Raw genomic sequence first — 71,859 nt, 5'->3', positions numbered from 1 at the left:
TATCGCATTATCTCCCGACCTGACCTCTGTGCAAAGTTGCAAGAGTTTTTTTATGCATGTTAACCCCCTCAAAAATGATATTAATAATAATGTGAAGGATGACAATAGGTTCCTCGCAAGACTTTGTGCCTGGAACCGTTTCCGTTTCGGCCCCTGCCATTCGTGCACGGACCCCAATTACATCAGCGATGGTGAGTGTATGCAACTAACTTTACAGCTGTAAAGAAGAGCTGATCTTACCACTGGATAATGAGATGGTTAAATTGAGTCATATTTCTCCTCAGTAAAAGAGCGTTTTAAACTGGAATTTGTAACTGCAAAGTAAACAAAGCATGTCTAATTGTCCTCCCTTAGACTTGTTGTTACTGAGAAAGGAATTACATAACTGTTACATACTGCCCATCACTGTATTACCACAGGCATATACTGTATCTCTGAAAACAGTGTAGGTGTATGATGACTCTGTCCTTATTACCTGTCTTCCGTTTGAACTTTAAAAGCATGTAGAGAGAGAGAGAGTGTCCTCACCCACCAACATCATGGTTCCACTATAGAGGAAATAACTGATGCAAGAGACCATCATAATTTACAAAATCTAGAGGAACAAGTATTACACAGAGCCTCCAACACATTTGCAACGAGCAGCCTGGAAGATTTTTAGCCTGTCTCAGTTGAACAGAGAGAGAACCAGAGTCCAAACGGCAACGTTTTCCCATGAATCCATAATGACTTAGGAGTCTCTATATAGCCCTGTTTCCACCAGGCGCTGTAGTTCAACTTGTCCCGGTGCAGGTTGGAATGGTACAACTTGATCTGGCTTGTGTTTCCAAGCTGGATGGTTATAGCTGCTTCACCTAAACAGCATAACACCAGCATGACATAGTGTAGCTTGTTAACAAATTCCACAAAGAAGTAGAACACGACACAGTAACTAAAGGGCAACAATGGACCACACTCACTCAGCATTCCATGGTCTTTCGTCTTGTCCTGTGGTTGTTTATCTCAAGAGGAGGACATGCTTTGTTTGAGAGAAGGCTACATGGAAAAACAGAGCTGTATTTCCCCACCAATAGATGATTCTCTTGTCAACCAGTTAACAGACTGCATTGTGTTTAGCTCCACCCTCTAGGAGCCAAACCACTGTGCTTGGTAGCCCCAATGGAAGGGGTGCCAAAAACTGGGAGGGAAAGTACACTTATTCACTTATTTTGGATTGTGGATCTCAGGTGTTTTGTTGTTGTCTAATCCCTGTTTCTATTTGGCTCTTTCAGCTTGATACAGTGCAGCTCTGCTAATATGGAGGCTAAGTCATTAATCCTGAAGTGTTGGCCGAGAGGGAAGTTTTATCTTGTTAAACATCAGACAAATAAAATAGTTTATCAGGCACAGTGGTAACCTCTAAGGAGAAATAAAGCTATTGTCTTGCTCTGAGTAGAGGATTAACAACAAATTAGGGTTTGTCACAGCCCCCAAGAGTCTCTAAACAACAGACTACATTCCTCTCACAAGCCATACACAACAGCGACGGTGTACACCATCCACTCAGTCTTGGCCCGACACATGATTTCACACTGACATAAACGCAATCTCCAACTGGCTGCTGATTACCGAGAAATCCATAGAAAAGATTCCACTTTGCAACTCATTAGAAAGTATTGCCTCATCAGCTCCTTCTCTCCCACTTCTCATCTTTCAGCGTTGGCGTGGACAGTGACAGTGTGCTGGCCGGGCTCCCGGGGCTCAGAGAAGTGACATCAGAGTGTGTCGGAGTTAGGATGCTCACAGGGGGTTGAAACAACAAGTCTTCTTGATTTGAATTTCCTGTTTACTGCGGCAGATGCCGCACAGTCTGCTGTGTTGGAGTCCTGTTAGACAAAACAGACATCCCTACCCAAAACCAGATTTTGCATTTTGGGATTCGCCACAAGAATCTGTTCACTTCTGAATTCTCTTTCACTCGCTGTTATTTCCCTTCTTCTTCCTGGTAGAACTCTCTGAAGCCGGCCGTCTGACTTATTATAGATGCAGTGATCTCTGAAGTTAAAGTGCACAGCCCTTCAACAAAGGGAATACTTATCCTTTGAAATGGAAAGGTAGAGCAGTGTGGTGCAAACGGCACTGTCTGAAAAAAGAGAATATTTTTATACATTTCAGATCAAACCTATGAATTGTAGCTGTGGTGATTATCAGTGGACAGAGGGAGAGTTAAGTTTGCCATGTTCAAAATTCTCACAGTTATGGCATCCAGTACAAAAAAAGAGGAAGGGTTCAATGATGCCCCTTTGAGTATGAAGTGATTTTTGTGTCCACATTTGAAAGTGTCACCCACGAGAACTGCTTCTTATTAAAACAAAACATGCACCAATCAATATAAGATAATGAGTCATTTAAATCAGAGGAGAAAAACCTCAGGTTTTCTGACAGTGTTCCTTTATTGTTTCAAGGTGCGTCGCCCTATTGACAACGTCAGCCTTTAGCAAGAGACACCGTGTCAGAGGACACTTGCCACAAACTTCCTCTGCACGGTCGTCGATCTTCCCTTCACCCGTGTATCTTATTTGCTGACACATAGCTGCCATACATTTGCATGAAAGAACACCTTGCAGATTTATTTTGAATGGCCAGCAATACATTAACATCTAATTTCCCCGACGCGTGAGTTATCTCTGTTACAGTCGGAATGTATCCCTGTAAAATACAGAGCTGCGCCGAGGGTCGTGGGATATTTTAATATTTCAGCAGCTAGTAAGAGTGTCACACTTGAAGATAAACTTTGCGTGCAGCTAATGCATACTGTATGTAGTGATGAAATGTGGCTAAAGGGAAGAGAACTGAGGCTTGATTATTAAGCCCATAAAGGCAGTGCAGCACAGGCAGTCGAGCTGTCTTTACACACTCACAGGTTCATACCGGTTCAGCCTGCTGTTTCTTATTACCAGTGTTTTTGGTAGTGGATCTAAGACGTATTGCACTATTGTCAGAGATGATCTGGCCCTAGTGTGTTATGAATCGAATTGGGGGATTTACATGCACCGCTGCTGCACTTTATTCAGGTTCAAAAAGTTATGATTCGCAGACCCACGGTGATATTTTGTGTTTTTATTAGGAAAAAAAGGAAGAAAAAGAAAATGAAAATGGCTGGGTTTGTTTGGCTGACCGCAAAATTTCTTTCCTGTTTACACATAGAAAGACACATAGATCATGTTAGAGTGCACTGTAGTGAATTTTGCAAAAAAAAAACAAATAAAACATCAACACAGATTTTTCAGTTACAGCAGATTATTTTTGTGGCTTTAATAAGATGATTCCTATACACATCTTTACAGATGTTAACCTGATTATGACATTCCTCTGGAAGTCTGTTTACAGCAAATCATGCAAGTGCTTTAACCAAAGTATTACAGTAATCCTATTATTCCCAGTGTCTTTTCTCATGCATGCCTGTACAAATATAATGAATTCCCTAACCTGTGTGTGCATGGTTTTAAATATGTACAAGTAGCAATGCCATCAAAGAAATTGCAGCTTGCACATGTGCCATCCAACCCACACTATTTGCGAGGCTGCATAGCTTAAGGAATCACATGCTTGCACATAAATGAAATGGAGAATAGAGCACGGTCTCACCACACATTGTCCAGGCCATCAGCAAAAGACACGCACTCAGGAGAGAGGCGGTGAAGAGGAGACCCTGTTCACCGCTTTTCCATTTCCATCATTAAAACCTGAGGCCTAATCCTGCAGTTACTTTAATCTCCTATAATTCTGGACCCTGTTCTCTATGCACACCATCCTCTGTCTCCCTCGCTCACTAAAAATCATGCGTTTTCACTGAGTCAGTGCAGAAAGCTTTCAGAGCCTCACCACCACAACTTTGAACTAGCTCGCTGAATGGCTGGCCATGGACTTAAATCCTTTACATGAATGTGCCTGCATGTCATAACTGTGTGTGCAGGGGATTCAATGCTCACATGCAGCTGTCTCCACGATCTCTGTCAGCCCCTGAACATGACTAATGATATGTAAGAGGATATACAGCAGCAGGGTGGGCAGAGCTGAATAATGGGAGGGGAGCAGGCGTGCGGAGATGAGCAGTTGCATGAAGACGGGAAACATTAGATGACTTGATTACCATGCATCACTTTAAAGAGAGACTTTGTGGGATTGTGCGGCAGATGGCCTGACAGTCTGATCTGGGAGCCAAGTGTCTGGTCTGCTACTGTTATCTGTGAAAAATATGACATGGTCGGTCTGAATGCAAGGCACATTGCCTGGTGGCAGTTCTACAGAGACGAACGCTTGATTGGAACAGCCTCATTTGCTCTGTGTGCGAATTATAATGAACCGTCATGTAGAAGAACATTTCAAACAGGCGAAGCCAAAAATAAATATGAACTTCTAATGAAGGTATGGCCACGTAGTAGATCTGCTTCATCATTTAAAGTTGCTCTGTTGCCCAATTAATGCTTGTCTTGCTGCAAATAATTAAATATTGTTGCCCCTGGAGGACACATGTGGAGAGAATAGCAGAGAATAGCAAGGCAGAGAGTACGGTCACTCATTCATTCTTCGCCTACCAACCACAGCTTAATCTGTGCATGTTTTTGTACATGTGGGAGGAAAGCGGAGAAACATACAAACTCCACACAGAAAAGCCCGGAACCGGGACGTGAAGCTTCTTGCTGTTTGTTGTCTGAGTTGTCTGGTATATGGTTGCCGTTTTGCTCTTACTGGTCCAGTAACTGTTATGATAATAATTGAGTGGGATCATGATGGACAATAAAACCTGAAGACACTGCTGCACTGGTGGTGTAAATAAGACCGGGCATCCTGTTGATGAGGCTCGTTTTGAAGTGTATAAGCAGCATTAAACCTCCTGCGCTGATGTTGCACAAAGCAGACTTCCTCCTGAATGATCTTGACTCCTGATTTTGCAGAATAATGTAAAGCGGCAACTGCAGAAAAATGTGTTCAAAATATTAGTCACTTTTTCCCCACACTTGGGCTAAGAACACTGCTATAGCAGCATTGCTAAAGTAGTGGAAATGCAAATGGAAATGAAAAAAGTTGCCATTTAAACACAAAGCTCTTAATCCTGTTTGATATGACTTCAACTTGAATGAGACTGTTAACCCTGACCTGCAAGTCCTATGTGTTAGCTGCAGTCTAATCTGCCGATCAGGACGACTACAAACAATCTGACTTCCTGACCGCATTTTTCTTCAAGTAATGTCACTTGCACGTTTTGTTTGAAGTAAATGCTAAAAACAACACATTTCCATTCATTTATTGATTATCTATACAGTTTATCCTTTATGGGTTGCGGGGTGAGGTGGAGCCAATTCCAACTGACACTGGGGGAGCCGCGATCTCAGTTGATCAATTTAGAGCCACCAATTAATGTTAAGCCATTCTGAATATGTTTGAACTGAAGGACGTGTTATTACCAGGCCTCGGGGAAAAGCTGATCGCTCCCTCCCTCTTTTTCAACTCCCATAAAAAAAAAAAAAGACCAGCTTCACATTAAACAAACCATTTTAAAGGTTTATTAAAAGCAATCACGGGATGTCTGCTGGCAGTCCACTGCAGCTGGGATGATCAGGCCTCCTACACTGGAACCTCCTGTGCAGAACCAATCACAGCTCCTAGGGTTCACCCAGACACTCACACGCGTGGCATTCATCACACACACACATACATATACACACACACACACACACACACAAAGTTAGGGAAAGCACGAACCTGGGTGTCCAGACACACGAGGAGAACATGCAGTAAACAGAGGTTGGGAGACATTACTCTTGGAAATGTGATGTCAGGTGCTTGTTTCCTATACCTGCATGTGCACTACTCCTCTCCCCATGCTGTGAAGTGATTGATAAAATAAATACACAGGTAATGTTGAAAAGTTGCACTGTTCTGTTAAAATGAAGCATTAATTCTAGCCAGAGGAAGAAAGCATGTATTTTTGATGTGGTCTTGGAGAATTCAGCACATATATTTCAGACACAAACAACCGAAAAATGGAAAGATAGGAACATGACCTCCAGCTGCTGTGTTAGTGGAGGGTCATCCTCTTACATAAAGAATTTTCCCCAGTGTGCAACACTGACTTAATCAAATCTGTAATAAAAGAATAGCCATTAAACATTCACTATGTTGAATCTCTTGTCAGTTTTCATGCTTGTATTTTTATTTTCCCTTCCCCGTGCCTTGAGGCAAAAATGTCTTGTTATTGAGCCTCTTGTTGGATCGTCATAAATGAATTACTATTTCAAAAGGAGAGTGTACATGTGACTTTGACTTGGCACACTGTGAGTGGAGTTTATGAGGCCCTTTGGGGAACAATGAGGGGAAGGAAGGCGCAGCAGTGGAACTTTCAGTGGCGCAAGCAGCACACAGACCAAATTAAACAACATCGCCATTATCAACCACTGAGCCGCGGAAACGGAGAAGTCTGCAAAGCAGCACCGTTTCTGACAGAGGAGGAGTTGTGGTGCACTGGGAGCAGATAGTGCTTTCCTTTGCTCTCTGCACTCCCGCTGTGTCAGCCTGAGTCACTGCACTCGTGTACTGCTGAAGAGAGTCCTCAACACTGCGAGGTTGTACATCATCATCAGTCCTTATGTGCTGTGTGTGTGTGTGTGTGTGTGTGTGTGTGCGCGTTGCTGCAACCAAGCACTGCAGCAGCAGCAGAGACACCCCCCCCGCCCCGAATTGCTTCCAAGTGAATTAGAAACATTGTCGACTTCCTTTCTCTACACAAAAAAAGGTGATAAATGATAGTTTTGCATGAACACATTCTATGTGAAATGGCTGCTTAGAGACAAAGCTTCACTCAATGATCAGCTTTGAATGAATCTGTAGAATAATATCTTCTGCACAAATGGAGCGCATGCTCACACAATAGGACAATTTGATGGGAATCATTTGACGAGCTACTTTACAACAACTGAACCCACATTAGGTCCTGGAGAAATGATGGTACATTGTGTTGCTATAACAGCTACAGAGACACATGTTCCCTTCCAGAGCTGGTGGAGAACAATGACAAAGTTTACAACAAACAGACATGGTTATAAATGAATTCTACTGTGTTGTCTTAAATGTGTGAATATGAATATAATGCAAGTTGCAGTTAATCGTCCTTAAACAGAGACCTGCTGACACCTCTCTAATCTCATCCCCCACATGCTGGAAATTTGATCATGGAAAACATTTATTAAACATTTATTCTATTAAACAAATAGTGGCCGAAACCCGAACAAGAATATCACGTTTCGTCACAGAAAAGAAGATGACAACATCAGAGAACTAAGCTTGTTCCCTGTGTCACGTCGCGAGCTCACAGTTAGTATGTTTCCTTGTCCCTGTGTACAAACACCAGTGGAGAATTGATTTATGAAACGTCTACAATATGTCACAGAGTAGTCGGTGGCCTGTCAGTGTAAGTGTTTGGCATTTTCTGGTTGACCTATTACATCACAGACCAAAGCACTTCAGCTGGTGGGCAGTTGGTAGCACTCTGTCTTCTCCGTCATCCATTAACTTCAAAACATGTTCATTCTTTAAGATGACGGAGCATAAATCCAGTGTCTTTGTCAGTGAAACAACAATGTTTCCTCTTCTGTGTACTGGCTTCTCCTATTATTATTATTTTTAGATCAAAGCCCAGGGGCGGGTACTGTGAAGCGTGCACACAACTCTTGGGCCAGTTGAAAGAATACACAGTGCGGGTGGCTAGGTGCAACTTTGAGAAATTAGATGTCATGTTCACAGACTGTGATCAGGATGTTTTTCTGTGTGTGTGTGTGTGTGTGGTTGTGGGCGTGTCTGATAGCTCCCCTCCCTCTCTGGTCCTTGATGATTGGATGATTACAACACACCTGCAGCTCTCGGTCTGCGCCAGTCTGTCGCTGCATCTGGATCCAATTCTGTGCAATCACAAGATTAGATTTAGTGCAATTTCTGTGCAACATATTTACATGTATATTAACATTTTTTATTTAATACGTTTTTTTTGTAAACGCACAGAGTGAATGCAAAGACTCGGGATTCTCTGACTCTTAAAGCTGTATCAAGAGGATTTGGTGTTTATTTAAAAAAAGTTATACTTTGTCGTCACTATATTTCTTTCTCTGCCCCAAAATGGGCGTCGTAAAGTTAGTTAGGTAATGCTATTTTAAACACAAACTTTGATTAATATTTCACGGGGTATGTGTGAAATAGAGATGTTCCGATACCATTTTTTCCTTCCCGATACCGATTCCGATACTCATGCTGTTGGTATCGGCCGATACCGAGTACAGATACCGATACCAGTGTGTTAAAAAAAAAATTCACACTATGCCTGCGTGTGATACTGTGATATGATTATCATTGTGGTAAGGCCTTGCTCAGGTTAAACCCTTTGTAAAACATGAATGAATACAGCAAATGGAAGCCATTTATTTTTTTATTTATTTTTAAATAGAACAGTATAAAAAACAGTAGTACAACAGCAACAAATACATATAGGAATAATTATAAAAAACAAATTAAAGTGCAGCCATTATGTACTAAAATAAAAAGGCATTTAAATCTTTAAATAGTGTAGTATTGTGGTATCGGATCGGTGCCTGGACTCCAGTACTCGCCGATACCGATACCAGCATTTTCGGCAGTATCGGAGGCTTTTCCGATACTGGTATCGGAATCGGAACAACTCTAGTGTGAAACACTCCTTGACCAGATGAATTATTTTAGTCTGACATGTTTGTCAACTCTCAACGCATTTACTCAAAATGGAAACGTAAGGCTGCCACCGTTGCAGAACATGCAGGACTCATTTGCTTGTGAATGCGTTTTCTAATTCCAGCAGTAGCAGCCGTCTCTCAAAGGTGGTCTGGCATCTTATTAAGGTGCCTAAGGAATAATTACTTCTAAATTAATTGGGAGGGAAGAATAATGCACTTCAGCGTAGACCGTTCTTGTGTCATCCATTATGTATAGGCCCGTTGACTGCTTTGAAGTGATCGTCCCACTGCTGTATTCTTCTCCCAGAGTCTTGTGAAGTCTCTATTGTGGCCTTTGGCTGTGTCTCTGTCTTCAACACATCAAGGTGAACAAAGAGAGAGTGCTCTCCCCCGTCGCCATGGTTATTACAGCGGACAGACGGAATTCAATTAAAAAAACATCGGGAGCAGAGCATGTTTGAGTTACTGAGATTTAATCAGAGACTGCCGCACTGAAAACACTCAAGCTGAATGGCAGCAATTAAAGGACGACTGAATTAATGGATTATTAAAGGACTTAAAAAGCAAAATGCTAATTCCTGATTGTTACCCACCACTAATCTCAGAAGTGGTCCAAGCTCGCGTATTGCTGTAAACCTCTAAATGCATTTGAGCTTTCAAGATTTTTTTTTCCCAGCATGCTTTTTAACTGCACACCTCACAAACCTTGACTTTAGTTGGATAATGAAAATAAGAGCAATGTAGAGTTGAGGTTTCCAGATTACGGTCACTGGCAAATTACATGGTCATTTTATATAATGCATACAATAATGCATTTTATTGTATATGAGAGTAATATAAAGTGTGTGTGCGCACATGTCTGTCTGTGTGTTTGTGTGTGTTGAGGATACCTGACTAGTTATTGGCCCTGGGGTACAATCTCTTGTCAATATTGGAATATTGAATATTTTATGATTTTATTGTACTTTAATCATTGTTTTTTCCTTACTGTAGCAAACTATTACGCCACAATACTACTGATGACAGAATTATATTCATTTTTGGTCACATGATTAGGCACAGAGGACACCGATTACAGTAGCAGAAGTGACATCCGGTATTGTATGGTCCATCTGTTTCAAGAGTCGAGAGGTGTATATTTTCAATTTTTTGGACCATTCTCTGTAAACACAAGAGACGGTGTGTGTAAATATCTCAGTAAATCATTCATTCATTCATCTTCTTCTTTTATCCTCCACATGAGGGGCGTTGGTGCCATAGGGTGAAAGGCGGGGGTACACCCTGGGCAGGTCGCCAGTCCATCACAGGGCCACAACCGAGACAAACAACCATTCACTCTCACACCTACGGTCAATTCAGAGTGTCCAATTTGCCTAATCCCCAAATCTGCATGTTACCATGCCATGCTCGAAATTATTTGAATCACCCTTTTCCCCCATCGGTTTGAACTTCACCAGGTTGTTTTGACCATGTCTAAATGCATTTAGTTGCTGCCATGTGATTGGCTGATTAGATATTTGCGTTAAGTAGCAGTTTACCGAATAAAGTGGGTGGTGAGAATACATTGATTTGCTGTCTGAAGCGTCACATCTCTGTCTGCCATTACTTTACCTGCCAAATTTAACATCTTCAGCTTTGAAGAACGGAGTTTTATGTTTGTGAGAAAACGGTGTTATCAAAAACTCTCACTACAAGAGCAAGAGATACTGAATGTTGTCCTTCCAGTGTCGACATAGGCTGTAAAATCAAAAATCAAAGATTGCTTGCATACAACAACAGGGAAGTAGCACAGAAAGTCTGGTCTAAGTGCCTCCGCAGTGAGTCACAGCATGTTTCAGGCTTTTCACACAACATAATTCCCCCCCCCCGATGAAATCTTCAATCCACAAAGGACACAGCGTTCAAGCCTCTCTGCACCTTGTGTTATCTCAGCAAATGTGACCTTGATCTGTTGATTCTTATCTTGAGTTGTTCGAGATTTCAAAGCGCCCATTGAATCATGTCAGTCATTTTAATGTCGCGATTGTCCTCTGTGGATTTTGTTTCGTTTTAGGGCAAGCTCAGATAATTAAATTTCCCAACCTCACACTGTCAGCTCTACCAGGGAGGTTTAAGGAAATTAGAATCTTCCCTGTGCAGTGAATCAATATAAAAACAATCCTTCTCTTAAAATGTGCTCGACATGCACAGAAACACAATTAACCTACTGCAAAAAATTGATTTGGTCCACTTCAGCTTATCTCCTTTGGCATGGCCAGGCTTTTACATGCCCACTGGGAAGATCAAAAGTTTTTTTTCTTGCTTTAAAACCTGACAACATCCCAGGATTAGCACAGATTTTTATCTTCACCAAGCAATTACCTGCTATGGTAATCAATGTCGAGCTGCTGTCTTTAATAGTCAGTGGTATTGCTTCCTCTGCAGGCTGCACAAATTACAGTGATTTATCACAGCACCACACTGCACTGCCAGCAATGCTGACTCCATTCACACACACACATGCATTCATGCTGATGCTAATGTGGTAGCTGCTAACTAGCTGTCTGTATCCTGGTGGGGACTTGTTGGAAAGATTAAATCAAGAGGATCACATTTATTAAACTAACAAGAGCAGCGGAGTATTGACAGGTTCTCTAGTTTATACCGGCAGATGCACAGACTCACAAGCAGCCAACAATGATTATATTATAATTAGGTGTGTTGACTTTTTTGTCACCCAAGTGGCAACAGGTCGTGACGTCACCCATAAGAATCTTAACTCCCATTTTGAAGCCTCAACATTTGAGTCATTTTTGCATCACCTGCAACCAGGCTCCCATTGGACAATAACAACTGTCAATCACACTGGTGTCCACTCACATGTGTCCTTTCACTCTACATAAGTTACAAAATTGACAACATGTTGTACTGAAGAAAACCTGAAACTGGCTGAGACCATTTTCATTTTATTTTATTTTTTTTGCAACCACCAGAGTCAACCCTTGACAGGTGATCGTGTGTTGGCTTCAAGAAGGAAACCGAAAGACTATGTCCATTTTTTTTAGTATGTAGGTTCTTATCTTATATGCAATAAATCTAAATCTATGCATGAACCCTCGTTGAAATCATGAGATGAAGTGGGCGAGCGAGAGAATGGCTGGACAGGGTTGGAGGTCAAAGCAAAAGCCCCTGAGAAACTAATGAAGTCTGGGACCAAAGCGTCTTCTCAAGTGATGTTCATTGAACACATCTGTGCTCTCGCTCTCTCACTCTCTCTCTCTCTTCCCACTCTCCCCTTGAATCTTTTATGGACGTGCAGCAGCTCCAGGAGAAAATCAATAGCAATAGCAGTTGCACCTGTTTCTGTCTCTAGGCAACACCTAACAATTCTTGCACATAGACCTCACATATGACATTGTTATGACCAATGAGTGTTTTAACCCAGAATCTGAACTCCGACTCAGGTGATGACGGCTGCGTGTGGAGTTGAGCAGCTGATGGCAGCTGATGGCAGCTGATGGCGGGTGATGGCAGCTGAGGGCGGGTGATGGCAGGTGAGGGTGGGTGATGGCAGGTGATGCAATGCTGGGTGATGATGAGCAGCAGCCAGGTTGACGGGATGAGGATTGATCCCGGAGCGCAGAAGCAAATCATGGCGAAGCCATAAACACACTGACGTCTTAGTATGTGTACCACACTGTTGGACTGCATCATCGGGGATTAGAAACTGAATGCAGATGAAAATTAAGCTCAGTCAGGCAGGCGCGCTGCTCTGTTGCACCTATAGCTGTCATTCCTCAGCTGTTCATCAGCCTCAATGACGCTGCAACGACCCCCTCCTCATTACCCAATCGTCTTCTTGCTGTCTTTTTTTAAATCCATTGTCTCTATCTGCCTTAGATCTCTCGCCCCGCTGTCAGGCGCGCCCTCCACTTCCCCATCACCACCAAGTGTTTGCCGTCTCTTCTGATCAATCATTCCTCATCCTTCATCAGTCTCATCAGGTCACCGGCCACCATTACCACCCGTATAATTATTACAGCTGCAAAAATAGCTCTCTTTTTTTGTTTTGTTTTTTTCGGATTCAGCCTGGACGTTAAATCCACTGTGAGAGGTGTCGCTTTTTTATGTAATATTGCTGGTGCAGTGTCAGCATCGAGATCAACAGATCTTTTCGCCGTCTATTTTTGCTGATAACCACGCCTGAAAAAAAGATGAGACGCCAAAAGTCAAAACTAGACACGCCTCAGGCGTGCAGTGTGAAATCTCTTATCTGAAATAGAGACATGCCACACCCGTGTGAAACTAGCGTCAGAAGCAGATGTCCTCAGCTCAGCTATCCCCAAACTTGTGTCCAAGCACCAAAGACTTTTTAACACATTATTTAATCTGTAATAAATTCATTTCTATTCACTAGTCACTGCTAATGTGCAAATGAGCAGAGCTCAAACCTCACCAGCCCAACACCAAAATACACAGCAGTTACTTGACTGATGAAGTACCTTTTGTTAACATTTGAATTGACAACTCACCCACTTTTGCAGCTACAAATTAAACCCTCGGCATATCCAATTTGTTCGGTGCGACAAAATCTCACACATGACTGTCTCATTGAATGATGATGAAATTCAGAAAATTTGGCTGTAAGCTGATGGCATGGAGCCTCACTGGAGCTCAACCGTCCCTCCTTGAACAATCATAGAATTTAATGGTTTGTCAAAATGATCAGCCTCGTTCTCTGGAGGCCCCTCTCCAGAGAAATGGCCCTGCAGGTGAGCTGATGCAGTCGGGTGGTGGAGTAGAGAGGAGCAGGTGAGCGCCACACAACCAACCACAGACACTCAGGGACAAAAAGAGACACAAATACTGGAAACACATCATTTTAACCAGAGACACGTCATCACAAGAGCCCAGACAGGAAAAGTCACAACAGGAAATAATATAAATCATTCCTTTTGTGACGGGCTGAACGCACACTGTGGAAAATAAGAGAGTGGTGCAGACAGAGTCGTCTTTGGGAAACAGAGCAGATGGGACATTTATGAACTGTTGTTCATAAAGCCATGGCAGCAATAAACTGTAAATCACTGATAAGTTAGAGGTTTAAAAGTATTCATATTATAACAGATGTGTGCATTGCTTTTTGTTGTCGGACAATTATATGAACCATGTTTTAATTTTATGATATTCTGAATACAGTAGAGGCTAAATACATTGCAGCTCCTTATGTAACAACATGTAAATAACAGCTAACCCACCATAAACCCAGTCATTAAACAGTCGTGTCTATATCTGACACTAATTACAACTCCACATATTGTCAAGAAGATTGGTACATTACAATGCATAGTGCTTATCTATTTTCTGTTCTCTCTCAGAGTGAAACTGTTATTCTATTTCTTTTAGAGCCAACGGACAACTTTCATATCCCTAGTGATTCCTGTTTGGTCACTGACATGAAGACGCAGGTAAGGATGCAGGTATGGTACTTTTCCTCAGAGCTGGCATTGTGTTATGTCATAAAAAAAAAATGGATGGACACTTCTCAGGACAAATCTCTTGTTATTGATGTGGAGCAACACAAGTGCTTTATGTGATAAATCAAGAAAACTGCATTCCAGAAGCCAAGAGAGTAATACAGTAAGAGCAAGACTTAGTCTGGACTATACAGAGTGTGTCCATACTTTATTTTATCTTAAAGACATTTTGATCTTATCTCAGAGATTTGACATAAATAATTAAAACATGTTTGTATTCCGTGTTGAATTAATAATAAAAAAGTAATCTTGCGTTAAAGTGGTAGTTTTAGTATCAGCTACTTCCTTGGTGCAAAACTAACATATAAACGAACTAAACTGAACATAAAAGTAAACAAATCATATTTGATATAGTATTTCTAACTACATTTGATGCCAACAAAGAAAAAAGAAATTGGTTTCAACCTCATATCATTTCTTCCTTTTCACATTTGTTGAATTGCAAGCCCTCTGGCAGCGTTGTCTCCATGACGTCTTCTTGATGTGTTTACAGTGTGTGGGTGAATTACATCAGGTGTCCTGTTCTGTATGGTGAGCATGAGCTGGGAATACAAGCAGATTCATGAGCTCTTTTCCCCACAACAGAGGGAGACAATGAAGCACATGTGTCCGCACTATTCAGAAATCCAAATATATCAGTGGATGAAGACGACCCAGACCAAATCCACGGCTCACGACTGCGACACCGTCTGTGGTTGAAGTCTCAAGGGGCGAGGGATCAGCTGTGTGTGTGTGTGTGTGTGTTTGTGTGTGTCAGCAGCCAAATTCATTTCTTACAGCTTGTAATTCTCATGTTCTAGACACAGAGAATAAACAGAGAGCCTACTTTGCGAGTCTCATGATAGAATGAAAATGAGAGTTGCTGATTAAGTGCACGCACATGAACAGAATGTGCCTTCACTTCCAGGAAAAAAAAAAAAAGAAGAGATTTCTGATTAAATTAATCAGATTGATGTCGCTGCACAGACGAATGCAGTAACGAAAGTCGAAGACAGCGACTACTGTTGTTCATAAGCTTGTCTCTGTCACAGTGAAATGTTGTCAAGTTGATCTTGTTTAGCTGGAGTGCTGTCTGTTTTCTTCACTTTTTTTCAACACCGAATTTTGTTCACATAATGTGTGATGGTCCCAGCCCTTGTTGTTGAAGCCACCACTGCTAAAACATGAATCACAGCTATAAAACATATCGTATAAGAGTAGGAGTCACAGAGTACACAGTCAAGTTTTGTCACAGTCAGCTTGGCCATTGTCATTTTAGGTGTTCTGACACCAGACGGTGGAGCTTGGGAGAAAGTGAAAGTAGCTACTGAAAATACCCTCTTTGGTAAAATGTTTACATCATAAACTGTACATTTATATCATGTATAAAAAGTGGTCTAGTTTGCTGAAAGTAATACAACCTGGAAGTAGCAACCAGGGTCTCTGCTGGTTGCAAAAACATAACTCCATTTGAATGGAAGTGTAATGGAAAATGACTCTACTTCTCACTTGATTTAGAACGTTAGTAAACATTTTCCTTAAGAAGTTCATGGTGTCAATCAATCACTAGTTTCACTAGTTTCACTAGTGGTGATTTACCCGTGTGACTGTTGGTTCCAAACCTAAACGTGTCACCAGCTGTCCCACATCACAAGGTTTTTGTGATTCTTGTGGGTGACATCACAACTGGGTACCACTTGACTCACACACAAACACACCATCCATGAGAATACAAGTTTCAGGCACGTCTGCAGTGACTGAGTAAATATATGATGTTTTACTTACAGGATGGAAGAGTTTACACCGTCTGTCAACATGGATTCAAACAGAGCGGAAACAAGCTCCTACGTCTAAGCAGAGGGTGAGTCGCCTATCCACTGTTTACAGAGACGAGAGAGGGACCTTTTCACAGTTTAACTGTGGATCTCCTCATGGGAACTCCGCTCCGTACGAACGTGCATTCCAGCCCAAGTTTCTGCAATGTTAACATTTACTTAGCTGCAGGTGGGGTGTTAGGAAAACACTGTGAGATGGGAACAACTTCCCAATATGCTCCCCCATCCTCACCCACAGGTTCTTCTTTTTGCAGCTTTGCCTTGAGTGGAGGAACTCTCGCTGCTTCTCCTCCAGAGAAGATGCGAGTTAATGGGACAATTTGCAGTCACATCACAACACGACAGGTGGCTTTGTGGGATTTTTTTTTCTTTCTTTCAAGCACTCACATGCTCACGAACAAGCAGCTTGGGGGGCTTTTGCGCACCAGTAGCGATGTGTTGAGTGCTCAGATAGGAACTGAGAAATATGTGAGATCCTCCACTGGATCAAAGCAGCCATCACTCTCACTCTGTCAGGAAAGACAAAATGCAGACTCTTACATCTGGCCCGCTGGCTGCTGCTGTAGAACCTCAAACCTGCTCTGACATCTTTGTTATCTCTGTAGTCACATTAGTTCTTTCATCCTCTCTTTTTTTTTTTTTCTTACATTATAACAATATAATATACTATCAAATGAGAGCTCGGAGAGTATCGGGGCTTGCAAGAGCCACAGGAAGAGTGAAGGTGATTTCAAAACAGGATGTCAGAGCCTCATCTTTGTGAGAGTGTACATATTCAGGGTTGTGGATATATACTGAAAATGCCTTTTCTTTGCCAAACAAAATAAAGCCTGGGGATGCTGAGAATACTGTATAGAAAACAGTCTGACAGTGTTAAAGCCTTTATATGTAGGCACATGTGATCTGTATATTGAATTAAAAGAAGACAGGGACCTGGTAGTGCTGCGTGTGTGTGTGTGTACCTGGTACTCCTTATGTTGTGGGGACCTAAATCTGCTTACACTCACATTTATGGGGACTTGTCTTCCTTATTGGGACACAAATCAAGTCCCCTTAACATAAATGACTGCATTTTAAGGTGAAGACATGTTTTTAAGTTAGGCTGAGTTTAGGGTCAGGGTTATGATTAGACCAGGTTACGGTTAGAGTAAGTCTAAAATTAATGGAAGTCAATGCAATGTCCTCTGAAGTCATGGAAACCAGTGTATGTGTGTGTGTGCAGTTAGTAACGCGTCATACTAATGGGATCTGATCGCCTCTGGTGTCACTGAGGTAGCAGAATTGTCCCTTCATGCCAATGCATGTTTCTTTATTCAGAGTATGAACAGCTGACAATGGCCCCTCCCATTTCCTCTTGAAGTCAAAGAGTGAAGCTTTTCAAGAAGCATGCAAGAGCACTTTGGCAGGAACAAATGGAATACGGCTCCATTTTTTATGCTTTTGCATGAAATGTTCATAATATAATGTACCAAAGACAAAAACATAAATGAGAATACCTACCCCCCAAAAAAAGTATTTGCATTAATGTTGGATAATAGGTAGGTGATTCCTGGACTAACTGCATCTGTCTCCTGTCTGGTTGGAGAATAATATGTGTACACAAGTGATTAAAAATACATTAGTGAGAGCAGCCATCTTCTGACTTAATACTCTGTCGCTCCCGTGGGATCTGACGGCTAATGCATGAAATAAACCAGTATTTGTTTTTTGTTTTTTTTCTTTGCAGGTAGCTTCAGTCCCCATGAGAGGTTTGCTGTTAATGACTTAGCAGAGAGCGAGTGTGGGTGGGTGTAGTGGGTGGGTTGGGAATAAAAGAGAAGGGAATAAAAGCAAAAACAGGAGCTAATCACCAAAGGCTAATTAGTCTTTCAAATTTATGCAATAAGGTTTCTGGTCTGCAGAGATTCCATGCAATTTCAGTGTATCTCAGCCAGTGACAGTGTTGTTTATTACTGTCAAGTTATCGGTGTGTTAGATTTTATATGCAGGAGTGAAACTGTCGTTAAGAAAAGGATTCTTTCTTCTTTTTCCGCGCACACACAATTAGATGAGAAAGATCCACACCACTCTCAAAACACGTTTCCCATTTGTTTAGCAAAAAATGTCTTATTTGTCTGCTCTTTTTTTTGCATTCATCTTCCGGCCGTTTGTATGAATGTGTGCAGCAATCCTTACATTTTAAAATGTGAGACGAGCCACGTGGGTGGTGGAGTAGTTAGCACTACAACACGAGGACCTGGTTTTGCAACCTGGTGGTAGAAGATCATTTCATCAGTCGGATCATCTAAACAATCAATTTATAGAAAGACTGAAGTAAAAAATTTTCTCCCATTATCAGTGAGGGCTACTGAGGTGTAGTTTTTTCTTTCTCCCGCTCAATTTTCATCGTTTCATCCATGACGTCACAATTCATGCTCGGTTGAAGCAGGGGGAAAAACCTCCACTGCATATAGGAATGGTGTGAAATTGGCTTTGCTGAACATTAGAGGCGCTGTCTTCGCATCAAGACTGGGTGTGGCCAGCATGATTAAACTTAGCCGTTTCCAGTCATAACTATTTTAAGCTCAGCTTAGCAAGACTATATCCCTATCCTAAAAAAGCTAAAGTGAATTCCCTCCCAAAAAGTATTTTAATATCCCGTTACGTATCAATGTTCCTCTTGTGCCGCGTATCGATGCGTTTGCAACATGAAACCTGCTCTGAGCCATGTTTCCAGGACCTGCTGTCTGTGACTTAACAGTTGATATTGAAGACCCAGGCCCTGTGTTACTCCTGGAGTCCATCTATGTTAGACTTCAGCCCTTAAACACAGCCACTTTCCTTCAGACTGAATTTGTTCCCCACTGGTCATCTTTGCCCCGCAGCCATTCATACCACACGCGATCCTCAGCAGGTTTTTTCTGTGTGCAGAGCTGGGATGGAGTGCGGTTGTTAGACAGTCCAGTGGGATCGCAGCATCCACCCAGCTCCCGGCTTTATTACCTCCATCTGTTTCCTGTGAGCAAACCCCAGCTGTGGCAAAATTACAGCAGAGCAATTGGGAAAAGTATCAGCCTGATTTAGGAGTCACAGCGCCTTCCCTCCCTCCCTCCCTCTCTCTCTCTCTCTCTCTCTCTCTCTCTCTCTCTCTCTCTCTCTCACTCTCTCACCACTTGCTGTTGTGTGTGTTGAGAGACGTTTGTGCTGCATTTGCACGCACACACATTCCTAAACGTTTGGACAAATCTCACTCTTTTTTTCTTTACTTCTGCCTATGACACCCGTGTCTTCCTCTGACCTCACCCGCCACACTCCTGTTGCTCCAGCTCCATCCCTCTGTTTCCCATCACCTTCAGCGACAATTGCTCCAAAATACATGTTATTTAGGAAGCTTCTGTCCTTGCCCTGCCCCTGGGGTCAGTCTCATCTAACGCTCACTTTATAGATCGCTCGACTCCCTGTGAGCTGGTTTGTTTGTGCACAAGCCAGCCCACACACAAATATGCACATGCAATGGAGAAATCCTGATACGGCCCCCAGTTTTCTCCTCTCAGTCTTATCAATAATTCAGACTTCACTGATGGCAGCCAGGCAGGATGGGGTGGTGCAGGCAGCTCTGGGCTTTGAGTAGAAGGTCAGGCCTCACCAGGGTCTCTAGGATGGCATTAATTAGATGCCTCCTGGTGCCCCCAAAACAAACACCTCGACACTGAACCTGCGCTCATTACCCTTCTTCTCACAGCAGGTCCTGAAGATGCTGACATATCTACACAATAACTTAACTGCTCGCTTGGGAGGGGTCCCCCCCCCCCCGTGTTGAACACACAGATGCACATTCATAACCTGACCTCGATCCGTTACCAAGCCCCCAGTAGCTGCTATTTCTGTCTCCTCCTAATACCATGGTGTTTATGTTCTTCACTGTCCCGTTCACAGCTCTGTGTTGTGACCTCCAGGCTGACCTTCGATGGGCTGATCCCTCCTTCTCCTCTCCCCTCCGCACGCCCACTCACCCTACTTTCTGTCCTGAATCCTCATTACAAGAGTGATGGCTCACTCACACGCCACATTAGACTGTCCGAGGCAGCCGCCTCCATCCTGATCTAAGGCTATCCATCTCTCTGGTGGACGGGAGAACAGGGAAGATAGGAGAGTGGGAAAAAAAGTGGGTGTAAAGGACGTTGAAGGAGAGCCAAAGTACTTCTTTTCAAACTAGACCAAAGTCTTGTTGACGGAGGGCGGACGGATTTTCTTTCTTTACGCTTCTGTCACAAACTATTCATGTGTCGCTCCCTAGTAGCAACCGGTTGTGACACCACCCATAACCCTAACCCTAACTGAAACTCAACATGGCACAAGTCATGTGCAACCTGGCTTCTATTGGACAATACCAGCTGTCAATCACACTGGCGTCCACTCATATGTACTTTATAGCGTATTTTCTTCTAAATAGAAACAATTATCATGTTCTGATTGGCTGATTTACCCATAGATTCCCATTCAAACTGACTTCTTTTTGCGGCCCCTGGTGGCTATTACATATATATTTTTCTTCCTGGTTGTTCCTAGTAAGCAAAGTACAAGACTATGTCTGCTTTTATAAAGGATGATGGTTGTTGCCTGTGACATTTGGTTCCTTGTGTGTGAGGGCCAGTAATAGTTATTATGTTATTATTATCATTATTATTATTATGGTTATTATTATTAGCAGTAGTAGTAAAAGGACAACACAGATAGCTACACAAATAATACAGTGAAAAAGGAAGAAAATTGCCCTCCAAAGCTGAATCTGATTGTGATTATTCATTCTTCATTTCACTCAGTATCAGTGGTAATCAGCAAACAGACACTATCGTGCCTACATTAAAAGAAATTGAACTAAGTAAGCAAGTGAAGTTACAAATGAAGTGATACCTGACAGACAATCCCCGAGGTCAAACACTCAAGTGCAACGGCCACCCTGTCTCACCATCCTTCACCCACCAACCAGTGTGTCTCACTATAGTGGGCAAATGTAGTGTCGGACTCATAACTCCGCCGCAGGCTACAGAGACACAGTTTATCGCTGAGGCAGCCAGGCGGCAGAGTGCAGAGCACACATTTTGCCTAGAGGCATTTCTTGGGCTCATCTTCCCTGCAAAATAAAGGATGGAGGTGTTGTCTTCTCTGCATAGTAAGTTAGATTTAAAGGTGAAGTGGAGAAGAGCCAAGACTCCGCTCCCTCCCCTGCATCTCCTGCTATTGATTGAAGACTATGAGCAGGATTCAATCAGCTGGCTCTCCACAGTGTGTCATCAAGAACCAGATGGGAAGCTTAAGATTGGAATCTTCTATGTCTCCAAATACCTGAGGCCTCCAGCATACTAAAGACCTCTCACGTCCTAATACAAACCTCTGAGGGTATTATCTGGAAGCCTTTTATCCTGTTTCTAGTCAGTGTTGTTCTGCTGAGACCTGAGCTCACTCTAGCGCTTTACCCCTGACCTCAAACAGACAATGTCACCATGGTAAATATCGCTCGGTGTGAGTCAATTCTCCCCAGAGTTCCTCACTTCTTTTTAAATCCCCGGGAGAAAACAAAAGCCGGTGGAATTGGATATTAATTGTGTTCCATCAGCGTTGATTACTCGAGATGTGTGCGTTTTGCTTGTGTGTTTCGGCACTGTGTGTGTGAGCATGTGGCGGTGCATGTGTGGCCACCGCGTGGGCTGGTGGATCGCGAATCTATTTTGGATGCAATGCTGAGCATATAATTACAGTCATCTCTGTCGGTGACAGGAAGTCTGATGGAGAACCGATGGGCCCCGCAGGTTGATTGAAAGACACTTATTTACACATTTAAACAGGTCTGCAGCTGTACATTCATGCACAAAGCACACAACGCGAAGACCCATTTCAAATGTGTGTGTTTCTAGGGAGCCTGGTGGGATAGCTGAGGTGTAAATGAAACAAAATGTACAGCTTTTCCCTTTAAGAATATGTCTCCCCGTCATCACACTATTTTTAAAGTTATGCTTCAATGCTCTAGGTGTATGTTATAATTGGATCAAAGATACCTGGCCTCATGTTGCTCTGTGGTGAAAAGATTATAATCAATAAAAATCTATGTCAAAGAAAACAGGCTTTTTTTTTTCTTTCTTTTTTAATGAAGGTTTGCTCACCTTTTATAGATTATTCACCCAAATATTCACCCTTGAAGCGATACAGTATATCCAGCTCCAGGTGTTATATAATACATAATGTATGGTTTCAGCTCTCAGTGTGACTGAAATAAATGCTTAGCCTCTGCACAGGACATAGCAGAGAACTGGAGACATTTGTCTTTTTTTTACATTTTATTTTAAGCCACATGACAAAAACTCTAACTGTAACCAGCCTGTGTAGCTTCATTACATCACAGTTGTCATCACCAAGAAAGCTGGTGGTGTTTAGTCATTAGTAGTCGTTGTGTTGTTTTGTGGTTCCTGTTTTATTTTGAAAGTTCTCTGTTTTCCTGCCAGTCTGATTGTCTGCCCCGCCCTGATTGTTTCCACCTGTTCCTCATTACCATGTGTATATATGGTCTGCGCCTCCATTTGTTGGTTGCCAGTTTTGCCTTTGTCTTGTCAGGAATGATCAGTATTTGCTCCATGCCACTGTCTTGTCAGGTGTTTGTTTGCTATGTTGTCAAGCCCTTGTCTTTTGCTAGTAGTTTTTCCCTCAAAAGTGTGATTTTGTGTGTTAGCGTTGGCCGTTTTTTTGTTAGTTTTTCCCTCTTAGGAGTGTTTATTTTTTTTTGTTACACTTTGAAAATAAAAGTTTGTTTATTTTTCACTTCCTGTCCCGAGTCATGCAACTTGTCCTTGTGCCAGGTGTGACAATGGTGACTATAGCGTTCCTTAGTGCACGAAGAGGGGTACGCGCACAGGCGGGAGGGGGTCACAGATGGCACTTTGATTGATGCATCATGATCTAATTCATTTGTTCGGATGGTGTTTTTACAGGTCTGTCCCTTCTATTTTCATTTTTGTGACAATGCATTAATTCATTGGTTACAATAGGGTTGTGAAGAGGATTTTAAGCAATACAGTAAAAAAAAAATTATCCAGGAAATGATCTCCCACTCTACCTTTAAATCTTAGTCTGATTCTCACAATCAATTCAAGTCGGGTATCACGTCTCACTGGAATACAGGTCGTCTAGGATGTCAGGCTCTGTGGCTCACTGATTAAATTGCAACCTATGACAAATTAGCTGATAAAAATACAGATGAAAACAAGAACTTTGATGAAATGCATTACATTTCTTGTCAATAAATAAAAACTAAACTTAATAAAAACATGGACCTGAGGTCAAAGGCTGTCATTTATTAGCAATGATTGGCACACATGTTGTTGTTTTTAACACGTCCCCCTTTAGTGATTGTGATTGATGCTCCTGGATGAGAGAGAGCAGTTCTGACAAAACAGACAAAAAAAAGAGTTTGGAAGGGCTAAGTGGATTTACTGAGGGGAGTCTGTTCTACAGTGGACCACACAGACACTTGTAACCATGGTAACTCTACACAAAGAGGCTGTCCTAAAGCTGCAAAAGATAAAATGTCGATATAAAAAAAAACAAAAAAACATCTTATGTTGACTGAAAAGAAAAACCAAATGACTAAAACTTCCACCGCCGTTACATAACCTTGCATCATATCACTCCACTTAAAGTAGTTATGTAGTTCCATGCTTGTAAAATAACAAACAGAATACAAGGCTTACCAAAGATACATTTGAATATCCTTTCATGTATATGTCTTCAGAAGATTACTGTTTGCAGAGACTGACATGGCAACATCTGGCCTCGCTGAGGACTCTCAAGAAATCTGGATCCAAACATATATTGATAACAGCTTTGTAAAGGTCACCATGCCGTAGAAGGCCATGAACAGAAACCTGAATAAATGAATTTACTGATCCTCTCTTTTTTCTTTTTTTTAAAAAAACCTTCTAACTCAGAAGGCATTGGCGATTCTCACTGGATATTTTATTCAGTACAGATCTTGTTTGTTTACCAATGTGCTTTGTGCCAAGTAGACAGAGTTGTCTCCTCTCTTCAGCTGTGAAATTAGAACTGCGGTGCGTGTGTTGTAGAGACACGGGGGGGGGGGGGGGGGGGGGGATAGATGAATGTGTGGTTGACCTTATGTGTGCACCGTACATCAGAGTGCAGTGATACGTGCTGATACAACAGTACAAAGGGTTAATATACAATATATTTTATTTTGAGATTACAGTGTCCAGTGAGCATTGCACTGTTTATTTTCATTGTCTGAACTCTAACTCGCACTAACCTGCCTCTTCTTTATCTTCTTTAGGTATAATGTGTACCTAATAAAGTGCCCATGAGGTCACTGACGGTCTTTTGCAGACCTTGGTTCTAGCAAATTATTAATAAATTAATCATTTGCGTCACCGTTGCCGATCTACCATTACAATCCAGTTTGAGCATTCTACTCTGACCAGTCGATCAGCACTTTCTGAAATACTCAGACCAGCCCATCTTGCACTAACAGCCTTGTCACATTCAAAGTCATTTCATACTGGAACTACCAAAGTGGTCCCAAATATTGTTTTCAAAATGACTTCATTTCCTGTAGCGTAGCAAATTTTCATAAACGCAGCATTTTGGCCATTTGGGGCAGTGCAGGGTTTTGTACATTTCTATGAAAATCACATGGCTGGTTCTTTAGTAATTGTGTTCTAGGGTCGAGAAAGAGTGTTTGATATTCACAAGAATTGCAGTGTCATGCCCTGATGTGTATTATTACCTATGCCAACATGACCCAACTATTTTTGTTTATTTATTTACAATGGACAGTGTACATTGATCAACATTTCAATTTAACCCTAAAATGTCAACTGTAGTCCCTTAGGCAGGTCAACACATCAACATACAATACAATACAATACAATACAATACAATACAATACAATACAATACAATACAATACAATACAATACAATACAATACAATACAATACAATACAATACAATACAATACAATACAATACAATACAATACAATACGGGTGTTACAATTCTTACAATTTTTAGTACTATCATGATTAGGTTTCACCAAGAAGCAGCACAGAAATATGGTAGTTTGGTTATTTATGGTTGCAAGTTTGGTTCATTGTAATCCATCTTTTAGGTTTAGTTTTAAGTGAATAATTTGTACTATTACAGTACTTTGAGGTGCTTACTAAGAAGACTGTTTATTTAGTACATCCGAATTGTACAACAATCTCCTCTGTTTGTCTTTCTTCTTTACAAACTCCCTCAGTGGAGGAGGTGCAAGCCCATATCTTTTTAGAAAAAAGAGCAGCTTGTAAAACAGTATGATATTTGAGCAAAGGTCACAGCATGCATAAAGAGGTTCGCGGCCTCTGTTGTTAAATATGGTCTTATGTGTTTAAAATTAGACAGATTTATTTTTTTAACCCGTTTGTAAAAGGTCAAATTGGAATCCCGAGATATTTAAAATCAGATCCATGCCGTGATCACTTCTCCTTCGATAAAAACGTCAGGTTTTTAGAATAATTTATGGATAATGTATGGACGGTCAAAGGCTGTTCAAGAAGTCTGGTAGTTTGAGTGTTAAATCGCGTTTCTTCCTCAATCTGATGCTCAGTTCCAACTTCAGAAACCACTATGTGGCTGAATGCACCGAGTTGCTGCCGAGCCACTGTGTTAACAAGCAGTAACACAGGTGTACTTAATAAAATGGCTGAGTACATATGTTCGCGGTTGGCTGAGTGACTTTAGTGTACTGTGTGTGTTGATAGTCGTCTTGACCTTCAACGTGGGGACATGCAGGGAAGGCAAGTGGAGGTCAATCACACTCTGCTGCATGGTGATAGTAGTGGTTTGAAAGAGGCAGACTTTATAAGCAATTACCACAGAGCCCCAGGGGGGCGAGCTAGCCTCAATTACTGCACACAGCTTGTTTCCCAAACCATTGAGGGACTCAGATACCACATCTGGAGGAGATGCATCCAGGTGCCTGACACAAACCTGAATAAATGATTGATGCAGAGGCACTGCGTGGTTCCGCTGAGCAATTAAAAGCTACCGCTCATCACACCGTGCGAGAGTTCATTGTTGAGGAATAAATGGCCGTAGCTTTTTAGTCACAAAGATGTCCGGCTGGTGGAACTTTGATTAAACTGATATCTGCATTTAGACGCGCGGGGGAAAGATGTCCTTGAATAGAGTCAGAAAATGAAAATGAGCGTGACTCTCGTGCGATATGTAAGGAGGAAAAAAAAAAGGAGAGGCGTTCTCCTCGGCCGACTGAGAATGTCAATGGTGACCCTGATTGGACTGTGTCAGCAATAACAGTCCGTCGGCAATTACACTGAGCGGGCTGTTATAGTAGGAGCTCATTAAAGACCAATGCACATACAGTGTGTTCAGTTCAGTGATGCAAAAACCGTTAGCGGTGATCTTCAGCGATGTGGGACAAGGTGAGATAGTCAGATGTCACCCTTCACCAGTGAGGTGCATGTGAGGTAAACAGGCCTGAATGCTCGGCTCCTACACTCATGGACTGGCCCTGTGCTGGCACACGGTTTGGGCCCATTGCCTTTTATAGAGAAGGGAATCTTGTGTGTGGGGGGGGGGGATTATTCACACTTTATTATTCCAATTGTACAACTCCACTCTTGGAGGGGGGGAGGACAGTGGTGTAGAAAATTAACAGTGCACAAAAACATTATGACATCACAATGGTTTTATTACACAGGCCACACGGTAGGTGTAGTAGTCGCTGTCGACAACCCGCTCAGAACAAGGGAGTTTGCATGTTCTCCCCATGTGTTGGTGGGTTTTCTTAAACGCTGGACATTCTAATATCAACATGCAAAGTGTCAACTCTCTCCTCTCCACGCCGAGTGTCTAAGTGTAAGGTTCCGGAGCCTATAAATGGCTAATTTCCTGTTCCCATGGTTACGGAACAAGCTGTCACTCTCTGTGTGTCAGGTGTTTTTCAAGCAAACTGTCTATTAGAGCACTCAAACACGCGCTGCATTCATGTGCGCGAATGTCAACACAGTAGAATGCAGGAATGCAATCAGCCGGTTCTGTGCACTATAGCAGCCAGCTGCATCCTGTGATGTTTCCTCCCTGTTGACATTCTTGAGTACGTTTGTATTTTAGCAAATTATGTGGGGTTTTTTATGTGTTCATGTAAATAAATACTAGGGAAAAAAGACCCACATACAATTTCTCAAAATCACAAACTAATCACAGACTAAAGTAGCAATAATTGTGCAGTAGTCACAAATTGGCGACAGAAAAAAAGTGAAATTTGAACTGTGACGTCTTTCCCAAATCTCCCAAATTCAATCCGATTTTAATCATTTTTGAGTACTTTTTGCTCAGGTGTGTTTATGTAGTTGGTGAAAATGGAAGAAAAAGAAATCATCAGACTGGAAAAAAAAGACACTTTATATTGCCCATTCTGATACCCTCGGTATATACGTGTTTAAACATAGTAATGGAACAAAAACAGCCGAAATACTCTGTGTTCTAAGGGTTGACATCATCCGAACGTCTCAAAATAAATCACGGTTCCGACAAGGAGGATGAAAAATATCCGGCCACTGTTTGGATCTCTGTGTTTCCAGGCATGAAATCAAGACAGTGGTAAATGTAAAAATATATCTGTGGATCCATTGGAGACTGAAACAAAGCGACAAGAACAGAGGGAGACTGAATAAAGGAGGGAGAAGCAGAGACAGAAAAGATTTCCTTTCTTACTTTGAGAGAAGCAGGTAACCCTGGGGGGGGGAGAGTGTTTTTTTCTTTTATCTGAGTTAGTTCTCACTGGCTACTTAAATGTAGTGCATACAGACACTCGATATGCTGCAACACAAAGAGACCAACATCAGATTAGGGGACAGTTTTAGTTGAATGAGCAGATCATTCTTCATTTTGTCTTTTTGTAGAAACGTGGTTTACACACGAGCCAAAGAACAACAGTCTCTGTACCACTGACATGAAGAAGGCGTGCCGAGTGTGACCACTCTGTAATCCATAAACATCTAAGACACACACACACACACATGCACATAAAGAGCCCAATCCCCTTTTCCTCTCATTGGACTAACGACAATTGGATTAACACTGCGAGTGTAAAGGCGCTTTCCTTTCGAGCCTGCGGGACCTGAAAGTGCTGTGACAGTGCCGTCCCTTTTCTGACAACGAGACCATGACAAAAGAGATGGAACCAATGAGAGAGAGAAATGTGCATTTCAAAGAGCAGAGATCTGTGGGGAAAAGAGATTGCCTCTGACCACAGGAAGAAAAGAAGAAGAAAAAAAAGTCCAGATAAGAAGAAAATAGCCTGTTCCACCTGGTTACGACACACAATCTACACCGGTGTAAGCCGAACGGTAAAAATCTGCCTCAAGAAGGCAAGGCGAGCGAGATCAAAGCAGGCAACGCAGCGCGGGAAAGCAATAACTGAGCCGGTACATCGTGTACTGTCTCAACAATCACAGAGGCCTCAGTCCCACAAACACCACTTCTCTGTCCATCACTGGCTCCACAGAGGACGAGCTAGTGTCTGATTGCTCCGTCCTTCCCTCAGGTTGCACACACACTTGGCTGATGTTTGGATGTTTGCAGATGAATTCACTGTTGGCAGTTTTTTGTTTTGTCTTTTTTTGAGGGTCAGGTCGTTCTAAATTACTGGGAGATCTTTTACTCGCTGCCTGAATTGACACATTTTTTTAAAGGCTCTGCTCTGTTGCTGACAGGTCAAGGGGATAGCTGACACTTTTGGACAAAGTGAGGGGGGAAGGGGAGTAGAAATGCGGCTTGTTTAGGTTTAATAGTGTTTTTGGTTTCCCGCTGTCTTGTCACTTTGGAGTTATGACAGCACAGACAAGACACAAAAACCAACGATGTAGCTGGTAATAGGTTCTCTGGTACGGCTCTCTGTGTGTGTGGTCTGTCATATGGTCTTCATCTAATATTAACGAAGAGCTGCAGAGCTCAAACTTAGCTCATCGATCGCTTTCACTTACATCTAACCACAGCATGTCCCACAAAGAGCTTTCCCCTTTCCCCCCCCCCCCCCCCCTCCCCCCCTCCTCTTTTCTCACCTCACCTCATCACTCCAGCCCTGCCGTGGTGTGAGCACACTGCAGAAAAAGGTATCAAGACTTGCCACCTGGCCTCTTTCCACCACAGTCATACAGACATTAGTGAACGACAGGCGTCAACAACAGAACACGAGACATCTTACCAGTCTGATTTCATCCTGCCTTTGTTTTCTTAGACACATCCAGGAGAGAGGGGGTGTGAGCAGGGCACACGAGGACTTTATGCTCCAGTGCTGTTACCTCAGTGATTCACAGCCTCATCGCTGTAAACCAGCATAATTAATACTTAAGTAGACCTGGGTGCCTGTTCTTTTCTTCCCTCTGTTCTGCTGCTCTGTTTGCTTTTCGCTTCGCAATCTCATTACAGTTCAGCGCCTACAGGTCTCCATCTGGCCTGGTTCCACTCCCTCCCAAGAGATGAGTCGAATATTGACATAAACATTGAAATAATTAGTTTATTTCCAAAACAAAAAAAGTTGAGGAAATAGGCAATATTTGCTGTCTTTTTTTAGATTTAGACAAAAATGACTATACTTCGGGTCTGTGCCTGAAGCAACTGCCGGCAGCTTATGAGCATAAAAAGCCTAGTTTCTCATTTATATTAAATTATATTGCACATAGTTATAGTTAGATACCTACTTATATTTATATCTTTATAACAATCCCACCTAAACATGAATGTATATTAATTTGTTTTATTTTATAATCAAATTTTTTAATTTACAGGTCTCCAAAAAATATGTGTAACTTTTCTTTTTTAAGTTATGTGACCTACATCCACTTTAGTGGATACCAGTGAATAACTGTCTGGGTGTGTCTTTCCCGTTTCCTCTCCCTTTTCTATTGTTTTAACTTTAGTTCTTTTATTTATGGACTCCACGTGATCATTGACCCAAGGATTTGTGTTGTTATTTTTTTCCAACAATCTATCGTATATATGTCGTGTGTGCTTCATTTTGTCGTATTCTTCCCTTTCTATTGTTTGAGGGCCTATTATTTGCAAGGCATTGTCTTGGCCTGACCTGTATAGGAGAAAGCAGGGTTGCCAGTTTTCAAGAGGGAAACAAGCAACCAGATTTACAGAAAGAAGCCCAGATGAAGCAACATTACTTCTCATAAATAAGCAGGATCAAAAACCACAACTACCAATATTTGTTGGTGGCTTTAAAAGAGCCCAAAGTTGTGTTGTGTGTAAGTTATTCTAGACTTGACGTGCAAGTGAGTCAAAGGGATGTGAAGAATGACTCCAAAATATAACATGCCAGTTGATGAGCCTTGGATGTGCATGCCAAACTAAAGGTTTCAGTTTCACGCTAAGCTAACTTGATGCCTGCTAGTCAATTACAATTAACACAAACACAAAGGTTATCTACGTATTTTCACTCTGCAAACACAACCAACCACTGAGCTCATGCAAATATAGGAGCTTTTCTGCAATCAATCTTTTCCTCTCATGCTGCACACTCCTTTCATTTTACATTTGATACAACTTGACTGAATTCCCCTCTGCTCCATCATTAGCCTATTTATGCCCCCCCACTCTTCCAATCTCATTTTCTCTCCTCTCCTTCTGCTGGAACAGTTTCATCTGAACGCAGAACTGCAGCCTTCTCAGTGTGCCGACGGCTGCAGGTCGTCTATTGGATCAAGGCTCTTTCGCCGTTTCATCTTTAGACAAGGAGAACTGGGGAAGAAGCTCCCCGGTTCCTTGACTGAATAGTGCCGAGAGCTGATCGGCCTTTACACAGCACATCATTAAATGAACGATGAGAGGGAGGGGGGAAAAAAGAACCGTGAAGATTGAAGGAGCGATAAACAGAGCTGAGATCAAGGTCCCGACGGAGGCCAGTACTCCCACTCACGCCACGGTGATGACTCACAGAAAGAATATCTGCTGGTGGACTTTTCCTCGCCTGCACATTTCCATCCAAAAGGCAGAGATGGAAGGCCAAGATTCCACCTCCTGCTGCGTTAAAACACAAAGTTCATTGTGTGACTACTCAACATGAAAAACATCGGCACTCACATCATCAACTTGATGTGCAAGGTCTCCGTCACAAACAGATAGACGCCAACACCATGAGCTGAGTGTTCTTTGATTTTTTCATCCTGGGTGATGTGGTTAAAAAACATGATCAGCGTTTAGAAGGCCACTTCCCACAATGCACTAGGGCAGCAGATTTTATGTATGTATTATAATATACAAGAATTGTTTTTTATTTTACAGAATAAAACAGAGCAAGATCAATATAAAAACAACAGAACACTAAAGGCTGAATATGTAGTTTTCCTGCAATTGATGATGCTGTTTTTCCTTGTGTAACTTTCTTTCTTTTGGAAATATTTCTGCAGATTTTAATGGTCGATTGAGCAGCAGGATTTAGGGTGACCTATGACAAAAATGTAAAATGTACTGGAACCATGTGCCAATTTTAAGCCATTAAAACAGAAAACGTCTCATGGAGGAGCGATAGAGATGCAAACTACAGTTTTTACACGAGTGATTTATGGATATTGCCAGTTACGATCCTTTTGCTGCCCACTTCACCTAAATGTGGATCTCCCTAACCAGGCCAAGTGTCATTAATCGGCCTGAATTAGTTAAGCATATCACAGACAGCAACATGCTCTCATCCTGTCTCATCTTATTTAACCATCAAACTGCTCAGGCCTGCCTCTCAGCCTGTGCTATTCAGAGCTCACTGAAACAGCAACTCACCACACCATCATCACAGCCATTGACAAAAGGCTTATGAAGCTATAAACATACATTCACAAAAGTCTGTTTGTTAAAACATTTAGAGACAGACGTCAGAGTAGATGAGCTATAAATGTTGTTGCAGAAATGTTGCAATAAGCCTTTGGTGGAGTTCAACACATCAGTCATTTGTCACACCCACCACCCATAAAGGTCAGGGGAATTTTTCAAAGCAGCATGCAGGTTGTTGTTTTTCTTTCTTTGAGCCCATGCAATTGATTAAAGTTGTGAGTGTCTGATAAATTGAATGATGACCCTTAAATCTGGCCCATTAATTCTGAATGCACAGAAAGGAAAAAGCGCACACACAAGCTTTGCAGAGCGGCACTTCATCTGCATAGCACAGAGCAAAGCTGGAGAGCTGTGTCCATCTAGTGTTCGAGTGCGGGAACTGAATGAATGACTGAAAATTGACTAAGCATGTTATAGTATGGTACGGTTTGCAGAAGCGAAAATAAAAAGGGCTGTGTATTCGTCACTCCGCTCTCGCTCACGCACACACAGGTTCAGTCTGGTTTCCATGACCTCAGAGGACATAACATTCACACTCACCTCAGTTTAACTCCATTGTTACACTGCTGCGCAACAATGTGTCGATTATGTTCAACACTGCAACTCTTGTGTCACAAAACAGTAGAGAAAAATGGTTTTAACCAACATTTTATTTGGCATAATTTAAAATCATCTCACTGTTAGTTCATTTATACAAATATGCTTTTGTTATATATAAAACAATTACAAACAGATCTCTACAAATCAAGTTCCCAGTGTAAAAGCGCAGTACCACGCACACGGTATCATACAGCTATGGGACACCCACATACCGAGCCCACAGGTGTATGTTCCACTTCAACAGCATTATCTGAGTGAAATCAGGACGTGGCAAAAAAAAAAAAAAAAACAAGTTTGCCACAGTTGACAGTTTGACAAATTGTGCACTTACATAAAACCCTCCACACACTGATCTGCAAAAATGTTCACACATCTTTAAGCAAATCTCAATCCGATCACTGCTGATACACAAAACCACCCACTCGTGTTGCGCTTTAGTTATTCTAGACTATACACAGGCCACAAAATAGGTTCTTATTTAACACCCCGCTTGTGTGAGTAAATGAATATAACTTTTTATGAGGGGTGCTTTTATTACTGGCAGCTGAAAGCACAAACAAACAGCCAATCATTACTAAAATATTATTTTATAAAAAGTATAAAAATCACACAAGGCACTTTTCACTGACGCAGCTCCTGCTTAACAAGTTTGCAAGCTGTGCTTGCGCTTTGCTCTCATTGCACTATGCAATGCAGGGATGCAAACCACAATCTGTTAAGGGCTGTGGGCCGCGAGCGCTCCATTTCAAAAAATGCAAAAACACTTGCCGAGCAACATGTCAGTTTAGCACCTGTGTCTAACAAAGAGTGACGCAATTAGGAACTAAGGCAGAAGGTTTCTGTTTTTTGTTGGAGAGATGGTTTGACCTTCATCTAAAAAGGTCTTGTGGCACTTATAGCAGTGATGTGACCAACTTTGGGCTTGACAAAGGGGATCTAGGATGGTCCCTGGTTTAAGGCATCTGACCAAATAAAACGCTCTTTCCACATTGTAGATAAACTGCTGTTGCATGGTTAACCAGGCAGCTGAGATGCTGCTTCTTCCGAGATGAAATGATATTCATCTAACCAAGACACTATAGGGAAAGAAGTATATAGCCTAGTATAAGCCAGTTAAAAGGTATTCTGGTATTATATGCTATACTAAATCAATTATGCAGTGGTAATAGTTTGCTAACCTTAAATGTAAGGCAAAAACATAATTGAAAATGTTGATGTTTATCAAATCTGAGTAGTAATAAAACATAGGCTATTACAAAAAATATATTCAACTTTGGCCATTATCACACTTGTAGGTTAAAAACATTTGAGGAAAATAAAACATTTACAGAGTAAATTTAACATAATTAGACAAAATAAAGTCTCTCTGACAGCACCCTGTCAAAGAGCGATTCTTAGGCATGTTTTTCATGGCACTCATGTGAGCATCAAGAGTTAAGACGAAGACAGAGGAGAGCTGAACTACAACCTGACTTCCCGACTGTTAGCCCAATAAGATCCAGCACCCTTGTGGGTTAATTTGGCAGAGGCCTTCATACACCTGCTTCTCTGTGACTGAAAAGCAAAAATGGTCGGCTGCTTCTACTGGTGCAGTTTATCATCAAAGGCTTACAGGCTCTTACGTGTGGCAATGAGGCAGCAGTGCGAGAGGCCGGAGCAGCAGCCGGACAGACAGCTCTGACATACCAGACCGAGCACAAAGGGAACTGCAACTCTAATGTGTGCATATTGTGGGGTACTGGCATTTATCCAGGAGCCATACACCTCATCTAAACTCGAACTGCTTGGAATTAAAACTTGCTCACCCTATAGTTTGTTTATTACATTTAAATCAGCGAGTTAAAGCATTTTGATGGTGATGTTGCTTGAGACCCATGAGATGCAACTTAAGTGTGACTATGAGGTAGTCATTATTCCTCCACCTGAACATAGTTCAATCTCTTCTCTCCAGTCAAACAGGCCAGCTTGATTGGTTTGTTTGGATGTTATTATGGCTTGTGACAACCATGATCAGCATTTTATAAAGCAAAGCAGAGAAGCTATAAATCTAGAACAGATGTAAAATTGGAAAAAGTGTAAATATAAAAAGTTTAATGTAAGAAAAATAGAGGAGATTCAGTGAGTTGCCGCATTTTGGCATAGTCACTTTGGTGATGATGGCAACAGAGAGAAATCCTCCAAGAGATGAATAAGGAAGAGAGCAGTAACAGAGGCGCTGAACACAAAGTCTGCACTGCTGGTCATGGCATGCAGGCAGCCAGATGACAACCACCATTCCTCAGCTTTCCTTTGCATCTGTGAATCTCCATCATCTCTCTTAACAGTCCAAAAGTGGGAACTATTTCTTACAAGAGCACACACTTCTTGGGGTTCTTTTTCGTGACTGGATACAACACTGCCCTCACAGCATCAGCAAACACCTCCCTGACGCCATCCTGCTGCAGAGCAGAACACTCCATGTATTTAACAGCCCCAATCTGCTTAGCCAGCGAGTTGCCTTGCTGGTGAGTGGTTGTGGCGAGGCCCTGCTCCTTCAGCTTCTTCACCGTTTCTGCATCACCCCTCAGGTCCTTCTTGGTGCCTACAAGAAGGATGGGTACGTTGGGGCAATGATGAGACACCTCCGGGTGCCATTTGTGCCTAACATTGGCATAGGAAGAGGGACTGCCAATAGAAAAGCAGATAATGAAGACATTGGTCTGGGGATAGGAGAGAGTGCGCAGGCGATCATACTCCTCTTGGCCTGCCGTGTCCCACAAGTTGAGGCTGACAGTGCGGCCATCCACGCTCATTTGGGCACTGTAGTTGTCAAACACTGTGGGAATATACTCTTCAGGGAAGGCATTGGTGGTATAAGAGATGAGTAGACAAGTTTTACCCACTGCCCCGTCACCCACCACCACACACTTTATGGTCTGCATCCTGCCTACGACCACTGGGGCTGCAGCACCTGACAACAGAAGAAAGGGTCACCTGAGTAACGTCCATTTACAATACTCAAGGTGCAAGTCTGAACTTTTCGTCAGCAGCAAACATATGGAGCGTGGACAGTAAAGAAATTAAACGAACCCTACTAATGACAGCAGTTTGAACATCGATCCATGTTTTCACCCAGTTAGCAGTCACGCTAACCGCCACCGACGCTAGCTCATCGTCGTAAATAACGGTACAGAGTTAGAAGTTAGCGACAGTTTCGGTCGTTCACTTACAGTAAGTGTGTATAAAGTTTATAGATAAACACAACCCTGACAAAACACAGCGAGTGAGGCGACCGGGAGACTCCCAATTTCCTGGCATGTATTATTTAGCACAGTTCACCTATGATACTAGGCGTTCCCCTACTAACTAGCATCAAGCTAAGGAACTAGCGCATTCGGTGGCTAACAACCTAGCTAGTTAGCAAACAAGTTGAAAGTTTTCTCTTCGAGCCGCTGCCCAAAAAGGGCCGTGTCCAACCAGATAACACTGCTAGGTTATTTTAAAAATTGTACTTTCTTCCCATGTATGTCTCAACCCCGGTATTTTGCTGAAAATATTACATTTGAAGGATTATGTGACTTACCGCCACTTGGCTTTCGATCTCTTTTTGCCTGGTATAGTCAATCACAGCCGCATCCGGGGAGCTGTCCGATACGTAAAAAGAGGCGTACGGGAAACAATGCAAACTGGTTGTTGTAGTTTCATTTTGTGACTGTTCTCTTTCCTACACTGGGTGGCGCTGTTATGCTGTACTTGTGTTTATGGATGTATGTAGCCTGTATGGTACCCTGTCCGGAAAACCGCACTATAATTTAAAGTTGAAGGGTTGCTGCAAGACTCTAAGCTTTCGTACTTTGCGTATGGTGAACAACGTAGTGTTTAAGTGAAAGAACAGTAAACAGTTCAGTTTTCTCTTTTGAGTGTTTCATTTGATTTGTATTGTTTATTTTATTCATATTTTATTTTAATAATGCATGGGACAATATGTTAAACGTCCTGAGAAGATTTTCCATGCTTTGTTTGTAGGTTGCAAGCCATCAGCAGATGACAGGGATCACTCCCAAATATAAACACCTACCAGTAGTTGTTAGGGGACAAACCAAAATACTAGGCCTGTTTATTTATATTTGACTAAAGATTAAAATATAAGTCTTGGTTTGTTTGTTTTTTTAGTAGTTTTTTGTGCAATCATTCATTCATGTATCTTTTAATATTAAAGTTTGTCATTTACTTATTGATGATTAATCTATTGCTCATTTGGTTACATATTTTAATAATGAAAAGAAAATCTATCATCTACATTTCAGGGCACATTGTCAGTGGTGCACACCAGGATCCTCGGATAGTTCATCCATCTTTACGAATTGGCCTCACCTGAAGAAGGCTACACCAGGTATGTCATTTTAGATTTACTAATGTATTTTAATGTGTTGTATCTGTTGAACCGGTATGTTTCGTGTAAAATCAATCTGCAAATCTACATTAGTAACAGAGATAATAGACCTGACATTGAAGTGAACGCCCAGGTATTAGTATTAAGTACTAGAAAATAACAGGCTAAAACTGTATTTGAGTGCACAAATCCTCAGACACCCACAATTATGTGCCTATAACCAATATAATATTAAGCTGTCAGACTTGTGAGTGGAGCGTGGTATGACATTTTCCCCTGCATTTGACAGGATTCATTTCCCTCAGTGATGCAAAGATGAAGTCAGACTTTTCCATCCCTTGACTGCATTAATTACCAACTAAAAATACATTCAATACAAAATATAATACATTGTGTGACACATATTGAAAACCAAGTAACTGCCTTTCTAACACATGAACACTTTAAATCCAGTCTGTAGATGGTTGCAAAAGGGCTCATCTTGATTTTCTTTTCCTGCCAACTCTCTAAGAGTTGTCTGAATGCATGGGCACCCTATAGACTTTCTACTTTGGTCTCATCCTTTCTCTTGAACTTGCCACAGTGTGTCACTAGGTATGCATTAGTACCACAAATACAAACAGATTATAAAGAATCCTGTCTCCGGTCTTTTGGACCTCGTCCCCTCTATGGTAAAAACTGGTCTTAAAGCCCATATATCACTTATTGACCTTCAGACGTGACAGTATTCTCACAGCCAGTGCTTTCAGATCAATGCAGAACACATAAGGCAGCTAAGAAGGGATCACTTAAGATTACTCAAACTTGCACCCCTGGAGACCCGTTGATGATGTCACCTCTATATACTGAGCCAGGTTAAGAGGCCAGCACTGTCCGACAACCGGACACTCAAGAACACAAAGAGGCACCAGTTTATTGCCTTTCCAAGAGGCTCTGGCGTCACCGGAGCCTATAAAGAGAGAATTCCCACTGGGACCCTACACCCTCAGTCACCCTACACCCCAACCCTTGCACCTCACTATTCTGCCAGGAGATTCCCTGGGACGTCTGTAGCATTTCCATGGCAACAGCCACTGACAGGATTGAGGATGACTGTGTCAAGAGATGCAGCAAGCGGGAGTAAAGATGGAGACAGAATAATTAGGGTGACAAGATGACCGAGGACAGCAAGATACAAGTAACAACAACAACAGACTTTGTATTCCCTGAACACAAAACAGGTTAGAGGATGTTAGTAACACTAGTACTTTTTCATTCAACTGATGGATGCATTTTTAATTCACGGTCAACACATTTTCTCACATTACCATCTTTATACACCTTCTTTTATTTACAAAGCCACATAATGCCGTGAATAACAACCAATGCTATTCAATAAAGTTATAGAATATTTTGATATAAAACACAAATTACACATCATCTCCTCAAAGCCTCTTCTTCAGTTTGTAAAGTGCATCTGACTGATGAGGCCTCCCAACAATAGGGCGAGCAATTCAATAGTGTGCTGAATTAAGTTCAGATTGGGAGATTGTGAAGTGTGAGAATGCAGTGATCACTCCTAAAATGCCAGAGTGGTTGAAACACTCCAACCACACTCTGTTTACTTGGTTGAATCTCTTTTACTAACATGAAATACACTGCATGTTAGACTGTTCTAAATATGTTTGTAGTGTCCTACTGCCTGCAAAGGACACAAGAACATGTAAAAGGAGGTAGGATTTAAATGATCTGTTCAGCATATCGAGTAGTGGCTATAACAAACGAGATCAACTATCCCAGTTGCACCCCGTGCAGCTCTGTTTCACTTAGAACCTAAGTACCTGGAAATACATGTATACATGATAAATGTTGAATTTAAATTAACTAACGGTGGGCGAGAACTGATATCAGCTATTTTCTGACACACCGTTCATTATTATCAACACTGCATATATTTTGCTGAAGTACATAAAAGGAAACTGCACAGTACAGTCATTCATTTACTTCTATCACCTCCACAGTGGCTGAGCTGCAGTAGCACGAGGCATTTTGAGGCCAGGTAGCCGAGAGGGTGAAGGTATTTTAGAGCTAGCAGGAGAGGAGCTTGTGCTTATGGCCTTGGCAGTTTTATTTCGGGCTGCAGATATGACAGCAGTGCGTATTGTCTTGGCTGTGGCAGAGGATGGGCTGTGAGCAGTGTGAGGCTGGGACAAAACCTGAGTCTCAGAGTTTGGGGCGAGTCTTTTCGACACACGGAAAGGACTCGCTCTGACAAAAGCTGGCGGCGTGCTACCTGTCACTTTCTCTGATACGGATCTGTCCGAGGACCTGCGGGTCAGAGTGGACTTTCCTGAAGTCTGTGATTCAGTTACAGTCCGCTCCTGTGTGCTATTACTTCGTTTCACCTCTGCCTGAATGGTGGCAGGCCGGCTGATGGGAGATGAGCGTATTGATATGCTACCAGTTGTGGACAGTCGGTTAGGACTGGGAGGGTTTGTAGTGGCTGGACCAGCATTTGAAGCCTCCGTTTTGGAGCGGACCCTGGGAATGCCTGTGTTGCTGGAAGGTCCTGCTCGTGACACGAGTCCTCTTTTGGATCCGATTCCACTACGCACGGGGATCTTTATGGTTTGACTGTCTTTTGATGTAGGAGAGCCTGTAGTTGTCCCCTCTTGAAGGTCAACCTTCCTCTCTTTCCTCCATTTGGAGCAGAGAGTTGGTGCAGGTCGTGGGAGTGGAGAGGTTGGGGGTGACAAGGCGTCATAGGATCGGAGGCCTTTCACTAATGTGTGGCACTCCAGTGTTTCACCAACACGGGAGTATGACTTTGAAATCTCGCTCTCAGGACTTGGCAGGTCAGCATACTCCTCTGGCTGTGACTGGCTGAACTCTGGGAGACTGGATGGAATCCAGTTCTTGTCCACAGATGTAGGTACTCCCTCTGTAATTGTCTGACCTGTTAGTCCATTGTCAGGCAAAGGCATCGTGGCACTTGTCACAGTGCTTATCTGTGATTGTGACTGGGTTTTATCTGGAGATACGTGCGATTGGCTCTCAGATCTCTGGTACCTTGACAGTGTACAGTTAGTGTCACTATGAAAGGGTATTCTACTTGTACGAGCAGACTCCGCTACAGACTCACTGACAGAAGAGTTATTTGATTTACCCAGAAGAGAGCGATTATTGTCTGACACTGGTGGGCCAAACCTTTGTCTATGCATAGAGGCCTGTGTTTTAACACATAGTGCAGTTGTGTCTGTATGTATAGCAGCAGATTGTGCACAGGAGCTGGGAGAAGATTCAGTGTTTATCAAAGCTATATGTTGTTTTGCAAGTCTACTTTCCCTCGATTGGCCTTGTAACACAAAGGGAACGCTCTCTTTGACTGTGTAATGTGGAAATAAAGCAACATGTGAATCCTGAGCTGCTTCTGTTTGGCTGGGCTTGACCAAGTTCCCTCCTCTCAGAAAACGCTCATGGTCAGTGGGGGAACATGTGCCATCAGTGTCCGGAGAGCTACAAACCATGCTGTTGTCGTGGTCAGAGGAACTGTTTAAGTGATAACTGTTCAATGTAGGGCTGCTGCCCAACTCAGGGAAGTTCTTTTGCACAGATGTAACATGGAGGTGGTGTGAGTGTCTGCGGGGCTCAGAGTTTCTCAGGCTACGACGGCTCCAAGTGTAGCTTAGGTTCTTCTCTAAAAGTTTCTCCAGCTCATCCTCCTGACAGTGAGAGTCTCTGCCAAGACTCAGGCCAAGGTCCAGCCCCGTACAAACAGCCAGAGAGCGACGCTTCTCCCCCATCTCGCGCTGACGCTCCAAACGTTTCTGTTCCTTCAGTTCCCGGTCTGCATTCTCCTGTAGAACAAGTTAAAATTAGTTCATTCTTTGAGTCTAGCTTGTCTATTATTTCCTTCCCATCTGAGACTTTTCCAACAACTTCTGGATCTAACCTGGACAGCTTTCTGGAAGCGGAGACAAAACAAATGGAAGACCCGGCAAGCCTCCTCAAGTTTAAAAGTGCTGTCATCCTCACAGAAGAACTCCACCAGAGCCTGACTCGACATCCTCATACCTTCTACCTCATCCTCTGCCTCCTTCAGACGCTCTTCTGCTACCTGCACGTGGACGGAGATACATTATTCATCTTATTACCCTCTATTAAATGTGCAAAACCTTAAATAGGACATTTGCTGGTATGTAAAAATCTTAGTCATATGATATTGTATACCTCCAAGAAAGGTTGTGTGTGCTGTAGAATCTCTGCTTCAGTCTGGATGTTGGCCTTGAGGGAAACAACTCTGCTTTTTAACTTAGCTAAATCCTCCAGCACGGACTCCTCACACAACCTGCAGGAAATGAGAACGCAGGATAATAAGCAATTATGTGCAACACGACATCTTAAAAACATAGCCAACATTTTGAAATTGAATCCAAAGTGTGCAGGAACTACGTTTTTTCACCCGACTTGGACTCGAGTTTTGTTAAATGCTGCAGCAGAGCTCAAATATTGGCTTGGAGAACCAAGGTTGTCATGACCCACTTTTAACCAGGCAGAAAGCCGATGCTAAAAGCTGGCTGCCTTACAATGATACAAGAGTGAAAATACATGTGCGCTGTGTCTGTTTAAGTAGGAGTTTGCGTTTGATGTTATTTGGCTTCTGTAAGACAAGTAGTATATTCCCTCATACTGAATGTGATGGCAATTTGGGTAGAGACCAACCTGAAGGCGGAGCCAACATGACCCAGTTGGCTGGGAAATGACAATAAACTCGGGTCCTTTTTTACAGCTTCCTGTGGAGACAAACACAAATAATTATCTTGCTATTGTTTCTAAATAAGCAGCACGTCATTTGTGAATGTAGACTGAATCATGTGTGTTATGAAGCAGTCTGGCAGGAGGGCTAATGTTCTTTGGACACTGTGTGTCATTTATTTCTTTTAAATCAAGTATGCTTAACTTAACTTAACTAATGCCTTCGTATACAAGGCAGTTTGTCTTCATTGACCATGGTAGTATTCAGATTCTAAAAAAGTATCCAGCATGTCATTTTCTTTACACTCCACATTAATTTACTATTCTTGCTAAAATGCATCCAACTGTTTTGTATAAAATATTTACACTGTGGTATCTAAATTGCAGTTCTTACCATGGCTACAAAATGCAGCAGATTCATGCCAGGCTTGTTGGCTTTGGTGTCAGCCAGTGTGAGCAGCGATGCAATACGGAAACCAGCAGCATTCCCTGCATATCCACCCTGAGAAGCCACATACAAGGTCAGAAAAACAAATGCACTCGAAACATGTGACATTTTTTTAACAATACAAAACCCAGGTGCGCAGTCACAGTGACACCCCTTCAACACACCACACCCCGAGGGATCGGTGTATTGTACACAGATAAAAAGAGGGACTGGCTCTGCTTTGTCAGGTTAAAGAAAAGAGGTAAAAACGAATAAAAATAAAGAGGCACTCACTGCATTCATGTAGTTCCCAGCTTTCAGCACCAGACGAAGGATGGAGTGTAATTCAGGACAGCTCAGTAGTTCTAAGAGGGTATAGGAGAGAGAGATTCAATATTGTGTCTCAAGTAAATAGTATGAATGTGTATGCAACTGCTATCAAGGTAATATAATCATTCAATAACTTTATTTTGAACAAAAATATTAAACCAAATGCAGGTGAAAATCAGCCATTTATTCTGAACCCGAGCAATGATATAGCCTATGTGTGAAGAATTCAATTGTCATCACAGTAAACAGGAGCATTTAAAAGGGCAAAACAGACCTAGCTAGACCTTTATAGCGGTGGAGTACACAACTCCCTGTTGTTATTTTACCTCTGGCCGCCTCCCTCAGACATCTGGCCGCCACACACAGAGAGGTCACAGCAGGGTCAAACTCCTGTTGCAGGATCATGGCATCGAGGCGAAGCCGAAAACTAATGGAAGAGAGAAAGAGAAGAATGACTGGATGAATGGACTGCGGTGATGACAGAGACAGACAGGCACTCCTGATCAATCATCAGTTCAACAAGCACATGTCATCACAGTGTGAAGCCTGCGAGTTGGACACGCATCCCATTAAAACAAACAGATAAAAGAGGAATTCTTTAAAGCTCAGGAATAAAATTCCGTTGGAAAACAGTTCTGAGGAATCTAAGGTGAGGTGTACCTGGGGACTTCCACCAGCAGCAGCATGAAAAGATCAGGCTCTTCAAGACAGCCCCGCTCGCCACTGAACCTCCTCAGGCGGGACTCCTGAGAGAGAACAGATGCTGAGTTAAATCTGGAAAACCGCTTTAATTAAAACAAATGGAAATACTGAAACCAAAATGCTGCTAACAGTCAATTCCACCATCTGTCAGCTTATTGCTCTTTTGCTAGAAACAAAACACATCATTTGACATGGTGTAATAGCAAACTTTTGATCACCTAACCAAAGCCAGATGACGAGTAAGAGAAGAGGGAGGGGTTGGGAAGGGGGTTGTTGTCACTCTTGTATTAGTACACCAAAAAGGCATTTTACCTCCTCACTGTCGGGGAGCAATTTGCAGAGCTCTGTGAGCTTTTCCGCTGCATAACGGCCCCCAACACCCTGTCTGATGTCCTCAACTATCTCTTTAGCAGGCCTGTGGAAAAACAGCAACAAAAACATTTTTAGCATGACATCACTGTTACCATGCAATGGACAGTTCACCCTGAGAAAAGGCAGGACACCCTTTTTAAGAAAACTTGTGTTATTAGCAGTATCAACCCTTTTTTTCCCCTCACAATACTGAGGTTTACCCTGTTATTATCAATCAGAGCTTCAGGAAGGAAGGGTTGGTTGATGCCACGCTGGTGAAAATACGAGACAGACATGCAGAACAACAGATCTGGGTGTCAAGGTGAAAGACCAGAATCTGACTGACCGACTGACCTGTGACACATCGGTCCTCCGCCCCAGTCTATAGCCCATCACGCATACTCATATGTGCATGATTCTGCCATGTGCAGCTTCTATTCTCAAACAAAATCTCCTCATTCATATGCACATCAAACTCTTTGACGACATCCGATCCAAAGTACACCGGGTATGAATTGTGTCCTTTAACAGCCTATAAATAGAGCTGCCACATAATCAAAACATCATGAAAGAGCTAACCAGACACTGATGTCAATGCAATATCACGTTTTGTTTAAACTACGCCCACATTTGAACAACTCACTTCAGGACAAAGGGCCAGTAACCTCCCAATAAGACTAATGTCTGTGTACAGAAGAGGCTCTTTTTACATAATGGCTTCCCTTACAAGTTCTGACAAATCTGGTTTACAAAAGAAGTGATCTTCACTTGGGTGTACATGTGTAAGCATGGCAATATCCCAAAAACAGTGCTTTATTTCCCTTAATCTCTTTTGCCAGTCAGCAACATTTCAGGTCCCATACTGTATGAATGTTCTTTAGAGATGGTTAAAGTGCTCTCTTCATTAGCTGTGCTTTGTTTCGGGAGTGTAAATGCCCTTCAATGGCTTTAGGGGAAGAATAAATATGACAGGCCACCAGTGGGGTCCCTCTTACCGGGAGGGGGCAGTCAAGCAGGTGTCAGACTATACCGGGAGACCCCCCTCTCTGCCCAGCTGCTCAGGGTGCATCCTCCCCTGCACCAACTGCACGCAGACCTCACACTTCTGACACACGCCGCACTCGCACACCCATCCAAGTTTGATATATGATCCACACACTTTAATTCAGTCTTAAGTGAAGTCCTGTTCCCCTGGGCACAGTTGAACACACTTCAGTGAGCTGCACCTTAAGCTCTGACTGATAGTGACCTCCAGCAAATTCAGAGGAAAGGGCTAACTAATCAATCAGCTCATTAACTGTTGCATCAAAGATAGCTGCCAAATAATCTTATCTGGTAGGAATCAAGGAGACTTACATCTTAAACTGACGGAGAAATATTCCAATGTTCATACTGCGTTTGGAGTCCAGTAGGGAGATCTGTGAAAAGGCAAATGACACTAATAAGAGGAAGAAAAGTACAAGGAATCACATCATCTTCAAAAAAGACTAAAAGCGATCACTGCCCCTCCCATGATCTGACCTCTTCTGAGCTGTCCTGTGGGGATCTGCAGTGCAGCAGAACAGAGCGGCGCCTCAGGGTGCCGGTCCTGTCCAGAGGCTTATTGTCCTTCTGACCAAACAGCTCATCCAGAGAATGGAGGTCAATGGGGAACTCATCCTCACCCGGGGCCGCCCCACTCCACACACTATTCCTCCCCTCCACCTTTTCTTTGGGGATTCGCTCCCAGTTAAGCTTCCTCAGTCGGCTCCGACGAGCACTGTCAGCTCGACTTAAAGAAGAAGAAGAGGGTGTGGGTAGAGGTGGTGGAGGAGGCGGCGGTGGAGGAGGTGGTGGTGGAGGTGCTAGGGAAGGTGGTGGAGGAGTGACCAGCGCTGGACGTGAATCCATGGCCGTCACTTCCACAGCTTCTGGGGCAGCAGCGGGGTGGGCAGACCGTGTTCCATGAAAGGCACAAGTTTCCTTGATGGCCACTGTCAAGTTGATGAGCATAGAGTTGACGTGGGTGCTGGCGGGCGACGTGGTGGTGAGGGAAACTGCTCTCCTCACTCAGTCAGTCAATATTAATGTGTATTCCTCTCTCCCGTCACCTCTAGATCAAAGGTCAATGAGTAATTCCGGTCTAGGAAAAAAGAAACAACAAAAAATGTGTTATCTCAGACAATGTTGCGTGCAAGAGGAGAAACACAATCACTGTTGTCACTGCTGGGGGTTGTGTCATACTCATTAACTCAGGCAGTTTGAACAGAGGCCCATGACCTCACATGAGCCGACACCTGGACTGACTTCTCCTTTCATTAGCGTGATTCCAGTGCACGCACTGATCTAACAAGTGGCTTAACCTAAACATGTAACCTCAACTTCAACTCATCAACTTTCCGTGGAAGTTCAAGGGGTTTTCTAAAAGAAAGTACCAGACACACCACCTCCTCCACCTCCTCCTCCTCCCTCTGCAGGCAGTTTGAACAGCTTGTCCCATCCTGTTTAGTTTCACTTCACAGCATGCACACACACCTCCACCATGCGTCCTCTCCCCTCTAATTAAAATACATGGGGACTACATAGATGCTCACTTAACCACAACAACCTCAACACCGTAAAGAGGTTGAGCTTCAGAAATCACAACTTTATCATATTGTTTCCACGTTATGGGGAGATTAATATCTGAAAGCCAGTTACACTCACTTGCACCAGCAGGTTTTAAACAGGATTAGTAATGCAGTTGGGAATGAGTCAGAGGCTTCGGGTGTCTGGTGCAGCAGGGGTACGTCTTTAATCATCGGTTAAAAGACATGACTATGCTTTTAATCAAAAACACACATGGCGTCCTCCATATCTTTCTTAGTCAGAATTACAACTTTTGGGAAACTTGGGAAACTTTGGAAGGATGCGCTTGGTTGCCAACAAACTGTCCCAGGGTCGACCGCAGGAGCGCGCTGCTTCACCCCGGCGCCTCACAATCTCTTCATCAAATAATGTTAATCTATACAAGAGAAACGCTTATCAGAAGTTACTGTAAAATGGAATATATGAAGGTTATAAAGTAAAGATAATTCAAGAAATGAAAAACACCGCAAAATCACAATTTCTCCTTTGTTTTCATTGAGACTAAGAAGAAACTCCAATATTTATGGTGACATTTGTTTGAAATGATAAAAAAAACAACTCCAGCTCTCCCAACATGAAAGTTTATCCAACTTTAATAAACAGTAAGACAGAAAGAAAAAAAACACGCCACACTTACAGACGCCCACAACACTGTTCAAGTAGTTTCACACAACGACATCAAGTGACTAAACTTACCTGACGCTGGTGACTCTTCTCCTGTGAGGTAACAACACAAACACCTACAGCAGCAACAACCAGGAGAGACTTGATTCACACAAAAAAGCTCCCGTTACAGTCTCAATTCTTTTTTTCTTTTCTTTATCTCCTTGTTCCTTGTGCCTCACCGCTCCCACCACTGCTCCTCTCGTCTCTCTCAACTAAACTTGCAGGGAAACTTCCACACGGTTCAGCAGGAACGCGCAGGCGCGCTCCCGCTCGGCAAGCTGCCTGCTACGTCTTTATTGTAACCTCCCAGTTTTCCCATGAACAGATTTGGGGGCTTTAGGTGACTGTAAGCTCCATCATGACTCCACTCGTCCACGTTTAGTCTCACAATTTGTTTTTGGTCACTCCGAATTGCTGTTATGTCACGCAAGTGTGTGTGTGTGTGGGGGGGGGGGGGGAACAAAACCTCAATGATACGCAACTTTAAAACAAAACAAAACAAAAAGTCACTCTCAAGTTTGGTGAATAGGTAAATGAGAAATACGTTCAGATAACCAGGCTGAAGTGACTTTTATTCAGGATTGTGTGGACACAAAAATATGATTGTCAGTATGTTCTATCTGGTACATAGTGACATGAGTGAGCATGGCCGAGCATTGTCATCATCTGCCTGCACAAACTGCAATGGTGCAGATTGTACAGTCACATGCACGTCTGATGCAAAAAAAAATAAAGAAGCTTTGAGTTACAGATGTCAAATCTGATCCTCCTTGAATCTGAATTGCTCAGTGTGGCTGGTAATCTGAACGTAGCCCTAATTATAGTCAGTGATCGAAACTGTGAGAATCAGGCCCAGCAAGTTGAGTAGTAACACTAAACTATGGTTCAGCGAAAAACACAGACAAAGACATCATAAATCTGTTTTGATCACGTCAGCCTTTGTCTGGTCTTCGTGAACAGAAACGTTCTAACATTATTTGTATGCTGTGTCCTTTCTGTGAAAATGGGCTCTGACAACAATGGCAGGGAGCATTTGTGTGTATACACCATGAACATGCGGGCCGAAACGAGACCTTAAACCTGCTATACTGAGAAATACAGAGAGAATATTGTGAAGCTGCTTAATCAACAGTGTCAATCATTGTTAATCAATAGCATACCTTTTTACAATAATGTTTGACATGTCCAGATACAGATTATGAGCCAGTGGGCCACTGGGCACAGACTAAAAAAGGGCCTATACTGAGCCGTTGGGCCCCTGGGCGTGAGCACGTTAGGCTCGTTCAGTAATCCATCCTTGGTTTCAGGCTAATCATCATATTGGGCAGGACTCTGATCTGTAATTGGTGCAGACGGCCTTGATCAGCCTAAGAAGAGGATGCTGTTGTGAACCCGAGAGGGAGCAGATGGCTATCAGACATGGGAAATAATGTCCACATCTCCTCCCTAAACCAAGAACTGGGCACCGGTGAAAGCTAAGAGGTCAGAAGTCCCTCTAGGGTGCTGAAATGGCCCAGGTGCTGGGATGTAGACTCATAACACTGACCTTTCATTCGAGGTGCTGGAGCGCTCTTGGCCCATGTCACCTGGTGCTCATGGAACCAGCTCAGGTAGCCCCTTTCACAGACCACGCTGACAGGTTGTCGTCATCACTTCTTGGCCTGTGGTAATTAGGGGGGTTACGACCCAAAAGATCTGGCTTTTGTTGTGGCTGTGCAACAGGACATGTTATAGTGCACCCGTGCCAGAATAAACCTCTCTCAGGAAACTTCACTTTGTATTGAGTCGCTCACTTCTCTTCTGAGTACAGTGCACTTCTCAGAATACAAGGAAATGCCACTGTTAAGAGATGGCAGCTTTATAGTCCATAAAGCGCTTGAGCAACCATGAACAATTCCACATAATATGTCAGACCTAATGCAGTGTGGACACTGTGACAGTGATTAATGTATAGTGAGGAGTTAACTTGGCATCCCTCACTTGTTCCACCAAGACAGTGAAAATGCATGGAGACAAAACAGTGTGGTGTGTTTACTGGCCCACTCACAGTCAGTCCCCCCCACCTTTGCATAACAGTGAGTTTCAGAGCCTGTGCTCCATTCAAGCCATTATTCAGTGAATGAATGTGCATGAGGCTGCTCATGTGTAAGGTTTATACGTTGAGTCTGCTTGAGTGTGAGAAGGTCACACACAGGTGCTACACACCTAAATGCTTCCACAGTTACAGTAAAAGTGACAACAAAACACCACCAACGCTACCAAATCACATAAACAAAAGCTTGCACATAATCCAATTTGCACGTCCAAATATTATTAGATTGTGCAAGCCCGGCTACCTTTTCTTCCTAACTGAGAAATGAAGGATTACCACATGAGACCCCTAATGCCAACAACCCTTAAGAAGCTCAGGTTGCTTAGGTTGATGGGGTGGTTGCACCCATGCAGCAAGTGTTAGCCCTTCGTGAGCTCCCCTTCTTAATCCTGCTTTGAAGTTCCAGGAGGGTACATTCATTTGAAGGCTATGAGCCCTATGCCAAAAAAGTCGAAGAAAAAAAAGATATGCTTTTTGTTTTGCTCAGTACTTTTGCTATGGTGATCGAGTTCCAGACAGTGACCATTGCTGCAGTTGATTTTCACACTACAGAAATGAATCAAGAAGTAAAGAAATCAATACAACAGCTTTTTTTTGTCCAGGTGCCCTGTTTTTTTGTTGTTTTTAAAGATGGTTGTAAAACTATTCCTAGTCAATCTATTGATATAACAATATGTGAGTGTTATTCTGTCTCTGGTGAGTCTGGTCTGCCTCCTTTGAACAGGGGCTGTCCCCACAAGTTTTTTTTTTTATCATAGCGACGTTTAATCCACACGGAAACAACGTTTTGCCCTGAAATTTTGGAAACGGGTCCAAGAATCTTAACTTAACTAAATCTTAAAAAGCCACCAATACACTACTCTGGAAAAATAATGATACAGTAGTCCCACCTCTCTCTCTCTCTCTCTCTCTCTCTCTCTCACTGTCGCCATCTTTACTCTTTTTGGAATCAGCTTGGTCCGTTTGCTTTATGATATTGTTTTTACCTTTTTTATTTCCTTTCTTTCCTTACTTCTGCTTCTTCTGTAAAAATTGTAATGTATTACTGTTCATATAATGCTATATTTAAACAACAACATCTTCTTCTCTGTTTTAGGCGTAGCAGCGTTACAGCGCCACATACTGGTCTGTCGTACGCACTTTAGAGTCGTTTTGGACGTCTCGCGTGGATAAGAAACATTTCCTGAAACGATGCCATGTTTACGGACAACGTTTCCAAAATGACAACGCAAAATATTGTTTACATTTCGTTCTGTTTCCATGTGGATAGGGCCGTAGCCATTTCCATGGTGAAGTAAATAGGTCAGTGTGGCTGTGACTCTGTGGGGATATTAAACTCATGTATAGACATGCAGCCTTACCTGGGTCTGATCCCAGACTGGGACAGTTGGCCTGGGGAGATATTCCTAATCAAAAGCAGCTTTCTCAGATCACTCTTGGTTTCCCCAGCTGCACTCATATCACGTGCAGTTATCCAGAACGGTCTGACAAGGATCTCTGGCTTTGGTCAAACCGGCGCTCTGATAAGGAGAGACACGAGGAGACAGACAACACAGACACACTGTAAGTGTCCTGCCCCATTTTTCCCAAAAATCTCTCACGAACGCACATATGTACTCACTCTGTCTCAGACATTACTGCTCATGCTCATGTCCACTCCCACACATTCCGGACTGTACATATGTCATACATGATGGAAAAAGACAGAAGCTTGTGCGCTCACACTGCTGCTGCTGCTGCTCTGTGACTTTGGAGGTTCACAGAAAGGCTGTTGGATGATGACACAAACACTGTGGAGACAAAAGATGAGAGAGTTGTGAGTCCATTTTTGTCGCAGCAGGTTTGTGTGTACAAAGGTTTTTTTCTTTACTTGTCTCCGGCGGCCTCCTGTGAATTGATTGTTGAAGAGCTTCCACTTGTCCTCTTGCAACAACTTTACCTCCAGCTCCTCATAACTTTATTGAATGAGAGAGGCACTGTCTCTCTTTGTTTTCATAGACTGTCTAAAGTCCACCGCTAACACTTACACTTGTTTACCAAGCTGTATACTAACGGAGCAACGGATCCCTGTGCACGTATGTGTGTCTGTTTGGTTGTGATAAAGTCAAATCCCCCCCCCCCCCCCCGAATGACAAGGATACTAGGGGAGGTGCTTGTGGTCAGTTGAGCATGTGTGTGCGCACACATCTCAGCAGGGTGCTTGTGGTCCGTTGTCTTTTGGGGTTGGATTATCTTTGTTTGTCTTTACACATCTGGCCACTAGAGCCACTTCCGACTCCAGTTAGGATTTCCTGAGACTCAATAAAGGGGATTATTGGTCTGCAAAAACACTGGTCCAGACTCTCCCACCCTCATTCGCCTTCCTGCCCCAGCTGCTACGCTCATTACTCCAGGCAGAGCTACAGTCTCACTCCACTAGAGGCTCACAATGACACAGTGACATAAAGCGACATAGACGAACCGGCCCTTTTATTCTCCTGCTTTTCTTACAACTCTTTGTCTCCTCCTCTCACATTTGATCTCTGGTTTAGACTCTCCTCATATGTGAAATGCATCAAGTTCTTCATAAATGATGTCACTGAAGCAATGGAAAGGGAAATTCTCCCTAAGTGGCTAAAGAGAGACCACAAGAGTCTGTATACCAAGCCGCGGTGGGGCACATTGCCCTGTTACAGAGCACAGGGGAGCTGGGCTGTGCTGATAGGGGGTCCTGAACGGCTGCTTGTGTGGCAAGAGTGATCACACAGTTAATATTCAAAGGGTTGGGCTTGTTGTAAAGAAGCTCCTAAATGGAGGTTGACAAAGCGTTACGTACGAACAAAGGCTTCTTCCTAAGTAGACTGTGTATATAGCACGAAGTGCAGTGAACGGATGGGCTTTTCTGGGGTGGTCATGTATGGAGTCTATAGTGAGGTGTAAGCAGGGCCTCCTGCTCTTCCTCCCCCATCATCACAGTTAACTCCAAGTCCAGCCACACATTCTTCATTTCATGACTCTTTGGCTGAAATTCCTTCATCCTTTAATTAAGTCACATCACTATAGGTTGCAGTGCGGTGGATGTCGTTACTTGAAATCGGAACTAAACTCATTAAATATAAACCACATTATTTACTTCTCATTTGCAGCATTAAAATTGCAGATAAACTGCATTATTTCCGGTGATCGTAACGTCCATGTGCTTCGTATTGAGTATAGCCTTGCAAATTTCCATCCCTGCATCACCACACACACACACACACACATTTCAGCCATCTAAACCTAATTATTTTCCCCCTGCTTCTCTGTGCCAACCAGTGATGTCACCCACAGAGAGACAGGGGCCAGAGGAGAAGAGAGGAGAGGAGAGGAGAGGAGAGGAGATCAGTAGGAAAATGAAGGGGGACCCCCAGAGCTTGGCTGGCCCTTGTGTTGGGCCTGCAGGGATTAACCAGCCTGCTCTGTTGCTGAACCACACAGAACCCGGCCTCCTCCTTTCTGCTCCTTCTCCAGCTCTGATAAACTCTGGCCAACACATTTAAGGCTGAAAGGAAAACATGGAGGAGATATCAGAGACAGGCCCCGAGGGGACTCCCTCTGCCCGCTCCTCTCTTCCCATCATCTCCACAGGCATTCACTGGGCCTGCGTTGAAGCCCATTCATCCACATTAAACTGTTGCATAACAATGTGGCCTGCCTTCTGCTGCAGCACTGAAGTTTTTGGTAAAACAAGGCACCCTTGGGCCTCCAGAAACCCAGAGCCCAGGGTCCACTGTCTTGTGTTGTGGGGGAATCTTTGAAGGCTGGAGCATTCGTGGGAGTGACGGGACATATGTGGCACACGTCATAGTGATGCCAGGCATTAACAGATCTAATAATAAATGTTAATAAATGTGGTTTAGAGGTGTTGTATTAACATATTTTTTGGCTTTGAACAGAGCTGGACAGTTTTTTCCTCTTGTTTTAGTCAGCTCAGATTATCTTGGAATTATACATCAAGAGTAGAGCTGTTTCCAAAAATGTTAAACCTCAGTGTTGTAGAGAAAAATGAAGTTGTCCCCGATGGTCTCATCTCGAATATGACAAAGACAGCCACTGTCAATGGCAGTAGCGGTTAACATCACTTCTATACATACAATATGATCTTAAAGCCTCTGATGACAACGGACAGAACAAGGGAGAAATGACTTAATGCGTGTCTGAGAAATAGCAAAACAGCATGAGATTTATTCTGCTCTCTGGAAATCACGTATAAAACCTCTCTCCCTTCCTTCCTCTCTTTCTCTCTGACACATGGAGATCTGGTGTGTTTGGCACAGGGAGAAAAGAGCAGGAACAAAAGGATGGGTGACCAATGCAAAGTTGTGATGGCCAGCTGAGTTATTTGGGCAAAACCCAGTAAAATGGAAGGACGGGCTGTTGCTAGGCTGTGCTCAGAGAAAGGGAGAGCACTCTGGGGTTGAGCTTACTCAAAAGAACCAGGCGTCTGTTTACTCACACTGATATTCCACTTAAGAAGCACTGCAATCACCACCAATTAGTATTATTACCCACTATTACCTCCTACCACTCTCTTTGAGCCTTCATTGGCCACTCAACCTGGTGAAAGGGCTCTAAAGAACTTTTCAAGAGTCTGGGACAAAGTCTAAATAGTCGTGAGTGACGGGTCAAAAAATGGAACATGGAAATGTACTGAATAAGTATTTTACTGAGGTTATTGCAAATAGCACGCTCAAATAAAATACATATCCACACCCTATTCTTCCCACTCCTCATGTTGTACTTGCACGTGTGATACGGCTCTGAATGAACCTGTTTGCACACACGGTACTTGGAAAATCAAAGGTCTAAACAACGTGACAGTGTAATGGTCTCGGTGTTCTTGACAAACCAAAGCACTTCACACCAAAACAAACACAACTCATTCTGAGAACAAATCACACCCGTTAATTTCTTAGTTTATCTTATTGTTGCCATATTCTGAGAAACGATATATTTGTGACTTTAAAAAAAAGAAAAAGATTGAATCCTCAGAGAACGTTAGATAAACGGACAAACTATACAGCACTCTGTGTTGTGAAACTCAGGATGGGCTCCATAGGAAACAGACTTGGAGGATTATCTTGGGCCGGCCCAGCGGTAAAACCAGAGTTAGAGATAAAGAAGAACATGATATAAGAGAATATATAGAGAAAAGGATGCAGAGGGACGAAGCAAAACAGAGAAAGGAAAGGAAACTCATTGAGATATATGTGTCGAATCCCTGGAGGCCAATGTCTTGTTTGAAGAGCCCTGAGGTTAAGGTCGGAGGTTACAGGTTAGGCTTAGAGGTTATCAGCGACTGTTTAGGGTTAACTACGATTGTCTGAGTAGACGAGCACTTCTATAGTTAAATGGATTATCCCAGTGAAGGTATTCAGGGGTTAAAACCAGAGTACAAGCCCACATCAGCCACATGGACACAAACACAGAGCATGTACACTTTTTTACGCATCTTTATTGCAGGCTGTCAGACATTGTGGTGAAGTAGCTCTTGTCACTCTGGGTGTGGTCGAATGTAGAACTGGCGTGCGAGAGGAAGCCAGTGGGGAGCAGAGGTGTTGAACCCTGTCATCCTGTTGTTACTGGTCACACCTGCCTGTGGTTCCTGGGGAGTGTAAAGAGTTAACAGGCGGTGATGTGTTTGTGTATGAGACCAATGAGTTTCAGCATAGGTACCGGTTATTTATGACAATTGTAGAGAGTGTATGTATGTGTGCATGTACGGAGTGTAAGTACAACACACAACGCCCCCCCCTTAAAGGACACACACACACACATGCACGCCCAGACACACAGACACACATGTATGCGGGTGATCATGGTTGTTTAACACCTCTTTCAATCAGCATGCTGGGGGATGTACTACTGTGTATACTCGGTGGTCTTCCAACTGTGACCTGAAAAGTGGTGTGAAGGAGGAGGAGGAGGAGGAGGAGGGGATGGGGAAGTGTTAGGAATAGGCGGAGGGAGGAGAAGAGGGAGGCACTAACTTCAGAAACTGAAGAGACTGGGGTGTCTTCACTGACCTAATTCTAATGAAACTAATGTTTTATTCACTAAACTCCTCTGTTGTGTGTTGATTGAATGCACTTGACTGAAGCCATCTCTCTGTATTTTTACTCATGTCCGTGCACAGCCTTGCTTTGGTCAGAACCGCTGTCACATCACATCGGAGCCCCTCGCAGCAGCCCTGTCCCTGAAAGGCACCACATCTCTGTTTCAACTTGGCAACATCATTACTTTTGGTCCTTGTTGCAGTGGAGACCCCACGGTAAATTCTGTGTATCTTGGGCCGATCTCAGTCGTCTCCAGTGACCCGCGGAGGAGTCACTGGAGACGACACGGCAGTCATAATGTCCATCTCTGTCCTGCCGGTGCTGTGATCAAACATAAACAGAGCATGCCTGATTACTTCCATAGGACTTAGTGACAATATGGACATTAAAGTCGAGAAGGGTGCCACTGTGTGGCCCATCAGAGCTGTAGGGTCCCGGGCAGAGATCTTGGCACAGAGTGGGCCTTTCATATGCAGCATTTTGCATCCTGATTGACAGAAATGTCTTTGAAGAGCTGTTTGGTGAGGCCTTAACGCCAAAACGTGTTGACATGGATCCTTTGCCATTTCTATTCAGTGATCACATAGGCTCACATATTTCATTTTCTCATAATATATTACACTCAGTCTTGGATAAAATAACTAAAAAAGGGATGCTTGAGTAAAAGTAAAAGTATGTTACCAGAACTGGTAGAAGTGGAAGTCACTTTTTTATTACTTAATATATTACTTAAGTAAAAGTTTTAGTCTTAAAGTATACGACAACTATAAATATCAAAAGTAAGTTTTCTGATATAAAATGCACTTGAGTACTAGTAGTAGTAGTACTGAAGTAGTAGTAGTTGAGAGGTAAATGTATTCAAAAGAGTTGTCTTTCAACTGGAAGGTTGTGGTTTCAATTCACTTAACCTGCACTTAACCCCATGTTGAAGTGTGTGAATGGCTGAATGGTAAAACTGTAGTGTAAAGCAGCTCATCAAGACTAGAAAAGCTCTATATAAATACAGACCATCACCAACTCTTCTTCTTCTTCTGATTATATTTGGTGGTAACGAGTAACAAAGATAGTTGGAGGAAATTGAATTGTGAATTTTGTACTTAAGTACAGTGACAAAGTATCTGTGCTTTGTTACACTACAACACTGATTACACTGTAATTTATACTGTGATGTATACTGGTCACGGTGAGATGTATAGAGAAGAGGATTATATAGGGGATTGGTAATGACATGTTTGTGTGTCGCTGTAATTCTGTGCTTGACATGGATGGCAAAACAGGGGAGGGCCATTAATTGTGGAGGCACGGTGCTCCATGGGCCATAATAATATAGTGCTCCCATAAAAATAGCAGATAAGGTAAAGGTACTTATTACAACTAACATGAGTGATAAAGTCTGCTGCGCAGTGTCATGCTCCAAGTCTAACTGTCAGGGCAAATTATGAACACAAGTGAACATGTGTGACAGTATGTGTCAGTCAACTTCCATCACCAGTTTTTCCAACAGTGTTTATTTAAAAACAATTGTACAAACTTACTTCTGGATAGTTTTTTTTGCCAATACACCCTCTGTAGATGTTACACACTGGACCTTTAACAAATTGAGTAAAATAACTTCAACAGTGGCTGTAATATAGCTTTAGAGATAGTAAAAGGTTGTTCAAAAGCCCAGGTACCAACCATATCCTGTCAACATGCCACTCTCTCTGACTGAATAAGTTAGAAGGCCAGAGAAAGAAAGTTACTCAGTCACACTGTAGCAAACAAGGCAGCATGGCAGCCACGTTCACCATTTCCTAAGTTAAGTGTTTCTCTATTTGGCCGGAGCATTTTCACTTTGAAGTGACTGAGTGCCAGGGTCAACATTTGTTATCTTGCTGTTGATGTATAATGTTTTTGAGTAGAGTAGCTGGAACAGCCTACATCCTTCAGACTTCATGTTGTTGTGTTTTTCTCTTATTTTAAGTTTCAAAAACCTGTGTGGACCTTATCGGGAAGAAACATGCTCACTCGTAGTTGAGTCAGTGCTCCAGTCCGAGCCAATAATCATGTATTAATGTATAGTCACTTCCCCTTTTGAAGCCGTTGATCTCTCTTCCATCACTGGGCCTTCAAAGCCTCACCCAGCAGCAGCCTGCTGGTCCAAAAACAATATGCCAAAGAGGGCAGGCCTGTGAATATCAACCTCTGGATTTCTGCCCACATCTTGACATGTTTGATTCAAGTAGCTTATATATATGTATATATATATACACATATACAGTTTAAGTGCAATACTATAAGCAATAGCTAATAACAATATTAACTACACTGGCTGTGGTTCATAGTTTAACATTTCCTCTTATCTGCATTACTGGTGTTGATTAAATGAATCACTGCTTTATAGTTATAGTTCCTTTCATGTTGCACAGACAATGACATGTGACACATTTAGGGCTGCAACTAACGATTATTCTCATAATCGATGAATCTGTCGTTTATTTTCTCGATTGATCGAGTAATCGTTTGGTCCATAAAATGTCAGCAAATGTTGATCAGTGTTTCTCAAACCTAGAAAGGATGATGTTGTCAAATGTCTTGTTTTGCCCAAAAACTATTCTGTTTTAATGATTTCTTTGTTGTATGGAGCAAAGAAACCAGAATATATTCACATTTAAGAAAAAAATCTTGTTTTAATTTCTTAAAAAAACACTCAAACCGATTAATCAATTGTGAAAATAGTGGATTATTAATTTAATAATCGATTAATCGAGTAATTGTTTCAGCCCTAGACACATTTTCATTTTCAAGACATGGTCATGCATAGTTGCGTGCACATACATGTGTTATATATACACATATGCTTGCTATAAAACTTACACTCAGTGTAGGCCATCTTCAGTGTTGACTGAAATGAAGGGAAACGTGGGAAAAGCACAAGTTCAAGTAATAAAATGATTAACAGCTGCATTTATTTAAACCTGCCATGTTCCATGCCCATATTTGGCCTTTACCCACTGGCCCGAGACATATAATTGAATACATACAACCTTATTAACAATATCACTTCCACCTGTGCATTGCTGCTGTGATGAGTCACTATAAGTCATTTCAAAAAGAATCAAGCCATCAGCTCTCATATAAAGAGAAATGCAATAAATCAGACTAATATGAATCAGCAGTCATGATACACCATGTTTATCATAGAAGAAATGATACTACAAAGTTATACTTCCATCCACAAGTCCATTAAACGCACATTAACATGTTGCGCAATAAACTAAAGACAGAAACATATAGTGAGTTATTGTAACTTGATTGGTCTTTTGAGACTCGGAGTCGGCAACACTGTGTCTGTGATGTCAAAGGTCAGTAACTCCTCCACGCTTTCTGACTCTTGTTTCTGCATCAACAACCTCTGACCTTTCACCCCCCCATGTTCCCCTGGGTTGGTCTCATCTCTTGGGGGGCTGCCTACATGGAGTATACCCTCAAGCTGTGGGGAGGAGAGTCAAGATCATTAAAGAGTATAGAGGAGCTAATAAATAAGATAATATTTTAGTGGAACACCTTACATTTCCATAGAAGCATTATGCCTCGGCCTTCTGAAAGATTTATGATGTCAACTACACCCCGATTCTACTGCTTCACTGATGCAGGCCAAATACAGAGTCTGACCTTGGACCTAGTTTTATATTCTCATGGTTGCATTTTCAGTTGATACCATCAGCGAGACAAACTTCCTTGTAATTCCTGCAATTGTTTTGCCAGAGATAACACGAGGAAAAGAAAGGATGTAATCCTCTGAATCGGAACAGTTTACAGATTAATCAAAAATAAATAACCCTCTTATGCTGTGACTTTCCAGTAAATCAAAATCCTTCTGGGGATATTGTGTTGATGAAAGTTTGGATATTAATTCCTCTCAACTTTACCCATGGCAGTATTAGACAATACAGTGGATATTACAAGAATCTGCCCTGTTGGTGGCCTTTGCCTTTAAAGGCTTTGCCACATGCCGCTGTGTCTGAATACTGTCTCATGCTGTCTCCTCTTTGAGTAAAATGACTCTTTTAACCTGGCTGACTTGCACAACAATAGAACCGCTTCATTCTCCTGAAGAGTTTGACAAAAAAAAACAAATACGGTCTGCTAACAAAATGTTTTGTTGCTGTGGATGTTTGCTCAAAAGATTTCGTTTTTGTCACGTAAAAATCTTGTTGTAGAGCATGTGTTTTGCCAAAGGATGTGTTACTCTGAGTAGGTCGTCCTTGCCTGTATGCACTGAACAGCTCAGTTTAGAGACAAAAAAGGGGGTAATTGCAGCATTTTTTGCAGTAACCAAAATGAGATGCTCTTTGTTGCGCAGTGCTTCAGTCCCACACAGATTAGTGCAGTTATCCTCTTCACTTTGGTTTCGCATGTAAAGCAAAACCGCGGGCGTCATTATGTGGATTCCTCGCATCATTAAAAGAAGAGGTCAGCAAATCTACAATAATGGTCCGAGCTGTACTTTGTCATTATGGTCTGTGCATGTGTGCGTGTATGGGCGAGTGTGTGTGTGTGCCTGAGTGTGAAATTGTCTCCAGTGTATGTTTTATTGCACCCTCTGGCAAGGGCAGTGGATGTGGTGGCCAAGAGGCAGCAGTTACGCCTTTTCCTCTTGACTCCTTCCCTGTTCCGTCCGCAAGCCGCTGTGGTCCAAACCTGTTTCCGACCTATGCTGTGTACAATCAGATACACACAAAAGATATGCGCACATAAATTGGCAAGACATGTTGCACTTGCAGTAAATCAATTAGTTAAGCGTCGAAAAAAAGTGTAAAACCCTCTTCTTCTAAACTGGCGTATGAAGAGAACAGGCCTTGTGCAAACTTTCCTTTAGAATGACAATATTTACAAAATGGTGCCAAAACGTTTCCTTCATATCAAGTGTGTATTGTATCTTGAAATGTGTCCTAGTTTCTGTAATATTTCTATAATTGTGTGTTGTATAAACAGGATACCTAGAGAGGAAAAGAACAGGGTGGGAAAAGACCGAGGCGGGCTGAGATTGGAGGTAAGCTGATCAAACAAGTGCGTGAACAAATAACTGCGCAGTTTCTGCGTGTGAGAGGAACTGAGAATCACCATGTGAGAGAAAGGGCCAAACAAACAGATCTGAATTAGAGGACTCTTGCCTAAACAGCTTTATTTACCTGGATGAACTATGGAGGTGCAACTGATGACAGTGAAAAGGATTGGATATGAAAACATAAACACCTCACAGATTAGAAAAGCAGCTCTGTGCTGCTGCTGCTGCTGCTGCTTGTTGTTGTTATTATTATGAAGCTTACCTTCTCAAAGTTGGTCTAATCCCTTATTGTGGCATAGTGTGCCGTTACATAACTTGGAACTGCATCACGAAGAAGCAGAGGGCAATGTTCTCACACACACACAGAGGAAGACCATAATAAGTTGGTTCTGGCGCTAAAATCCATCCACCTCTGATGTGAACAGGCGACGTAAGCGCAGTTCAAACACACAGATATAAGCTGCTTACATGAAGGTGGAAAGAGGAAACCTTTAGCTTTTAGGGTGGACAGTGGTGTACTGTGCCTGATTTCTACTCTCTGGATGTGACCTTCTTCTTTGGACAAAGTGTTCCCTTCACCATGGCTTACTCACAAGGTACGGCCTATTATGCAACCGGTGGGAGGAGAGGAGCTCGGAGAAGGGAGAGTGGGTAGTGATGGATGATCCATTTTTCTGGATAAAAGGTTTCACAGAGTGGAAGACTTCTGCGTAAGAACGGGACCCAACACAAGTCTTATTTGCTCAAGGCATGACCACGGGTCAATTATGTTGTCACTGGAGAGGAAAGCCATTTGAATGATGGAGAGAAACTGGGAGAGACAGGCGCGGATAGGGGTAGAAACTACCAGGTGAATAATGTTGCCTCATTAATGTTGAGAGAGAGAGAACGACAACATGGGCAGATTGTTGTTTAGTTTGGTGTCGACAGCGAGTGTGAATATGTCAGACCTACAGAGCAACATCCATGCTGTCACCTGAATTACTGTGTTTATGATGCATGTACATGCTGGTAATTATAAGGTAAACACCGCCAGCTTATTTGTGTTCTTAATTTTAAGGATGTAAGGCCCCACCTCCGCTTGATCCTAAACAAACAAAGGGATGGGTCATAACAAGTGCTTAAATCACAGTAGGAAGAGGCGAGCGGTATCAGAGAAGCACTGAATATGCTCCCAGATTTATTTGAGGGGGAGACACTTTATTGTCCCTTGTCAACTTCATTTTGAATCATAAGAGACAACAAAAACATTAAAAGGCCATAAAAGAAATGATGTTTGTCCAAAATAATTTATTTCACCATAAAACAGAACAGAAAATGGTTTGATGCCGTGTATTTCGCAAGCAAGTGACACCCAACATCACACTCGTAAAATAAACAAAACAAGTCAGAAGAAGACAGCTGGAGGATCTTATGTAGAAAAATATGGGTACAAATAAAAGACACAAAATACAAGGGAGTTAAATATCTGTGGCTGCCCACCGATTTGCAGAGGGTGAAGAACAAAGCAACATCAGAAAATCAAGTGGTCACATAGACTCACAGGATCTCAAGCCAGGGGGAATCTCCTCTAATCCTTCCCCATTTCAGACATGCCGTCTCTGAGATTGCACACACTCAGTGCCCCCTCAGGTGGATCTAAATGAGATCTGGCAAAGCCGGGATCAGTGGAGTTTTTCGTCCGAGGGGACATTTTACAATGGAGATTGTGTCCTTCTGCAACCCTGTGAGAAGTCAAAATGTGACAGTGTGTAGTAGCATCCTTAAAATATTCATAGCGAATGTGTTGTGTGTTAGAAAACGGTGCATTTGCACTCGTCGTGCAGGAGGTGGTAAATGGGAGTCTACATCAGAGAACTGACTGGGCCAGAGGTGGGTGCTGTTGTGGCTGATAGACTCCCAGAGGGTGAATAAAAAGCAAGGATGGAGACGGTGTCAGTCAGCTGGTGTAATGGATAGGACGGACTGACAGCTGGTGTCATGAGAGGTGTCCACACCACCACTCTGCTTCTCTCCGAGAGGGGAGGTGGGAGGGACACAGGAAAAGAGGAGTGGGCAGGGTGAAACCAGAAGGGTCAGGGGGTCAGAGAGGGATGACAGGTGATAAATGCTGAGATTTAAATGAGGCAGCAACAAGCCTTGATAACTTCACAGCAAGGACCAGCCCTGACCTGCTCTGCTTCTGCTCTCTGAGACTGCGATGGACACAGAGTGACAGGGTTAAAGTGGAAAGTGCAATATTAAGTACTTCAAAGAGTCGTTACGTGACTTGAATGATGATGTATGATACCGATCTGCTGTTTGTGTGGGGTTTTTTTTTCTCAATAAATAATATCCGTGTGAGAGTAACTTAAAACAGGTTGTCTCTAACTGTCCACCTGTACAGAATGACTTAATACGCTCTGACCCAGGGAGAGATGAGTGAACTTCAAACAGAAACAAACAGTTTACAGCAGTGCATTTTTCCAACCGCAAACTGTGTGGCTATAAAACATGAGTCTGCACCTGACAAATGTCTTAAACAAAGGCCAGGAGCATGAATCAAACTGCTCGTTCCTGATGACTAACCTATAGCTGGCAGACACATAGAGCAGTTATACTTAGCACACCTCAGCTGTTTGAAATGTCACGATTTGTTATCACAAAGTGACTGTAATTTCCCAAAATTACAACAATTTTAAAGCTTAACATTTTAAAAGGTCCTCTGTTTCGTCTTGTTTTGTTAGTGTGTCAACAATCGCAGCAGGTTTGCTGGCTTTCTGTGTAACAGTTTGCTCTGTGTCTTTATTCCCTAACAGACAAGCAGCTTATAGTGACAAATGTGTCTGATGCTGCAGGCCATCTGGAAAAGCAATAAAGGGTAGAAGGTATATGGTTGTCTTCTAAATCTAAATTTCCATTCCATTTACTAACACATGCATTGGGGTAGATGTTTGTTCTGTGTGAATGCAGATAAAATATTCAGGAAGCTCCTAATCTTCCATTATGGCTCTCTCTTCCCTTCCCATGTAATTTGTAATCCTAAGGGTAAGTGTGGCAGCTTCAAGATTGGTTTTAAATATTCCATATCTCAGTGCTGCAATTCCGTGTGCCACATGGCAACTAGTTCAGTTATCATCATCACTTCTGTCGTGGTATGCCTGCATCATATAGTGAAGATAATACTTGTTTCAGCAGGTTGTGTCTATTTCAAATTTAAGCAATCCCTCCGTCCCGCAGCACCAGTTCAGAATAAGAGGAATTCTGGAAAACACCAATAACGCAGCCGTAAAATCAAGAGGAGTCATTGATCAGTAAGCCTGAAACTGCAGATGGGTAACGAGATTGCTTCTTGACCATGATAGCTATTCCAGATGTGAGCGAGCAAAAGGACATCCATTCATTACAGTAAAATATGTCTGTCTGTGCTCATGCACCACAAGACATGACTGGTTTTAAGTTACTGAACGGAGCATAAACATCTAACTAATGAACAAATAACTCCCTCAGTAACCCAAAGCAACCCCATTCAAGCATCACGGAAAACATTCCTAAACACTGCACGTAAATAATGTGGGTCAACAGCTTGCACTGAATATTATTGTGAAATAAATGAGCTGAAATAATTCAGGCCACATATTTGCTTGTAGAATACTGTGGCCTGGTAATTAAACAGTACATAAAAACTCCCAATATATCCAGGCTGTTTGCAGATTTTAATAGCGACCCATCCAAATTGACCTGTGAGTGAATTAACCTCTTGCGCTCACGTGTTTCCAAAAATAGCCACTGAAAGCAGGGTTTGTTGTGGAGAGCTGTCATCCACTCTTTAGGCAAGAGAAGATGGGTCCAACCCGACCGCTGTCCCTGTGACTGTAGCTTGCACAAAGATAAAGCTTGTCAGATGCAATTGCCATCGACACACTGTGCCCATGACATCATTCTGTGCCTGCAAGTGACTGCTAAGCAGTGTTAAGTGTGAGAGCAAAGGAGAGGAACGTGTGGAAGAGCACACAAACCCTGTGCCCTATGCATACACAGAGCACACAGAGCAAAGCCAACATGGGCAATGATGTCAACTGTTTTCCCATAGGGGGACTATGGGAAAAACTGGGATGCGGGGAGCAGTAGCCCCCTTTTCAACATCTTTAGAGAAGAATGACCGATTATTTACTTCACAGGCTAAATCCAACATGTTAAACACAGGAGGAGTGGAGGAATAAATTTAGAGCCCATGTTGCCCCTTATTAAGATTCGGAAGAAGAATGAATGACAATAGGCATAAAATTGTGATATTGGCAAAAGTGTAAATAAACAGAAGAGGGTTTAATTTAATAGTATAATACTAACACCACAAATATCAAATATCATACAACGCAGGTGCCAACGGTCAACTTTGTTTAATGTCTAGAGCTTTGTACTGTCAGCTGGTCCTGCAGAAATAAGTATAAAGGGAACAATGTTCAAAGTTTTAAAGCCACTTTGCAGGACTCCTGTATTTTTACTTTGAAATAGGTTGCCCCCTGTTGGTGAATTTTGAAAACTATCACGAGCAACCTTCATACACTTTTTTTTTTTACAGGTGAATATTAAATAAATACCGGATAATGCATAATGATAATTGATTCTTTTTTTTTAAATATTAACATTTGAGAAATACAATTATTATGCATATTTGTCTGCAGTATTTTAAATAATGTTGGCCATTGGACACTACACCAGCACAATCACTTAAAATAAGGAAAGCAATTAAACACATACATTACAAAACTTGACGAGGGTAGGATGCATCCTTACATTTGTTACATTTTTGTCTTTTAGAAAGAATAAAGGAAAAAAGTACAGCACATAACGCTTCCATTTACTAACTTGCTTGATTTTCAACGATAGTCTGTATTTTACCATACTTTCACCACCAGTTTCTTTGTTCCTCGTTATTATTTTAATCTCGCAGACTGCAGACACTTACGAGATGGATATATTTAGATGTTGGATAGATCTGATTGATAATTAAAGAGCTGATTCTACTTTCCTTTTTAGCTGGAACGTACTGTGCCTGTGCACCAACGTGTTCTTCCGCGCAATGTCATTCGTAAATAACTATTCGCATTTCTGTTAGAATGGATGCATAAAAATAAAGCCTTTGTCTACAACAACATTGATAAATATTACAATGTTATATACTACGAAATATTGTTTTAATAAGCTATTATGTGCCCAAGTTGCAATGGCGTTGTGCGGATCTACTTTCTCTCAGTACCTAGTTCCACCCACTTCGCCATTTCATGGTCTGTGGTTGCTTCATCGCGGGGAGTAAACCAAATATTATCGCTTAAAGTCGGGTGTAGTTTAATCCGTAAAATATTGTAATTTTGATGAGGTTAAATGATTGATTATAACCAAGCTGTATACTAACCACCGCAACGGTAAGAGCGCGTGCTCGAACGAAGAACAGGAAATCAAACATAGAGGTAGCTGGTGAGCTACTTAGCCGGCCCTGGCAACGCGTGTGCTGCTAGTAGCCGACAAAGACAACACCTTTTTCTCTAAAAATTGTCACCTCCAAGAGATCGCATTGACGACCACCGTGCAGGACACCAAGACAGAGGAGATGGCGAGCTCAGTGGGAAACGTGGCTGACAGCACAGGTTGGTTGCTTTCAGTTTGCTAATGTTAGCCAAATGTGTGCTAAATGCTAACAAGAAGACGACGACACAGTCCGCCGCGGTCCAGTATCTGATCCGAGCTGGTGACTAACAAACCAACGAAGCTCTGTAAATGGAATAAAAAGTGAAATCATAATTTAATTCATATGAATAGTCTCTGGCTAAATCTTCGTGTTATATGTAGCAGGTAACGCTGGCGCTATCAAATCGCGCTCTTTCAAAACCGCCCACGGATGCTCAAACATATATATGATGTAAAAAAAATCGCAATATTCACTGCTTTGTAATGATTTTTTAATCGCTCATGTCAAAACTATGTACTGGTAGCTAACAAACATGTAATCCGAGCGACATCAAAACAGACGCTATTGTATTTTTGAATTGGACCAGAAAATGGCGTCCTTCTTTTAATGAAACGCCACCAACGCGTTTGAGTCTGCTAGTGTCAGTAACCGAACTACGCCAGGTCATGGCTGGTCACAGAGCAAGCCGTTTTATCATTAAATACCCAATCTGAATTACACGTGTCCACAATTGATTTATTTATCACTCAATTAAATTTTATATCCGAATTTGTTATGACTAGCCATCATTTTAGGTGCAGATATCTTCAGTTTCGCCGGCGTTATGATTAATTAGAATTAAATTGTATATATTTTAAACTGGGATAATGTTTAGTGATAAATTAGATATCTAATCTTGGTGTGCAGGTTAATGGCTGCTTTTCCTCTGTCAGACTAGTATCGATTTTCTTGAAAGATGCTCAGTGGGGTTGATGCATTTAATGGTGGCCATTCACTCCACCTTGCATTGTGTAATAAAACCTGTCCATCCTTTGTACATACAAGCTCAACAATGTAAGTATCATTGGTGGACAAACCTGTTCTATTGCGAACATAATGTCTGCTCTGACACAATAGTATAAATTAAAAAGGTACCTGTCATTCCCCACTTATCAGGAAGTCCCGTCTCCTCCACCTGGTTTTACATCATGCATGATGTCCCTGTGGACTGTTTATGCCACAAATTGAGCTTAATCTACTGACTGTATTTTTGATTAGGTATTAAATAAAATTTAACCGCACAGTGAGGTTCATCATTTAAAAATTAAATCTGGAGCGTTAAAGAGTGTTAAATATGTCAGTCTGCCAAGTCTAAAGATGTTATGTCAGAGCTTCTGAAATTCCATTGCTGGATATTCTCCCACTGTCTTTTTCATCACACATCTTTTGTGTAGTACATTTTGATAATTTTAGTGTAAACCCTTGCACTAAAATTATCAATTCAATGAAAAAAAGCATCTCAATAAATACAATTTACTGATTGACCTTCTCACTCTAACTAAATATAATATATGATATAAATAATAACATAAATGGCAAAGCCTTCAATCAGTCTGATCTTTGATAAAATTGCCACAGCTACATTGCATCCATATTATTGGCAGTTTGGTAATCCAAGACAGCCCTTCAGTATCCTTTTTCCCCTCACCATGATCCCAATGAATTAAAACAACCTTGAATTCAGTGTAAATGAGTGTCAACAATCAGACATGGTGATCTCTTGACTCTGGCCATACCCTTTTATGTTGCATTCCAATTGAAATTTATTATTTATCACTGAATCCTTATTTTGTGTTTTCATTTGTCTGCTTTAATTTCTTCCATCACCTCTAACATGTTGTTTCCCCCCTTGGGCTGTGTTGGTGCTCCAGAACCGACAAAACGTATGCTTTCCTTCCAAGGGTTGGCTGAGCTGGCGCACCGGGAGTATCAATCAGGGGACTTTGAGGCAGCTGAGCGCCACTGCATGCAGTTGTGGAGACAGGAGCCTGATAACACAGGTGTCCTGCTGCTCCTGTCCTCAATCCACTTCCAGTGCCGAAGACTCGACAGGTGAGGTGTGGGGGGCTGACTCGATGCACACTGGGCATGTGGTGTGGAAATGGCAGGGAATAGTGGATCCACTGTGACTTTCTCACAGCACACAACTGTGTCTTGGGAAATGAAATACAACAGCTGTGCTGGAAATCCCGGTTTAGTATGGTCTGATTATATGGCTGTTGCCTCAATTCTAACTCTCTTCAGTTGGTGGGCCTACTTTTGCTTTGCAGGTTCCATGGTGACTGTTTCGGGTGTTGTGTGAATTTCAGGATTAAATTTTGTTTGTGTTCATTGATCATGTTAATGCAGGTCAGCAGTATTCTCCAGAGTCAAATACACAAACTATGCAGAAATGAGGTTATTAATAGTAAATCAACTTTGTAAGGTTTCTGAGATAAATCATTTCGATTCAGAGCATGTGTATTGCTTTTTAAAAGCCATTTACAATGCATATCGTAGAAGCAGCACCTACAAACACTGTTTCATTTGGAGTATACTAATGAATTGCATAATACACTTTAGTAACTATATAATACTGGATGTTGCTGAAATGCCTTTGTTCTACTGTTTGGAAATTATTAGTCGAAGATGATGCTTGATGTACTGTTTAAAACACCCGTCCCTTACATCTTACAGCAGGTTTCACTTTTTCATGACATACCTTGCTGCTGCCTCAACGTGGTGCATCAAGTCAACACTGCCAGCCACTTTTTTTTTACCCAGGATTGTAACAATTGTGTTTCCTGTTCTGGCTTTGCAGGTCAGCTCACTTCAGCACCTTGGCCATTAAGCAGAACCCGATGTTGGCTGAGGCCTACTCCAACCTGGGGAATGTGTACAAGGAGCGTGGCCAACTGCAGGAGGCCATAGAGCATTACCGTCATGCTCTAAGACTAAAGCCAGACTTCATTGATGGATACATCAACTTGGCAGCAGCTCTGGTGGCAGCAGGGGACATGGAGGGAGCAGTGCAAGCTTATGTGTCTGCATTACAGTATAACCCTGTAATTGGAGTTCTATTTAATTTGGCAAAATGGCAAACATACATGGTGATAAATACATTACTGTTTAGTTTTTTTGGACTAAAAAAAATCATTTTCCCCCCTCAGGATCTTTATTGTGTGCGTAGTGACCTGGGGAACTTGCTCAAAGCCCTTGGGCGTTTGGAAGAGGCTAAGGTATGTTACAGCGAGTTGACGTTCGAATAGATGTGTTGTTTGTGTTTTTTGTTGTAGATTTTTCTTTTCTTGTCCATACATTTTTGTTTGTAGTTTCCCACTGAGACTATAGATCCTTTTGACTTTTTTTAAGCTACATGGAGTGCTTTTCCCTCCACTCCCCTGGCAACACGAAGGATGACTTTTTTTTTTTTTTTTTAGATTTTTTGAGCCTCTAACCCCAAATTGCCAAACAACCTTTGGAAATATTGGACTGCTATGAGTTGCCCCAACACACGAGGCAACAGACTTCTCTGATTTTTTTTTCACGTTCAGAGGAAACACATTTTTATTTAATTATTTTTGGACAGTTAAAGCTGTATTTTGATTTTACAGCACAGATAATTCACTTAGAATATGTCACTATAGAGGTTCAGTGCTTCATTCTGACCTTTTACCGAAGGTCAGCCCCTCCCCTTTCAGGAAGAAAGGCTGGCTTTTTTTTTAAAATTGGTACAGTGTATCTTTATGGTAAATTCCAAATCTCAGTCCATGCATTTTCATGTAGTTGGCTTAGGAGGGAAAATGCTGGCTCGGTCTTTGAAGAATACGTGAACTGATGAGAAACTAGTTTGACCTTGCAGCGCAAAAGATAAGATGGTTTCTAACCTAATAGCTATACTCCAAAAACTCAATCCAATCAAGTTCCCAATGGCAAGTGCCTGCTCTCAGCTGGCAGTGTGAATCTTATTTACCCCCAAGTGTCTTGTATCTCTTACTTTTTAATACTTGACTGTATTACAGGGATTCCCGGGGTTGGGTCAAATCTGGAGAAGTGGAGTTGCCCAACTGGTTACAGGCCATCTTATTTTGTGCTAGAGGGGGGTAAAGGAGTGGGGAGGAGCATCATGGGGCAGCAAGCTCTCCTGCTCTGTCGCTCCCCCCCCCGCGCGCCTGCTAAGGTTTGGTGGAGTACGCGCTTAGAGCTGTCTTCCTGACCCTTTTGCTATGCCTAATTGGTGCTCATGCACTCGTCATGTATTTATTCTCTAAGAACTGTGGCTGATGATGTCACCATAACCAGCTGGTTATCAGTTCTGATAGCCGCTGTTCTGTGTAGCCTGTTAAACTATCAAGCAAATTTATTTTTCAAGCAAATTGGTGTCCGGCAGACAGCTCCCTATCTGTATTCCACCGCCTGCGTCAGATGCTGGGTTAGAAAGACAGTATGCGCAGCAGCAGCAGCGATGACTTCTTTATTTCAGAGCTGTGGAGGATTCTAGATACAAGTAATTAAACCACAGACTTTTCTCTCCACCCCATTGGCCAGGATTCAAGAAAGCAGGCCAGGATAAAGAAATCAAAGTCTCAAATATTTAATGAAAATGCCAAAAGAACAAATGCAAAGCGATGATTAATACTTTTTCCCTTTTCCTTCATATGTAATATTATTCCCAGAGAATTGGGATCAGTTCATTTGGCCAAGATCAAGCCAGTAACTGCCCTCCTGTAGTTTGACACAATAACCTATTTGACAAACAGAAATCCTGGCTATATTATTGTTACAATGAACACAACAAAGCCTTTCTTCCCTCCCTGTTACCCTCGAAACATTCCTTTGTTTTATTTGAAATGAGACATTCATTGCATGAATGAAAACTAAGAATAGTCTGTTTTGTTTGAGATATGGAAGAACCTGTTTTATTTCCATATTTAAAAATAATGAATTGTTTGAAAACTTTACTAACGATCTTGTTTTCTGATTTTGTCTCTTTTGGTTTTTCCACAACTGATATTGTTATTTAGAAGGTTTCAGGTGGGTGACACTATTCCTGCGTAGGTGCCTGGCGGAAAGGAACACTAGGGCAGCCTCAGTCCTCTCCTCTTCTTCCAGCCAGCCGCGGCCACCACTCTGACAAAGTCCAAAAATATGGTAACGGGTTTGTAACTGCCAACAAAAGAAAAACCACCTCACTTTATGCTTTAGCTCCTCTGTCTTGTGACTTCCTTTTGAAGAGCAAATGAAAAAAAGTAACAAATCAAATTACTGTTAGCATCTCTTAAAATATTCTACACTAATTTCCCAACTCTGTATTGAGTAAAAAGAAACTTGGATTTGGAAGCAATTATGGTGAAAAACAAGTAAGAACCCTCTAACTCTTACATGTTGGTTATTTTTCCTATTTTGTTTTGTTTTTCCTTCTTTATTTGGAGTTGCAGCGCTCTGATGATGCAGATAGTGCGCTGTGAGTCTGCAGTAGCGCAGGGGCTGCGCAGCGATACCCTCCAAGCGACCGAAACGACGGAAAGCGCAGGCATCCCCATCCCCTCACCTCCTTTGGCCTGATGGTTGCGGACCTCTCTCCATTTACAACCAGCCTTGCTCCCAAATGCCCCAAAATCTCAGACATACAATTGGCTACCAAACACTTATTGTGCACTAATTAATTTTCCTTATTCAACAAGTGACTGTAATATGCCCCATGTTTTAACCCCAAAATGTGGCCACTGGTTGATTTAATACCCACAATCTCCCCTCATTCTGAGATGTTTAAATGGGTGCTGAGTGTGAACCAGTCTGTTGTTGCAGATGTTCTGCCAGGAGTTGTTGGTCTGCAGCTTTCTCATCTGGCCATTCAGCGAGCGCAGCAGCGAAACGCAATGACCTCTGCCAGGCGCAAGGTCGCGCAAGCGGCATAATATGGTGAACTGTGGTGATGGTGGCAATGTACACCCACCGTGCGCTTGCGTTTGTTGCGCATGCATTACAGGGACCATCACCTGCACAAATTGTCTAGCATCCCAGGTTGTGAGTTACATACCCAATTTAAAATGGATACCATTTGATATCTGATGCAAGGTATTGAATTTTATTTTTGCATTTTAACTGAGTGGTTTGAATAATGAATACAGATAATATTGGAGGGCATATATTAATTCCTGTATGTGGGAACCACTACATTTTCCTTAGTGTTGTCATAACTGGGGGATGTGGGACCTACGTGTGGGTGTTGGTTGGATTTGCGCAGCGTAGGAAAAAGCAATGCTGCTTAGCGCAGCAGAGTTACGCGCATGCAAGCCCATGCTGTAGACTCACTTTTTGCCTTAATTGAGAATGGTCACTAATTTTGCTTTCTCTGCCCTTTTTGTTTTTTCTTACTTTTACTCTCAATCTTCTATTTGTTTTTATTTTACAATCCCTTGTCCTCCCTTCTACAATCT

General features: G+C 42.3%; 3 protein-coding genes and 1 long non-coding RNA gene across 17 annotated transcripts in view; 2 read left to right on the top strand and 2 right to left on the bottom strand.

Annotated features, from left to right (window-relative positions):
• Positions 1-32,579: 32,579 nt before the first annotated feature.
• On the bottom strand, positions 32,580-36,195 carry rhogd (ras homolog gene family, member Gd). Of its 2 annotated transcripts, none has more exons than XM_058649550.1 (2): positions 36,110-36,195; positions 32,580-35,497 (listed from the first exon to the last, which is right to left on the bottom strand). In XM_058649550.1, exon 2 carries the CDS (start codon positions 35,466-35,468, stop codon positions 34,893-34,895), a length of 576 nt encoding a protein of 191 aa, XP_058505533.1. In that variant the 5' UTR covers positions 35,469-35,497; positions 36,110-36,195; the 3' UTR covers positions 32,580-34,892. The 2 variants fall into 2 exon arrangements, with proteins under 2 accessions (XP_058505533.1, XP_058505534.1); XM_058649551.1 differs by lacking the exon at positions 36,110-36,195 and adding an exon at positions 35,617-35,767.
• A 636-nt stretch (positions 36,196-36,831) lies between these two features.
• On the top strand, positions 36,832-59,926 carry LOC131472408 (uncharacterized). The gene is made up of 3 exons (XR_009242094.1): positions 36,832-36,919; positions 42,041-42,174; positions 59,880-59,926. It is a non-coding gene; the product is annotated as an uncharacterized LOC131472408 (long non-coding RNA).
• fhdc2 (FH2 domain containing 2) lies at positions 38,092-50,885 on the bottom strand. Of its 2 annotated transcripts, XM_058649548.1 has the most exons (14): positions 50,699-50,885; positions 50,450-50,618; positions 50,190-50,348; positions 44,985-45,585; positions 44,820-44,881; positions 43,425-43,527; positions 43,071-43,156; positions 42,737-42,837; positions 42,375-42,445; positions 42,048-42,155; positions 41,621-41,691; positions 41,129-41,246; positions 40,851-41,015; positions 38,092-40,755 (listed from the first exon to the last, which is right to left on the bottom strand). In XM_058649548.1, exons 4-14 carry the CDS (start codon positions 45,453-45,455, stop codon positions 38,908-38,910), a joined length of 3,204 nt encoding a protein of 1,067 aa, XP_058505531.1. In that variant the 5' UTR covers positions 45,456-45,585; positions 50,190-50,348; positions 50,450-50,618; positions 50,699-50,885; the 3' UTR covers positions 38,092-38,907. The 2 variants fall into 2 exon arrangements, with proteins under 2 accessions (XP_058505531.1, XP_058505532.1); XM_058649549.1 differs by lacking the exons at positions 50,190-50,348; positions 50,450-50,618; positions 50,699-50,885 and adding an exon at positions 46,767-47,092.
• A 5,273-nt stretch (positions 59,927-65,199) lies between the features above and the next one.
• ogt.1 (O-linked N-acetylglucosamine (GlcNAc) transferase, tandem duplicate 1) overlaps positions 65,200-71,859 on the top strand; it is a 12,862-nt gene continuing 6,202 nt past the window's right edge. For 6 of the 12 annotated variants that reach the window (XM_058649380.1, XM_058649379.1, XM_058649374.1 and 3 more), the window contains exons 1-4: positions 65,201-65,579; positions 67,312-67,492; positions 68,241-68,484; positions 68,590-68,658. In XM_058649380.1, the coding sequence (XP_058505363.1) occupies positions 65,543-65,579; positions 67,312-67,492; positions 68,241-68,484; positions 68,590-68,658 (531 nt within the window). In that variant the 5' untranslated portion in view covers positions 65,201-65,542. Of the gene's footprint in view, positions 65,580-67,311; positions 67,493-68,240; positions 68,485-68,589; positions 68,659-68,860; positions 70,571-71,859 lie in introns of those variants that run through there. The other 6 variants (XM_058649371.1, XM_058649370.1, XM_058649381.1 and 3 more) reach the window with 4 other exon arrangements.

This window comes from Solea solea, chromosome 14 (genome assembly GCF_958295425.1).
Source record: "Solea solea chromosome 14, fSolSol10.1, whole genome shotgun sequence".
Classification (NCBI taxonomy): Eukaryota; Metazoa; Chordata; class Actinopteri; order Pleuronectiformes; family Soleidae; genus Solea; species Solea solea.
This window is presented reverse-complemented; position numbering and strand designations above follow the sequence as displayed.

What these genes read in the sequence shown, in the direction of transcription:
- rhogd (XM_058649550.1), bottom strand. Translation starts at nt 35,468, where the DNA reads ATGCAGACCATAAAGTGTGTGGTGGTGGGTGACGGGGCAGTGGGTAAA.
- fhdc2 (XM_058649548.1), bottom strand. Translation starts at nt 45,455, where the DNA reads ATGCTCATCAACTTGACAGTGGCCATCAAGGAAACTTGTGCCTTTCAT. An exon ending in CTGCTGGTGGAAGTCCCCAG is followed by an intron (nt 42,838 to 43,070) that starts GTACACCTCACC and finishes CTCTTCCATTAG; the next exon opens with TTTTCGGCTTCGCCTCGATG. An exon ending in CATGTTGGCTCCGCCTTCAG is followed by an intron (nt 41,247 to 41,620) that starts GTTGGTCTCTAC and finishes CATTTCCTGCAG; the next exon opens with GTTGTGTGAGGAGTCCGTGC.